This window comes from Tasmannia lanceolata, unplaced genomic scaffold (assembly GCF_043159265.1).
Source record: "Tasmannia lanceolata isolate RefF3 unplaced genomic scaffold, GAP_Taslan_0.1 ptg000002l, whole genome shotgun sequence".
Classification (NCBI taxonomy): domain Eukaryota; kingdom Viridiplantae; phylum Streptophyta; class Magnoliopsida; order Canellales; family Winteraceae; genus Tasmannia; species Tasmannia lanceolata.
The window spans coordinates 53,527,018-53,580,751 of NW_027518679.1; the positions used below are offsets into that span (position 1 = coordinate 53,527,018).

The 53,734-nt window shown below is 38.8% G+C and overlaps 3 protein-coding genes across 6 annotated transcripts; 1 reads left to right on the plus strand and 2 right to left on the minus strand.

Annotated features, from left to right (window-relative positions):
• Positions 1–2,204: 2,204 nt before the first annotated feature.
• On the minus strand, positions 2,205–17,298 carry SUA (suppressor of abi3-5). Of its 4 annotated transcripts, XM_077381057.1 has the most exons (17): positions 17,205–17,298; positions 17,034–17,087; positions 13,491–13,630; positions 13,256–13,296; positions 12,151–12,937; positions 11,987–12,058; positions 11,773–11,865; positions 11,607–11,686; positions 10,539–10,695; positions 8,192–8,279; positions 8,019–8,110; positions 7,877–7,945; positions 7,590–7,760; positions 5,828–6,020; positions 3,489–4,508; positions 2,947–3,140; positions 2,205–2,500 (listed from the first exon to the last, which is right to left on the minus strand). In XM_077381057.1, the coding sequence occupies exons 3-17, from the start codon at positions 13,542–13,544 to the stop codon at positions 2,321–2,323; spliced, it is 3,291 nt and encodes a 1,096-aa protein (XP_077237172.1). In that variant the 5' UTR covers positions 13,545–13,630; positions 17,034–17,087; positions 17,205–17,298; the 3' UTR covers positions 2,205–2,320. The 4 variants fall into 4 exon arrangements, with proteins under 4 accessions (XP_077237172.1, XP_077237180.1, XP_077237176.1 ...); XM_077381065.1 differs by lacking the exon at positions 17,205–17,298 and having other exon boundaries at positions 10,539–10,692; positions 13,497–13,630; positions 17,034–17,184; XM_077381061.1 differs by lacking the exon at positions 17,205–17,298 and having other exon boundaries at positions 13,497–13,630; positions 17,034–17,184.
• Positions 17,299–20,332: 3,034 nt separating this feature from the next.
• Positions 20,333–33,448, plus strand: LOC143886925 (uncharacterized). The gene is made up of 4 exons (XM_077391099.1): positions 20,333–20,946; positions 22,907–22,960; positions 24,871–24,996; positions 33,035–33,448. The coding sequence occupies exons 1-4, from the start codon at positions 20,557–20,559 to the stop codon at positions 33,206–33,208; spliced, it is 744 nt and encodes a 247-aa protein (XP_077247214.1). The 5' UTR covers positions 20,333–20,556; the 3' UTR covers positions 33,209–33,448.
• A 2,427-nt stretch (positions 33,449–35,875) lies between these two features.
• On the minus strand, positions 35,876–43,237 carry LOC143878849 (uncharacterized). The gene is made up of 3 exons (XM_077381069.1): positions 42,990–43,237; positions 37,844–38,241; positions 35,876–36,995 (listed from the first exon to the last, which is right to left on the minus strand). The coding sequence occupies exons 2-3, from the start codon at positions 38,165–38,167 to the stop codon at positions 36,186–36,188; spliced, it is 1,134 nt and encodes a 377-aa protein (XP_077237184.1). The 5' UTR covers positions 38,168–38,241; positions 42,990–43,237; the 3' UTR covers positions 35,876–36,185.
• Positions 43,238–53,734: the final 10,497 nt, after the last annotated feature.

Sequence of the window (53,734 nt, forward strand, 5' to 3'; positions counted from 1 at the left end):
ATCTTCCTATGAAGTGGGTCCCAGTACTAAACACAAGGGTGCCCTTGTAAGCCCTTATTGTCAGGCCAATTGTTCAAGTCACAACATCCATATCAATTACACAGACAAGCTTGCTTACAACGTTATCCACAGGATTTGGATTTCTACATAAACTGAGAGTTGCAGACTATTTAAGGAGAAATCGTTAAAGACAACTAGTTTTCCTTCATGTTTATAGCTTCCTATTGAGATGAATCTCCTCATTTTACACCTTTTTTTTGAATTATAATAGTTATCCAAAGGAATTATAATTCCCAAAAATCTCTCATCAGCCAATTTAGAAGTATAAAACAAGAAGATTCTTCCCGTCACGAAGACATGTCGTGCATATATCAGTCCACTTAAAAAATGTAAAATAAAGTGAGTAATGTCATTATCAAAATATGAAAGTGCTGATATCAGTCTCCTAAATAAATAAATTTTTGTTTAACATGGTGTTTTTATCATTTCATAATGTCAAGATAAATTTGGGGAAATGATTTCTGCTCTCCAGTGTTTTGATAAACACGCACTTCAATTTTTATCGTGTAGTATTTACAGGGTTGTCAGAGCACGACAAACATGTGGAGCGCATGTTTATCAAAACATTGGAGCGCTGAAATCATTTCCCTAAATTTGTCTTCAATAAAAACATCAGTCACGAAAGCCAGGATCGCTTATGAGTTATGCTTGCCATTTGGGTGCGATGTAAATGAAAACCCTTTTTTGTGAAATCCCCGAGAGACTACAGGGGATGTGATGTCTCGTGGTTAATCATTGTATGTCTAACAGATTTGTTAATGACATTTCCTACCACTACTCTATGAGATTGACAACCAAACACTACTTATCACCATTCTACAAGACAAGCAAGTTCCAGGTAAATCCAACACTTTATCGCCTCCACTACTTACACCACTACTCTACTACGTAAATACCCTCAATTCCCAAATGGCACTTACTAACAAAGAATAGATGGCCTTCTGGAAATTCTAAGAGGGTTTTTTAAAAGGTAAATGATATCAGCGCTGCAAGGTTTCTATGTTTCTGCGCAAGTTTCTTGTGTTTTAGGCCATGTCTAGTGGCCAGGAATTTGCTTTTATGATAAATTGGTAGTCCAAGTGGAGACTAGGGCAAAGTTACTAAAAATCAGGAAAGGGGAAAAGGTTAACCAAATTTGAGTAGAAAACAAATTCCTAGTAGCCAAACGTGGCCTAAGTATTTTAAGGGCTGTCAAAAGGTTACTACAGTACCCAAAAGCTCTCACAAGCCCTTTAAATACTAAAAGACAAGAGAAACTTGTGCCGAAATTACAAAAACATTGCAGCACTGAAAATCATCACCCTAAAAATATGGTACAGAAGAGACTCGGCAGACAAAAGATTGAGTCAACCAATTGACTCGGTGGGTTAACCAATAGGTAAGATAAATTAGTTTTTACTGCACAGACTGCTAAAAGCTCAAACAAATGAGATAAAAATTGAACAAAACGCCCAAAAAAATGAAAAACCTGGCTCGGTTTTATCGACCTGGTAATTACAAGAGTCAACCCAGAAGAAACCCAGAGGCCAAACTCAACCTGCCATTCTTTAGACATCACTAAAGAATGGCACTGCTAAAAGCTCAAACAAATGAGATAAAATTGAACAAAACGCCCAAAAAAAATGAAAAACCTGGCTCAGTTTTATCGACCTGGTAATTACAGAGTCAACCCAGAAGAAACCCAGAGGCGAAACTCAGCCTGCCATTCTTTAGACATCACTAAAGAATGGCACTGCTAAAAGCTTAAACAAATGAAATAAAATTGAACAAAACACCCAGAAATATGAAAAACCTGGCTTGGTTTTATCAACCTGGTAATTACTGAGTCAACCCAGAAGAAACCCAGAGGCGAAACTCAGCCTGCCATTCTTTAGACATCACTAGTTAATGTCAGGTCAGTTCAACTCAGAAAAGTAAAAACATTCAGATAAGTTTTCATCTTTCTGCACGAAATTATGCTTAGCTATGATTGGCAATCTACCAATTCATACGCCTAACCAAATGAAAGTATATTTATGTACTTTCATTTATGTATACTGTCTGCGATTGCATTAATAATATATCGTCATCTTTTTCGAAAAAGAGAAGTATATTTATGTAAGGGATAAGAACCCATGTTTGTTTGGCTAAAACCAGATATTGCATAGCTTTAAATAACTTGAATTAATAAAAGGTTAGAATGTTCAGATCTGAAAGAAAACAAAAGGACAATCAACATCTTCACAGGATGACCCTAAATTTACCCAGGTATCTTTTTACCTCAAGCCATCTCCCGGAACCTCGCTTGCGCCTTCTTTTGTATGAGTGTTCGATAGGTATCCCCTGCTTGCACCTCTAATTGTGGATCCACCTTCCTTTGTTGGCTTCCAAGACCCGCTCTATCTTCCATGCCCTTTGCTTGGACCGGCTCTATGATACCACTGCCGTCCTTCCCGAGTCCCTGAATGTGTCATTAGAAAAAAAAAAAAAAAAAACAGCCCCCCAATCCCGAGCATGTCAGAATTTAGTACCCAGTATCTACAATATCCACTTTGCAGTTTTACAGTGAAAGATTTTAAGGGCAAGCCTTCAATGTGCTACAACGACACCGAAGGAGATTTCTTGGGCAATTTGCCCTTACTATTTTCAAATCAAATTGGAGGAAACCACCCAGAGTTTTCTGAAGTAGCAAAATACCAGCCATAATCAACCATCACTCCCTGAATGAGGATTGTTGCTACACCTTTCCAAAAGGTGAGCAACAGTGGAGGGTGGGGGTTAAGTCAATTCTGAAAATAGGGTGGTTGTCTGCCTTATCCATTTGGTGTGGAAGAATGTATGAATTTCTGTTTTGTGTCCGTGAATTTTAAAAAAAAAATTTAAGGGGGAAGTAAGAGGGAAAGATACCAAGCCTTCTTGCCAGCCCATGTTGCGAAGCATCCGGTTACCGACATTGTTCTCGTCAATGGCTTTATCAGGCGTAATCAACTCATAATTCGTCTCATTGTTATTTGCTTCAATCCGTCCACCACCAACTCCTGGAGGAAATGGCATCGCCCCCGTGTCTGACAAAGAACCCTTTCGGAATTGCAGGTCCCGATCTTGACAAACAAGTAGTAGTAAACAAGGCATTTCTCATAGGTTAATAAATCTTGAATGAGATCAACAACCAAAACCCATGAATTTGGCTGACGGGAAGATGCAATTAGGCAACAAACTAATGATTTTCAACTTGAGAACTCAATGGTGCCCTATAAGGTACACTCATGCTTTATGATGTTTATGTTCTTTCTGAGAAATTTTGTATCAAAGTAGTGTCTGGTTTGGTACTCTTTGCTCATTTCTAGAGTGAACAAATCAAACATACCACCTACTAATCCTAAAAATATAGACAATTATCACAGGAAAATGATGTATAATGATCCCTAATGGAAATCGTTAATGCTTACTTGGATCACCAAGTCCAAGGTCCGACAAATCGTCCCTAATAAATGATGACGATGATCCATACAGACTCCTCCTCTCAGCTGCGCGGTCCCTATATGTTGTTGTCTGAGGGTGAGGTTGTTCCCTGTAAGTAGCTGGTTGCTGCGGCATCTCAGAAAACCTCCGTCTTCCACTTCCAGTAGCCATGGGAGGTGTGTATGAACCAAGTACTGACACATCCGTTTTGAAGGGAGTCGAAATGGTGGGCATTTCAGAAGTAGTTGATGTCCCTGCACTGCCTGCAATTGCAGTGGTAGAGGTTGAAATACCAACACCACTACCTGAAGACCCTGAAAATAATGTATCTGACTTAACTACCCCTCTCCCAGAGCCTCTAATGACACCCATTAGAGTACCTCCTAAGCTGTTACTAACGGGTCTTGGCTTAACCTGAGGATCCACAGCTGCCGCTTGAGGAGCAACGGGTGTAGTCAGGTTATTACTGGCTCCACGAACTACAGATGCGGGTCCAAATCCAGGCGTGCTTGTAGTATTCTCTTTTGGGGTCACAGCATCAGACTTCATCTTATTTTTAGTAGCATTGAAAGAATTGGCGGGTCTATCATCTGTTGAAGCCGATGGCTGATTGTCATCAAGGACTACACGGGAAGCTTGACCTTCATGATTCCTTTGTTTCCACTTTGTTAGGACATTGCTCATTTTCTTCTTACTAGCTAAAATACTGCTCTTCGATGCCAACCTTATTTCTTTCAGTTTCTCCTTCTCTTTCTTTTCAGCTGCTAACGCTGCCATGGCAGCAGCCTGAACAGCATCTGGTAATGAGGCCTTCTCACTTGTTGTTATCGTAGCAGCAGGTGCAGATATTACTACTTTTCTGTTATTTGTGCTATCTGACGTTTTGGAAGGTTCGGTGGTGGATTTTCCGGATGTCTTATCACTCTGGGTCTGATCAATAGGGACATACTGCTGAGTTTGGTGATCATAAGAATACCAGGTTCCATTGTTACCATCATAATAAAGACCTGGATTGGGTAAAAAAAATTAGCACAAAGTGAACGGGCAACTTGGATAGACATACGAACACAAAGCACACAGCTCCCAATACCTAAAACTGAAAGGGTTAAGGGCACTCGTTAAGGTGCATTGGGAAAAAAAATTTCCAATCATTTTTCACATTGTTTGAGAATTTTACAAATGATTTGAGTCATTTTTATCAGAACATGTGCAAAATTCCTTCCCAATGCACCTTAACGAGTGCCCTTATTCGTTAGCAAAACCCAACTGGAAAACGGTTGCAGAAAAAGAAAATGAATACCAGTCTGCATTGGAATAAGTCATGCAAAAATAATCTCTTGAAATGGGACTTCAAAGCTAAACATTACTACGGAGTATGAAAGGTATATGGAACATGTGATCAATTTAACAAGAACATTTCATCAGTTCATCCGTTAAAATATGCCCTGTAGATAGAACGTGTTTTGGACATGCATCATCATGACTCAAGAGTCAAGACTATATTTATATGCAATTTATAAGATGGCAATTCATTAATGTTTAGTTGAATCTATATGAACTTTTTCAAAAGGTGGATATTTTACTAGAAAAAAGCAGAAAGGAAACAGGAAAACATATTTACACGAAGGGGTAGAGATTGTCCCTCAAAAAAAGACTCCTTCCATCAAGCCAAACCAACTAAAAGAGACAATAATCAGTATTTATATTTATTTTTTATCTATAATATGCAAAATAAAGTGTGCTATGATATAATATTCTTTCGCAGTAAGATCAAATGCAAGAAAATGGGGAAATCAAATCACAAGCTACATCATAACAAGGGACATGTCACATCGTCATGTCCTAAATCACAAAGGCTCGAGTTATAAACGTACGACTCAACGTACATGATTTACAAATCATAAGATTCAAAACACATTACAATCACGAGAAAATAATTATGAGAGCAACCTAGATACCTACTCAGTACACAGTACACACCATGGTTTAAAATTTCGGTTTCGGTAACCGTTTCGGACCCTACCAAAAACCGAAATTTCGGATTTCGCCGTCGGACCAAAATTCCGAAATTTTGTAGCACTTTTTTTTAAAAATAAATAATGTCACTAAATCGAAATTTCGTAAATGGCGAAAAATTGAATTTCGGAAAATTTCGGTTTCGGTCCCCACCGGAATCCGAAATTTCGGATTTCGGTCGAAATTTAAAACCATGGTACACAGTTACACACTACAAGAAGTCACTGTACCTAAACAAGAACAATCTCATTGATGCTTTATATTTTATACAAAGATAAGCATTGGGATGTGCAGCAAACAAGATGCGAACCTGAGTTTGCATCATAGTAGAAGCCAGAAGCAGCATCATAGTAATAGCCAGATGCCTCATCCCATACAAATCCAGATTGGGGAGCACCACCTTTATTACTTTCAGTATTTTCATTGCTGCTTTGCTCAGGCCCACCGGCAAACTGTTTGTCATCGGGATTGTATTCTTTGGGTGCCCATCCAACTGCATCATACTAAAAGGACAACAAAGTGAAACACATGCACTTTTTAGTTTTTATTTATCAAAAACTAATTGCAGAGGACTCTGTGACCTATGATATAGAGATATAGTGACAGGACATATATGGTCTTTTTTTTAGGGAAGTGACATATTCACCCCATGGGACAGCCCCCTCTAGTGTAAAAGAGTAGTCATAAATACACTAGAGCGGGCTGTCTCATGTAAAAAAGGAGGGGGTGAATATATCATTTCCCTTTTTTAAATGGCAAAGGTTTACTAAAACAAAAGCAGCAATGATAAAAATATGGCTCAAGCATGACTTTTAGGCCATGTCTGGCCGCCAAGAAATTTTTTTCATGATAAATCGGTGACTCCAAGTGGAGATGAGGGTGAAGTTGCTAAAAATCAAGAAATAAGATCTAGGAAACTAGTGTCTCCGGTGATGAGATGGGGCTAAAAATCGGGAAAAGATCGATCCGGTTTTGACTTTTGAGTAGAGTTTTTTGTTTCCTGATTTTTAGCCACATCGCATTGCCGGAGACACTAGTTTGTGGGACTTTGTTTCCAAAGGGATGAGAGAATTCTGGTCCGTTTCCTAAAGATTGTGCAAAACGTCACATAAAATTAAAACCTCCATAACTCTCTCATTTTAAGTCCGAAAGTAATGAAATTACTACCAATCCGAGGTCTTCAAATTCTCTTTCAACGAAAAAAAAAATTCATGAAAAAATTCAATGGGATCAGTGAGTTATGGTATTTTTACCCTAAACAGCAATAAAACGTAATTTTTGGATTAATAGGGAGGTATTTAGAAAAGCATCAATAACTCTCTCACTTTAAAACCAAATCAAGTGAAATCTGTCCCTATCTGCTCGTGTCAAAGTTTCCTTTCAAATCCAACAAACGACACCAAAAATGTCAAAGGGATGAGAGAGTTCTGGTCTGTTTTCTAAAGATTGTGCGAAACGTCGCCTAAAATTAAAACCTCCATAACTCTCTCATTTTAAGTCCAAAAGTGGTGAAATTGATGAGATGTGGCTAAAAATCGGAAAAAGAATCGATCCGGTTTTGACTTTTGAGAAGAGTTTTTTGTTTCCTGATTTTTAGCCACATAGCATCACCGGAGACACTAGTTTGCGGGATTTTGTTTCCTGATTTTTAGCGACTTCACCCTCATCTCACTTGGAGACACCAATTTATCATGAAAAAAAAAATCATGGTAGCCAAATGTGCCCTTAGAGTTGATATAATATTCAGAGCATCATGGGTATACTACCCATTTTGAAGTATCAGGCTGTTATAGTCTGGCAGGCAACGAGTGTATAAATCTTTAATAGAAGCAAGGGTAATAAAATCTTAACAATAAGAATCTGTGCTGCTCTACACTAAAAATACTAGAATTGCCCTACATATTCTACCCCTACAGCTACATATTCTAGCTGCCCAATATAAATGAGCAGGTACAGCACTCGGAATATTTAAGTGATGAGAGGATGAAAAGGAAAGCAAGGGAAAAAGGGATAAAAACTGACAGAACCAGCTGAATAAAATATACGCTCAATGTGCAAAAAATAAAATAAACCTGTTGGGCAAATGTTCCTGCTTCAATTGCAGCAGCAGCGAGGCTGCTTGACTGCGAGGGTCCAGGACCAGGTCCGTGAATGTTTTTTGCATAAGCTACACGTAATATCTGACCATTTTTCTCAAGGGTTGTTCCATTTGTTGCTTCCAGACTTTTTGTAGCATCATCCACCTAAATGGGCAAGAAAGTATATTAAAATCTGACGATAAATAATAAAAGAAAAATAGTATTGACAATACAAATGATAAAGCATCAATGAGACAATCTGAATGTAAGTATCTGCCTACCGAATGGAAATGAACGAATGCAAATCCCCTGGAAACATGAGTAAACTTGTCCCTAACAAGACGGAGATCCTGTAGATCCATTAGTAAGTTTCTGAGATTACAGAACAAAGCTCATACAGGTAAGTCGAAAAGTAATTAATACCTTAATCGGCGCATGCTTGGAGAACTCATAGCGGAGCATTTCTTCATCAGCATTCTCATCCAATCCACGGACAACTAATACATGAGTAGGGCCTGTAATACAACTAATTTAGTTCATCAGATTATGGAATACCATATAGAAAGGAGAAACCTAAAAATAAGCAAAAGTATTACCTGCCTCTGATCCCTTTTTCCCCACCAGTGTTGGATTGGATGTGGATACATCTGCAGCTGGAGCATCATCAGTCCGCCCTTCAGTGCACTGTACTTGCAAAAACAAGGGAGTCTTAATGCACTAACATAAAACAATCCGAACATAGATGATACACGAAGTGTATCCAGCCTCCACATCATATGATGTTTGTTAATTGCCACATATCTAACATGATGCCTTGGGCAATTTTTTTTTTTGGATGACATAGGGTATCCCCACTCCAATTGCCTCAGGCAATGTTGCTCACACATATTGCCCCAAGAAATAGATCCAGATATCCAGCCTCCACATCATATGATGTTTGTTAATTGCCACACATCTAACATGATGCCTTTGGCAATTTTTTATTTTATTTTTGGATGACATAGGGTATCCCCACCCCAATTGCCTAGGGCAATGTTGCTCACACATATTACACCAAGAAATAGGTCCAGAATATAAACACTTTTGGTTATCCTTAAGCCAGCATGATGCTTTAGTCGGGTCATTGCACACATGTCGAAAACATATTGCACCACAAAATAGGAAGAAAGCTGTGTTTAAAACTCCCATTCGAACAAGAACTTTCTTAAAGTAAAACTGAGTTTTCTCAGGCAACTAAGTGATTGCCGCTGCCCTTTTTTTTTATTGACTCAAGCATGTCCAAGGATTTTCTGATTGACACGGTAAGGCCAAGGTGATTGAATCGGAGAGTTTTTAAAGATTGGTACAAACTACAAAGTACAAACATTTTGGTAAATGTTATAGGAATGGTGTTGTTACGCTTACCTTTACTGCTCCAGTGGGAGAAAGAAAGTCCACTGGGGCAGTAGCATTGCAAGGAATCAGATTTTCGAATCCTTTTTTTAAGTGAGGAATCATTTGTTGAAGGTGATTCATCGGATGGTTTTTAAGAGGTTCCTGAAGGATTAGAGAGTCACCGAATTCACTTTTATCACATGAAAAGAGATGCCGACAGAGAGGGTCATAGATTAGCAAATGAAGGAGTATCGTGTCCTCACCCAATCATTGGAGATCATACGCCTGAGTAGGAATACCATAGCAGTGTTTTTAGTTTTTATATTTAGCCATAACAGCCATTGTTTGTATTGTGTCAGCTCACTGTTGTTCTATTTCTTTGTGGCCCGATCACCTCGATTGGGCCCCTGTTATGTTTTACTGATCAATCAAATCTTTTGCCATTCAAAAGGATGATGAAGAAGAAGACACGTGGATCTGGATCTATACTGTCAATAGAACAATCATCTATTGTAACAATTATTATTACTATTATTATTTCTATTATTATTATTTTGAAATGATTGTAACAATTATTATTACTTGTTTCCATTCCACAACAGAATTCACTGCATCTTTTTTTGGAATTTTATCAATTATTATTACTTGTTCCATTCCACAACAGAATTAACTGCATCTTTTTTTGGAATCTTTTAGTTGAATTTTATATGCTTCAGGTATAATTAGTATTTACTTCTTTTGACGGGAATTTACATTTTCATTTTAAAATTATAGTAACACTAAAAAGGGCTCATTCTATTCAGCACCATGTGAGAAAAGACCAACAGGTTGAGATTTGATATAAGAAGAATTTATGCCAAGAATTGCAGGGATGTCAAATCTCATATGTCTGAAGGAGATATGCAAATCCTCCTGTCTGTTATTTCTATTTCTAGATACTGATTATATTTTTTTTCTTTGACCGATATTCATATAGTGATGACCTCAGCAATTTCGACCATACAATGTTCCTAAATTAAAATTCTGCCCTAAGAAACCAATCACCTGCATGATATCCATAATATACCATTTGCTATAATATAAGCCAAATCATGTTAGTATAGTTTTCAACATGGAAAAAAAGGATGTGTGGGACAATTCAACCCAAACACATAGATACACAAGACCACAACATCACATGAGAAACTTAAGATATAAGCCTCATTCTAGAATCTTCTCTTTTTGTTTTTGGTAGTGTGATGTCATTACTCAAACCATAGCTCCCATGACATACCAAGTATACTTTCTAAGTTTCTAGTTTCTACACTTTTCAAATAAACTAAGAATTACTAGAATTGTGACTTAATAGCAGAGAAAAACAAACCAACCATATACCAACTAGCTATACACTTTTTTTTTAATGGTAACTAGCTAGACACATGTTGAACAGTTTTTCAACATATGACAGGAAAGCTTCCAATCATACTTCCTGACTGATATTCTGCAAATAAGCAGCCACGTTGAAAGACAGATAGAGAGAAAAAGAGGTTTTCTCGAGTAGTACGCACTGGATTGAACAGAGAAACAAACCTGAAAACAAGAAGTCCGGCGTGCAAAATTTACACAGCCACACATAGTGCACATCCAATCAGATGGTACAACACCACTTTTACTGTTCCCATAGGTAGATTTTACTGCATTCTCTTGCCCTAAAGAAGGTGCTCCTACCCCACCAGTTGGCTTGCTACTGCAGCACAAGACAATTATCAGTACAAGGGCCCAAGATGCTTACAAGCAGCAATGTCCAAGGCAAAATATGTCCAACAGATACTCAAGCAAACAAAAACCAAAAATACTGATATAAAAGTTCAAAAATAACTGATGTAATGTTGGCAGACATCACTTAAAACATTGAAAACCAGCTGAACCGACATTGACTATGACCAGACTTGGCCTGTCCATTGAGCTCTTCAAGAAATTACTTGATAATTGATATTCCTTTTAAACAAGGCAGGTAAAAAATTCCTTGATATTTTCATCAACTGTAGAGATTTTTCCTTCTGTGGGGCATGATATGAAAAGGCAAAATATCTCTAAAAGTTCAAAAATAACTGATGTAACGTTGGTAGACATCTCTAAAAACATTGAAAACCAGTTGAACCGATATTGACTATGACCAGATTTGGCCCGCCCAATGAGTTCTTCAAGAAATTACTTGATAATTGATATTCCTTTTAAACAAGGCAAGTAAATAATTCCTTGATATTTTCATCAACTGTGGGCATGATATGAAAAGGAAAAACATCTCTAATATCTCATCTCCTAAAAACAGAAGGATTTACACCGAATGTAAAAAAGAGAAAAGAAAAACAGAACAAAACAAGACTTTATTCTGTCCCTGTAAAATACTACCAAAATGCATTAAACTAGTAGCGGTATATACACTAAGATTACTCTCCAGTCTGTAATAACAATTCGTCAGCAAAAACAGATACCAGCAAGAAGTGATAAAAAGGAATTACCAGAATGAATTCAAACAGATCATTCATGTGAAAAGAAAAAAGAAAAAAGAAAAAGGAATGGCCCTTATTTTGAGTTATACTGCCAGACTATTTTTTGTGTTATGAATGTTTAAAATTTAAAGGAATAAGTATCTACCTATACTCGAAAAAAAGCTTCCTGCCATCAACAACTAAACCATCATCTCCAATTCCATCCATCATACTACGGGCAGCTCCCTACATGACAAAAAGTATGTTCTCTAGTAAACAATTTCAGGCAAATAAAAATATCAAAGAGTACATAGTTGTGCCAGGATGGATACCACAGAAGGGAAATCAATAAAAGCAAATCCACGTGAGATGCCAGAGTTTCTTTCTTTAATTACACGCACATGACGGAGGGGTCCCCATTCAGACTGCCAAATATAGTTATACAGAAATAAGATTCATAAATGAAACAAAAAAACACAAAAAAACAAACAAACTAAAAATATATATTGAAAAAAAAAACAAAGACAATTAAGTTGGGACATATACAAGAATTTGATACAGATCTTCCTCCGCCGTCTTTTGTGACAGGCCCTTCACGACAAGTGTGGCCGATGGGGCCTACAGACAAACCATGTGCATTAAGGACCTCTAAAATACAAGAAACCAGCAAGAATAATGCACATCATATGAGATTATGCTCTTAAGCATACCACTGATGAATGCTCATAATGTCGCTTTTCATCTCGATCCCTTTGTTTTTCACCTCTCTCATATCGGTTGTCATCATAGCTGTCCTCTCTATGGCTTCGGCCATGACTGCGACCTCGAGGAGATCTTGATCTAGGACGATCGTCGTGCCCACGAGATCGAGAACGCTCATGTTGGCTTCGATGTGGACTTCGATCTCTCTCCCTACTCAAACCTTTCTTATCCCGTTCACGATCACGGGAGTCACGCCTTCCCCAACTACTATCCCTCCTACCTCTCTCATAGTCAGAATCATAATTAAAACGCCCAATATCACAATCTCTCTCACGGCTATCCTCTCTGCTTTGATGGGGAATACGGCGTCGATAGTCATAATCATCACTACCAAAGTCATCACGGCCACGGCCACCAAACCGAGCTGGCCTATCGAATCCATAGTCGTGGTAGCTATCCGCGTCACGATAGCTGTCAACACTGCGATAGTTATCACGGAACTTATCAACTTCTTGGAAGGTATCAATCTCGCGATACTTGTCGGCATCACGAAAACCATCTATCTCACGTATTGAATCAAGGTATGGCTTTTCATGTCTTCTAGATTCTCTAATGAGTGCATATTCTTCGTCAAAACTTCTCCTTCTTTGTTGAGGCCAAATGCCAGTAACAGGGGGTGGTGGAGGATAACTATCTCTTTCAAGTGGGTCCCGATGAAAGGCACTCCTTGAATAGATGCCGTCCCTTGAGAATCCCTCGTCCACAAACCTTCTACCACCATATGATCCACCAACCCTGCAGAAGCATGTGAAGTAGGGGGAAGAGAAACATTGTGATATAATAATGTGTATAATATCACTTAAATGTGTATAAAAAGGTTCAAAGTAAAAATACACAAGTTAGTGAAAATGTGTTAAATGACTCCATGAGGCGACACACACACACACACACACACACGTATGTGTGTGTAACCAGTACAAGCAAAGGAAGTGGCATGTTGCACACAATACCTACAGATGTGAATAACTCTAACATCTGAAAAAACCATAAAATGCTAAATGTATGTTTGCTAATAGAATACCAATGTAACAATGAGGAGCAGACAGCACTCACCTGAATTCAGGCTCATGGACCGCACCATACTCGTCCAAAGCCTGTGGATTCAACAGAATAAGCAAATCAGCAACTAATAATCATGGTAGGGGTAGGAAAATCCATTCCATATCCTCATTGGCCCGGGGCTTTCTTTCATTGTTCAGGATGAGATGCCAGTAAATATGTAGAACAATCACATGAGCCATAATTTCTTGTATAGCATCCCGGGAGAGGTGATTAAGGAGAAAACTACAATTACGCTGTTAGTTTCCCATCCTTGCTGAAGAATATAGCGCCCAGGATCCATTTCTCGCGGGCCACGTCGGTGTTACCCCTGCAAGGTTCTTGATGATCTTTCAGAAGTTTCGGATGCAGGTTGTTTGGAATCCTATCCTGTAACGGATGCACAAACAGATATTGTTATTCCATCATCAATCAAGAACCAATTCTCATGACCTGGCCGTCCTTTTTATTGGAATCCTCAAAAACCAATTCCTCCTATAAACACTCCATCTTCAAGCTCTCACAACACAATATATAGGATCTTGAAAAGTTAAAACCAATATATAATAAATTAGCAAGACCGTCCGGCAGAAATCAATATGGAAAAGGGGCAACAGGGCAAACAATCTCAGACAATTAGCTCAAAAACCATATCAAACAGCAGCTCACAATGATTTTCTGTGTTGGGAACCACAAATACAAGAGATCATTCAAATAAGTGAACTGCCACAGAAAATTCAACAAAATAATCTCCAGAAAAATACCCAATACCGGAGAGGCAATCCAGACTATTAGATGGATCGAAGAAACATGTGTATTTATTTTAATGAATTCCCACTAAAATTCCATCTAGTGTCAATCCAATGAGGACGACGAATGAACTGAAGCGGACCTCGTGAACTGTGTTTAATGACCATAAATTGAATATCTGAAAATAGTATCATAAAAACTGTGAGGTCCACATCCAACAAAATCACCTTGGTCAGATAAGATAATCTCTAAATAGAGAAAGAACCTAGCTTGGACTAAATTAACGTATCAGAACTATGGAAACACTTCCCTTCCACCATACTTGAAAAACATTATCATAAAGCAGCTAGTTGAGCTTTATAAAAGCTGATTCTACTCTGACAACGACTAATAAATTATTGTAAGAATAAGAGACAGAGCACCAGGCACTATATGATTCATCTTCGATAGCTGTTCAAGAAGGTCAAGATATACCGTAAGACCATGAAATTGAACAGCAGAATGTTCCATACCCTCAATATTATGATTGAAAATGGAACAAAAAATTAACAAACTTTGCAGGGTTTCGACTATGGCTCCCCTGAACAATACTGCCATAATGCAACAATGTTTGCCATCCCCACCATATCCACTAGGGTTGCAACTTGGGTCGAGTTTTACCCGACCCGCAATAAACCGACCCGAAAAAACCAAGTGTCGGGTTCAAAAGGGAGGGTCTAGGGCTGGGTCGGGTTTAGGTTTTAAAAACCCGAATTAGTTTCAGGTTGGTTTGGGTTTAAAAGGGAAGAACCCGACCCGCCTTTATTTTTGGTTTTTTTTTTATATTTTATGATATAAAATAACGAAAACAAAAGAAAGGGGGAAAATAAGATAAGAAACCGACGACCTTTTCTCTCTTCGTTCTTGCCGTTCCCTCCCTGAAAGAAACCCTAACAAGCTAATATGACGATTCGATGACCTCTGCCTCTCTCTCGCCTTTCCCTCTATCCAAAAGAAACCCTGACAGGCTAAGTATTCATGAGAGAAGCAGAATCTAGGAGAAGAAAAAAGGAATAGAGGGGAGTAAGGTTTTTACTTTTTAGAAATGGAAAAGCACAGTGAGGAGAAGAGAGAAAAGAATCGATGGCTTCTAGAGGTACTGCAAAGGGAAAAGGTATTCCTCTGTTTTATGATTAGTGTATTGTTTGGAGTCAATTAATATACTCCAATTGTTCAAATTCTGGAGTATTCAAGGATCTCTCATTAGGATGCTTGGATAGCATACTTAAAATGGATCCTTCAAAAAAAGGGGCTGCCATTCATGATTAGGCATAGTTCTGGAATCGTGTTTGTAGGCAAGAAGGAAGAGGATCTGGAGAGGCAGATCTGCATCTAATGTCATTTGCCCGTGAAAATGAGATCCATCTGCTACACCATTCACAAGCACAGTGGTATGGGTTTGGCTATCTCCATGCTTTGTTGTTTTTTCTTTCTTATGGATGTGAATAAATAGTCGAAAAGTCTTGCATAAAAAATAATGGTAAAATAAGAAGCTTCAGATTTCTAGATTTTTAGGTCATCAAGGTATTTGTTTCGCTTCTTTTACAGAATACAAAAGCAGGTGTATCGACTGGTTTTTATAGTCTTATGAGCAGGTTTAGGATTCTGTTACAATCTTGCATCATCTAACTTAGAAAGGCAATGCAAGTTTCGAATAATCTTATTAGCACGGTTTTTAATGGTAATCTTATTAGCACGTTTAAATCAGGTTCAGAGTGAATTCTGACAGGCCGGAATAAAAAAGATAGTCTTGCATGAAGCACAATCCGACAATGTGGAAAAACCTGACCCGGTCCAACCCGAGAAACCATCTCGTGTAGGGCAGGGTTTATGAATCATGGGTTTTCCTTAAAAAAAAAGCCCAAACCGGCCCGATATAGTTTATCGGATCCGATAGGGTTCTTGAAACCCAGCCTACCCAATTTGCAATCCTAATATCCACCATTAATGTGACAGAAGTGCATGGTGATTGGTGGCAGGGCAATACATGGACAGGCCATAACCCAAAAAAAAAAAAAAAAAAAAGCAAACTGGATGACCTTGGCAGTTCAATCAATGGACACCAAATAGATAGTTAACAAAAAAGGAAAAATTAAACATCGAAGCAGGAACAAGCAACAGTCCACATCAAATGGGTAAATTTTACACTAATTGGATGGTTGTTATATTCCAATTTCTATTATTTTTTTACCTTGGCACATCCACAGAGTAGCCCACCAGATCAACGGTTATAGAGACCATGAGCCACGGTACAGTATGGCTCATGCGACCCACAACAAGGTTTCCCATCGCAAAACCCTAAGGCCCAGTTAAGATTGCAAGAAAAACAATTCTTATGGAAAAAATATTCTTGTGAAATCTTCTTTCTTTCTACGATTTAGAGGGAAATGGTATAATTTTTTATTTATTTATTTTCGCCGCGCGGGCGCGGGGGGGGGGGGGGGGGGGGATGATATAATTATGGTTAACTTAGAAGGATATCATCATAAATTGAAGGCCCTGCTAATTCATGTTTAAAAAAAAAAATAGTAAATTTTAGAGAGAAAAAATCTTTCCAAACTTTTCCAAAAAATTCCTGCAATCCAAACAGTGCCTAAATACATCCTCAATTAGGGATTGAACAGTCATAACCACGTTGTTAGAAAAAAAAATTAATAATATAAGCAACGGAAAAACAATATCCTGAGATGGAAAATCAGAACTTTATTGTACAGACGATTAGGTTTAACTTGTCCCCTCACTCGATCGAACCAGAAACCAGTTATTCTACGGTAATTACAACGAATCTAAGAAAGAGAAATATCATGGCATGATTCAATAAAAAAAACAATAAAGGCAACGATAATTATAAAAGAATATGATATTCTTCTGCCACAATAGAATCAAATAATCGGACAACAAGAACGAGAGATGAACTTAGGAAGAATAAAAAATCTAGTGCATAAACAAGTAAAAATTGGAAGAGAGGAGAAAAAAGAAAAACAGGAATTGGGATAGAACTCACGATCACGACAGTTGTGCCGCCTTAGATTCCTCTTCATCTACCTTTTCACGAGATCTGATGAAGAAAAATTAGGGCACAAAAAATGAAAATTGAGAGAGAGAGAGAGAGGGAGAGAAAATTATAGAGAGAGATTAGAGATGAGATTCAGATGAAGAGAGGAATGGATGGTACCTTTATGCGCGAGCGAAACGAACAAACAAACCCTAGAAAGAAGAGGCTTTCTCCCTTTAAAGTAGCTTTAGCCGCGGCTAACGTGTGCCGGTATGGACACTCACAAGCACTCGTTAAGTTATCTAACGTGCACCATTTAGATATGTCGATGTACGTTGGTGGGTTGGAAAGCGGTGGGCCCTTCTAAATAAGACTCGTAACGATGAATTTGGCAAATGATATATAGACTCCCTTTTCTTCCCTAGGGACCCCGCAAAAGGATCAGTCATAGACAAGGTTTTTAACCCGGAAGGGTGTGGCTCTTTGGCGTAAAGTCATGGGTTTGCTCCCAGTGACAGGCGTTCGAATCCCCCCTTGCTTACCTAATGCGCATGGTTTCCGGGTGATTGTGCGCATCCGTAGGGAAATAGTCCTACCCCCGAAGGGGGTGGGGACACCCTTCGTTACCAAAATAAAAAATAAAAAAAATAGCCGAGGTTTTAAATTTTGGTTTGGGGTAAGGGTGGCAATCCAACCGAAACCAAACAAAAAATTCAGTTTAGGTTTGGTTAAACTGATTCAAATTTTGGTTCGGTAGAACCAAACCGATTCAAATTTCAAGCCGAACTGTTGCCCTCGATTTCCAATGATTATGAGTAAGGGGTGGTGAAATTGGCCAAACCGAAAATTCGCTTTCGGTTTGGTTAAACCGATTCAAATTTTGGTTTAGTTTAGGTTTGGGTGTCAGACTAAGCCGAAACCGAACCATTGCCACCCTTGGTTTCAGGGGTAATTTTAGTCGTCATTGAAACTGAAATTTCAGCCAAAATCCCGAAAATTTGGGCCCAAATTTGATAGAAGGGCTCAAAATGTCGGAAATTTTCAGCTGAAATTTTGTAGAGAAAAATAATAATTACTATTTTATTCCAAATTTCGCCTAAATTACTGGAATTTTGACCGAAATATGGTAAATTTCGGTTTTGGTCCTTACCGAAATTCGAAATTTAGGCCGGAATTTAAAATCTTGGTAATAAATACACTAGAACCCGCGGAACAAAAGGGGGCGAATATATCACTTCCCAATCGTGACGCTTTTAACTCTAGTGAATACTTTTTGTACTAGATAAATGATAGATTGGCCACTTCCTTGGTGTATACAAATTGTAGGGGTGCAATTCGGGTCGGGTTCAACCCAAAAAACACAGTCGGGTTGGGTTGAGTTTGGGTCGGGTTCGGGTTGAGGGCTTTGGCAACCCGACCCGAGTGAAACCCGACATTTTTAATAATTTTTTTTATGTTCTAAGCTTAAAATTTTGTGTTGGGTCCGGTCGAGTTGGAAAGAGGGGTTCCTCGGGTCGGATTGAGTAAATGGTTGTTCGGGTTGGCCTCAACCCGACCCTAGTTGCACCCCTAACAAATAACAAATAGTAGATATAAATAGTGAATACACTAAAGAGGGTGGCACTGGGAAGAAAGGGGGAGAATATATTACTTCCTTTTGGATGATTATATTATAATAAACTATGAAGTAGAAAGAATGCTTGGCGAGCCCACAGTAATACGATGCGGCAGACCTGCTTTTACATAATTGGTTCTTCTGCTACATGTCCAACTTTCGATTTTTCGGTGGGTCGCACCTCCAATATATCATCAAAATTGTTGATTGGATTATCCTAATCGTCCGATTGAGAGATTATGAATGTATAGATCATTGCCAGGATTGAATCCTAAAGTTCCAACTTGGGCCCCACATGGGACATTAGTGCAATCTAGACCGTTGATGGATATTATGATGAATCATCATGAAGCAATCTACATGGTCATAGTCCTATGTTGAGCTGGCATCCCATGCCTGATATCATGCCCGACAAAGATCAATGATTCAGCTTCCCTTGTTGAAAACATAACCCTAATGGCACGTTTGCCTACCAAGATTTTTTTTTCATGATAAATTAGCACCTCTAAGTGGTGAGAGAGTGGTTGTGCGGGTGCAGTGGCTAAAAATCATGAAACAAAACATAGCGTTTCTAAGTGGTAGAAGGGGCTAAAAATCAAGAAACAAAAAACTCTACTCAAAATCAAATTTGTTTCCTGATTTTTTGCCACATTCATTCACCGGAAACACTAGTTTCCTGTTTTTTATTTCCTTATTTTTAACCTCACCCTCATCTCCACTCGGAGACACCGATTTATCATTAAAAAAAATCATGGTAGCCAGACACACCGTAGAGCAGAGGCTTGGATCATTCGAATAAAGCCTATGCTACAAAAAATGCTGTTTGGTTACCGGGTTTTTTTTTGGTTCCTGGGATTTATGTGGGAAAAAAAATAATCCAAGGAGGTGGGGAAAAAAGAGTCCTAGAAGTATCCCGGTAAAATAAAAATCTCATGTTTGGTTGACCAAAATATGGTGGGAAAAAAAAAAAAAAAAAAGCCTTTGTTTGGTTGTTTGAACTGTTGGGAAGAAAATAATTCTTCTCAAGCTTACTTTTTGTTCCTGGGATTATTTTGAGATGGGATGAAAAGGTAATTATTACAAAAGTGGGATTAAAAAAATTCACCACACAAGCAATCGTTACAAGAGTGAGATTAAAAAAATTCTAGTGCTAAAAGGCAACCAAACATGGGATGAGACCAAAATTTTACTAAAACTTCCGAGGACAAAAATTTTTATGGCAACCAAACGGAGCCAGTAAGTAGCTATAAACTGCTACCATTGCTCATCTTGTTGGCATTTTTTCACCTTCAGATTTGGAAGAAAGCTCTCCCTTTCATCCAAGCATGCACCCTACGGTGGAGAAGATACATACCCAAGCCTGCCTCAAGGATGTATTTGAATGTCAAAAAAGACAAGCATTGGGAGTTATTAGGAATGCTGGGGAGCCACACAAACGAAATCACAGTGCAATTTATTATTCCTTAAACGTGAAAAGCGTTTATCTGCGCTTAAGTGGTTTATACCGCCTCCCATTGGTTCCTTTCTTGTGGACCTGCTATATGTTTCAAGGGGGGAACTCGCTGTACGAACCAATGGAAGGCGGTATAAACCACTTAAGCACAGGTTCCTCAAATTTTATATCCTTCTGCGCTATTATAAATGCTCTTCGGTGAAATTTGTTGCAATGGAAGCACCCTTCTAGGCTCTACCTCATTTTTGCACGCCCCCTTAGGTTTCCTCTGTAATATATTTTACCATTTTTATGGGATAATATTGGTATTTTGCCAGTGCTGCTCGAAGTCCCGCGAGTCTTGTAAAATCCACAGGAGTCCCTGTACAGTCACGACGCGATAGTTCACGCGGCTTTACAAATCCCCCACCACGACCCCCCCTACTTGCAAAGTCATCTCTCTCCCTCTCTCTCTCTCTCTCGCCATGACGACAAGTTCACCATGGCACCCCTTTTTCTCTTCCCACCACCACACTCTCTCCTCCTCCCACCACCACTCCATCCAAGCCATCCCAACCCGCCACGTGGCAGCAATCCAAGCCTTCCGTCGCAGCGACTTCGACGGCTTTGCAAATCGCGTGACCTCAGGCGAGGCCTTGAGGGACGCGTGGCGCAACGCCAACGATGGTTTTGAGCAGCTCCTCTATGACGTCCAGAAGGCCGCCGAGCGATTCGATCGACGGTTCTCCGTCTCTCGCCGGCTCGACTCCCTCGCTCGATCTGCCTCCGATCGCGCTCGCGAGCTCGACCGCGAACTTGGGATTCTCCGCCGATGGCGAGCTTTTTCCGTCGATTTCGGCAGGAATTGGCCTAGGGTCAGTGTTACTTCTGATAAAATTAGGGATTTTCTCTAATTTTTGGATATATTAGAATATTTTAAGAGAATCAATTGGTGCTTATATAGAGCACTTACATGCTAAATATTGAATATAATATTCTAATCTAACCTAATTAATAATTTAATCCAGCTGCCTAATCTAGCTAGCATACCTCATTTAACCCACTTGTAGCCTTATAGAATATATCAATTCTTTTTTCTTTCTTTTTCTTTTGAATGGTGGAATATATTAATTCATTTGGTTTTCCCTGAAACTTCACATGGCAAGGGCACTATCTTTGCTAAGAATGACATGTCTGTGACTACTGTTGTTGCTCCTTTGGAGTGCTTAGTGGAGGTCAGATTCTGTGGCATCTGCCTAGAACTGTTTTGCTATTCTATATTTCGTACGTGACCTACTATTTTGGGCAAGGTTTTAAATTTTGATTTTGATTTATGTTTCGATCGTCTCAGAAATGGAAGGAATTGGGTTTCGGTTGGAAATTTCATTGGAAATCTTGTAAAATCACATAAACATACAGAAATGCATGCAATTGATAGACTTTTAAGATGAAACTTTAGGAAATGCTAGAATGAGCACAAATACACGCTCAGCAACCATCACATATGCAAGACAACCATCCATAATGTTTTAGTTACATCAAACACCTAGTGACATGCGATATCACGAATGTAGCTTATGCCACATTTCACATATAATTATTCTAAGTATTTTTGCATAATACATACACCACATTTCACATGCAATTAATATAAATGTAACTATGTAATACATACTGATATAGTATACCACTAAACATTTACAAATTTGGTTTTAGCATGCATTTCAGTTTTGGTTTGGTTTTGGTGCGAATGGAAATGGAAACATTTCGGTCGTTTCATGTCGATTTGGGTAGAAATTTTAAACCATGATTATGAGCTAGCATGTATGTCATTTTCAATAGAAGTGATATGCACATTTCCTATTACATTTTACAGATTCGACCTGACTTTTGTCGTCCCTTGCAATGTTCATATGTCGTTAGAATAGTCCCTTAGTGTTCCCGTCTCTTGCTTTTCCAAACTTTAATTGATCTTGTTTCCATTTTGTTAGTTTCTTAAGACTATCTTATGGTTCCCTTTCTATGGAAAAAATACAATGGGAACTGCCTGTATTGTTTTAACTGATCAAAGTGCTCTTCTGAATCACCATTTTACCTCAACTCATGTGTTTCTTGAGTCCAATCTTCTCAAAAGGAAAGACAAGGACATTGGGTGTTTGGATGGAGATTTTACTTTCTCGAAACAGTTCAACGATGTTTTGTCAGTTTATTAGGGAAATAGATAGGTTTCAATATTGTGCGCTTTTTTTTTTTTTTTTAAATGAAATTTCTGTAGTTAAAGAAAGATAAACTTGTATCTGGAAATGTTATGATTCAAAACTTGTTGATTGGATCCACTGAATTATTTCATGGAGTTGTAGGTGAATTTTTCCATTTCCAATTGGATTGTGTGCTTTTTGCCTGGTTGTGTTGTTAGATGCATCTCGTTCTGAAGATAGCATGTCTTGGCCCTTTAGGTTTCTCCTTGTTAGAATGGAGATTTCTCCCTCTGACTCTGGATCATTTAACTAGCCTTCATATAATTTTAATTAGTTTGGGACCTGTAAGCTATCAAGCTAGAATACTCGAGGAGTTGAAATTTTATGTTGCTAGGAAAGTGCACAGAGGTAAAAACCTGTTGCAAACATCATTTATACTCTAATTACCTATTTTGTACAAAAAGGAGTTACCTTGCACATTCGAATGAAAAATTTATCCGTTTAGTCTCTTGCTTGTCGTTGGATTTTGTCATCTTTTAATTATTAGCTCATGCTTTAACAGTTAAAGCAAGTTCGCTATATTTTATGTTTCTTAGATGTCAAAAGTGTGAATTCATTTATCCCTTTGTGCTTGCAGTACAGGAAAGAGTTGAGTGCTTTTCTGGAATCGCCACTAGGAAAAAGTATTTCTGTGAGTATTGTCTGGCCAACTTTATTATCAAGTATTTATTGTTCCAAGGATGTTTTCTCGGTTTACTGGATTGTTAGCGCTCAGGATAAGATTATTTCTTCATTGCCCTTTCTCCTGATCATGTTTGCTACTTTAATTTTTTGTAAATTTATAATCCTGATATACTTTTCCAGATGTTCAAGTGACAGTTTTCTAACAAAGGGGAAGTTATTGTGGCCACACAGACATTTATATTATAATTTGTTGCAAATGGAAAACAAACGGTACCTAGAATCTATCCATAGGTTGTATGTCTCTTGTCACCAATATTTGGTACATTGCAGTCAATGGGCTTCTCTACCTTGGGATGTGCACAACTTGAATACCCTCTAGTTCTTTTAGGATGTCAAGGATTTCAGCAAAGGAATCATCACCCTACTGTAGTAAATGGGGGATTCGGGGGTCGCATGCTTACTCCACACTTCATGTTGTATGAACATTTTATTCTCACGTGAAGTGCCTTGGCCCAAGCGACTATTGAGTCCCTCTCACCAAGTTTGACATACTATTGACTCCCTCTCACCAAGTTTGACATAAGACCCGCACCCTTAAATCGAGAAAACTCCCTCCAAAAGCGAGAAGTACTTTAATAGAAGTAATCCATCAAAGTTTATATTGATCACTCCAATTGGTAGCAGAATGAATTATCTTGAGATTTTTTATTTGTTTTATTGCAAAATTGTTGCGATATTATCTTCATGGTTTTTTATAAGTTAAAAATATAACCAATTATAAATACACAAAATATTTATATGTTCCAAAATGGTCTGATAACATTGCCCCTTCTCTTTTCTATTTTCAAATTAATAATTATTCCTTCTAAAAGAGAAAATAGTTTAGGATTTTGAAGGGTTTTATCCAAACATATACTTTCTTCATTGACTATATATCACTACATAAGAATACAGGTTGAGGTCAAACTACTGTTGTAAGGAGGGATTATGACCTAAAGTGAAACTCTGACCATTTTGCATCTGTTTTAGGGCAGTGATAAATCGACTCCCAAATATCTTAAATCAACCCCCCATGTGTCTTTCTCTCTCCTCTTTCTCTCTCTAACCCAGAGGAGAGAGAAAGACACATGGGGGGTCGATTTAAGATATATGGGAGTCGATTTATCACTCCCCCTGTTTTATTATCATTGTCAGGAAGAGTAACACCAAATACAGTCGCCCAGATCTGATCATACTCCAAATAAGGAGTTCTGTGGTCGCAGTTGTAGCTTCTCTTCAAAGTCAGAGGGATTCACCTGAGCTATTTCACTCGCATGTTATGCAAACCTCGAGATGCCTAGCTATACAAATGACATAGTAGGACCTCACCATCTGTTCCCCATCTGTTAAGGTTAGACATCATGGAAACATCCATCATCGGCATAGTCTAAGACTACACAAAGTAGGATAAACACCATGGAAGCATCCATCATCTGCATATTCCTAGGCTACACAAATTTTGAATGTGAATGAACATGTTCCTGTTAGCGCTAAAAAAAGTTAGAATGTGAGTGTTTGAATACGTATGACGAAGATAGGGTATTCTCTTAGCCGACCCCAGCTAGTTTGGGACAAAGGCTTAGTTGAGTTGAGTTGAGAATGGTACGAAGATAGGGTATTCTAAAAACCATTCAATTTATTGTTGTCTACCATCGGATGAATTGTTTAAGTTAATCCAAGCATGAATGCAATATTAATGAAGCTCTCAGATCTTGGAAATGATAGGATGTTACCATTTGCTTCATTTCTTTTAGTTATATCTCAGCTTGTACAAGTTCCTGCAAACTTCTCTCGACTTATATTTTGTCTTTGCACTCATTTATGGCCTAGTTTTTTGTACTCATCAGGTGCTTTGTACTTCTCTTTGCTTTTGTGTAGACAATCTTCTTCCTCTGGTTTGCACTATCCGGATGGTTGTTTAGGGTTTTGATTTTAGCAACATGGGTACTTCCATTTGCTGCTCCTCTTCTCATCGGGACAGTTGCAAAGAATTTCGTGATTGAGGTAATTTTACTAGTTTACTTCCCAATGTCGTAATTTCTGTAATGATTCATAATTGTACTGCTCAACTTTTCCTCACTTGTGCGGGCGTTTCTATTTTCTGATTTTCCACATCCATGTTCAATTATATTTTTTGTTAGGATTTGTTTGGGGTGAGGACATGCAAGATTTGTACCTCTATAATGAGTACCTCATTTGCTTCATTTGTTTGCTTTTCTGTTTGGCAGAACACCTTCTATTACCGTACGTGCTATTTCTAGTTTGTGGCCATATGTGTATATGTTTGCCTGCAGATGTCCATGTGTGAGTTTATCTATGTATGGATGGAAATGGGCAGGAGTGTACATCTCTCTCTCTCTCTCTCTCTCTCTCTCTCTCTCTCTCATCTTATTGATGCAATTCAGGGTGTTGGTATATCATTTAAAGCGATTAACATGAGTGAGTTTGTTTTTTTTTTTGTGGGGTAATTTGGCGTTAGGCAGACCCCTACCAGATATATTGAAAGAAGAAAGAAAATTTACAGGAGTAAATAAGGGACTCCAGAGGAGTCTTCATCTAAAATTACATTCAGATCATCAAGGAAATCAGCAAGAGGAATGCTGATTCGCTTACAAGGACAATGATATTTTGATAAGAAGTCAGCTGCCTTGTTCCGCTCTCGCCATACATGAGTGAGTTTGTACATATACCAGCCTTTAATATGCATCAAGTTGTCATATTGGAATCTGTTTTATGTATTTTGGCAATTACATGGCCATTGGGCTGGCAAGTCTAGTCATAGGATTATCCTGCAATTGGAGCTGGTTCCCAATTTCCCATAAAAAAAAAATTCAGTTGGGTCCTGTAGGAAATGGTTTAGACTTAAAACTTGAATCCTATTTGACAAAAATCATTACACTTGAGTTGGATCCTGTGAAAAATTACTAGGATTCAACTTAAATCTTATTTTAGCAAGTTTTGTACATGAATCATGTGTGTCACAATCTACACCATACAGGGGTTCTAAAGTGGTTGAAAGATTGTAGTGAAAGAATCAGTCATAGTGAAAGAAGAACAAGATAAGGGGGAAAGAGAGGAAAACGGGAACCACAAACATGTTTTTATTACTTCGCAGATGAAAAAACCTGTGTTACTAAAGTGACTTAAGTGAGAAAGATACATATTGAAAGGGAAAATCCCCATACCACCCTTTTACATATAAAAACCCAATAAAACCCCATAAAATGTAAACTAGCATGAAATAAACTGTACAGATGATGGGCCCCTCTAATTTTCCTCTCAAACTAGTGCATATATATATCATGTATGCCTAGCTTGCCCAAGACATCATGAAAGGTTGCTTGAATTATCACTTTTGTGAAGATATCAGCCAATTGTGAGGTAGAATGAACAAATGGGGTAGCAATGAGCTTGGAAGTTACATGATCCCGGACAAAATGACAATCATATGCTTTGTCTTTTCACGAAATACTAGGTTAGAGGCAGTGTGAATAGGAGCTTGCTTGCCTCAATTTAGAAACCTCAACACCCATGTCTATAAGGAAAACAACCATATTAGCTCACTACATGCATGAACCATGGATCTATACTCAACTTCCGTCGATGGACAAGCCTTTATTGATTGTTTCTTGCTTCTCCACTTTACTAGATTACCTCTAACAAATGTACACTAGCCACCGATTGATTTCCTGCCAGTTGGAGATACTGCCCAATCAGCATCACATTATCTCATGATCTCCCGTTCTTCATGATTCTTATATAGTAGACATTTTCCCGGTGGCTCTTTGAGATAGCTAACTGTGTGGAGAACAGCTTCCCAATGATGAAAGCAGGGAGAATGGATGAATTGACTTTTTAACTCACAATATGCAATGTTTGGACATGTGATGATCAAGTATATTAGCTTGCTAGCTAAGTGCTGATATTTGGAAGGATCTCGGGGAGGAGTTTTAGTCTTGCTGAAGAGCTGGTGGTTAACTTCAGGAGGGCTATGAATCAATTTTGCTCCAAAGAAACCTGTGTCCGTGAGAACTGAGGAGGTCTAAACATACTTGCGTGGAGAAATGAAGATCTTGGAACGAGCAACTTCAATCCTTGGAAGTATTTGAGAAATCCCAAGTCCTTGATATCAAAAGCATGTTGCAAGTATTGTTTAACCTTTTTAATCCCTTCCCAACTGTTCTCAATGGGCACAATATCATCTACATACACAATCAATATGGTGATAGTCCCATATTTTTTTTCCGTTGAAGTTTTAGTGGTCATAAGTACTCCTTTGAAACTTATATTCAGAAAGAATTATGCTGAGTCGACTTCCTTAGAAGAAAAGAGCTGCCGCCCAAAAAACAGAACCGTTCAAACCACACTTGAGGTGGCTCAAACCATTCACCTTGAAATACATTCTTCACATCTAGTTGATGCAAATCCCATGAGCACGCAGCAGCAGCATCAGAGAGAATAGTTCTCATAGAGTTTAGCTTTACCACGGGAGAGAATGTCTCATGACAGTCAATGCTACTCAACTATGTGAAATCTTCTGCTACCAGACAAGCCTTATATCTCTCAATGCTCCAATCTAGTTTATATTTTACTGTATAAACTCACCTGCACCCTACCACATGCTTCTCTGTAGGAAGTTCGATTAGATCCCAAGTTTTTTTCTCTTCAAGAGCTATCATCTCGTCAATCATATAACCTCTTTCCATTTAGGATGAGCCCGGTGGGCATCTTTTCGAAGGGCAATTGGAAAGTCAAAAGATGGAGGAATTCCTGGCGAATTAGATGTTTGTGGGTGTTCTTCGAATTGTCCTGTTTGTTGGATTTGAGACTTATTTCGAGTATAGACTTGCAAAGGCTTGTTAAGGGCCCGTTCGATTGGGATTATATATTATAGATTATCAGATATAATCGATTCTACAATCGATTAGGGATAAATGTGTGTTTAGTTTGCTTATATAATAATCGATTGTAAGTTACAATTCGATTATAAGATTATGATGAAATATATGTCCAGATATAATCATGAAAATTGGTGATTATAAACCGATTGGGTGCGTTTGGAGGCGGAGATTTACAAAATTCCGACTATGTTTTCCAAATATAACCTCATATATTTTCCAATAAGACAACTTTACCCCCACAAAAAAGCATTCGTTCTCTCCTCCCGTAACCCTAATTCGATCGTTTCTCTCTGCAAACTCTTGACGAACAACGAACATAATCTCGCTCTCTAGGAACCCGAGGAACCCTACGTCTTTAAGAACTTTTAATTTCCTTCAATCTCTCGACGAAACCTTAATCTATCTCTTCAAGCCTTTGACGAACCTTAATCTCTCTCATGAAGAACCCTAATCTCTCTCTCTCTCTCTCTCTCTCTCTCGGAATCCGATGAACCCTAGCTCTTAAGGAACTTCTGATTTCTTTCAAGCTTTCGAGATCTCATGAAGATCTTTCAGGTGGTGCTTTTTCTCTTTGATTCGGTTCTTTTTCATTCGATTCTCTTGTTCTTCTTTCTCTCTCACTCTTTTTAACTTTTTGGTAAATTAGGGTTTGTTCTTTGTGATGTATTTGGTTTCTTGTAGGTATTTATGTCTTTTGTTGTTGCATTAGTGAAAGATTTCGTTCAATTTATTCGACATTGTTTCTAGAAATTAGGTTTTGGTGATTTGAGCTCTCTCTTTTGTAGAACTCAATTTTTATGATGAATACTGTTGTTCTTATTACTATTTCTATGTTTTTTCTGAAATTATTTGCATTTGTCTCTATTTGGAGTAAGATAGATTGGTTTGATTTTGTTAAATTGCCTTTTTGTGTGTGTGTGTGTGTGTGTGTGTGTGTGTGTGTTTTATGGTTTTTACTTTCTGTTCTTAGATTTTGATAGATGGAAGCTTGGAATTTTGTGATTTGGTGAATTTTTAGGTTTTTGGTATATCAAATTTCCCTCATCCCTCATAGCCATCCCCAAACCCACATATACCAAAAGCCTAAAAGTTCACCACCAAATCACAAAATTCCAAGCTTCCATCTATCAAAATCTAAGAATCGAAAGTAAAAACCATAAAACACAAAAAAAAAAAAAAACAATTTAACAAAATCAAACCGTTCTATCTTACTCCAAATAGAGACAAATGCAAATAATTTTAGAAAGAAACATAGAAATAATAATAAGAACACAAATATTCATCATAAAAATTGAGTTCTACAAAAGCCAGAGCTCAAATCACCAAAACCTAATTTCTAGAAACAACTTTGAATAAATTGAACGAAATCTTTCACTAATGCAGTAACAAAAGACATAAATACCTACAAGAAACCAAATACATCACAAAGAACAAACCCTAATTTACCAAAAAGTCACCGAGAGTGAGAGAGAGAAAGAAGAACAAGAGAATCGAATGAAAAATAATCGAATCAAAGAGAAAAAGCACCACAATGTCGAATAAATTGAACGAAGTCTTTCACTAATACAGTAACAAAAGACATAAATACCTACAAGAAACCAAATACATCACACAGAACAAACCCTAATTTACCAAAAAGTTACAGAGAGAGAGAGGAACAAGAGAATCGAATGAAAAAGAACCGAATCAAAGAGAAAAAGCACCACAATGTCGATTAAATTGAATAAAGTCTTTCACTAATGCAGTAACAAAAGACATAAATACCTACAAGAAACCAAATACAGCACAAAGAACAAACCCTAATTTACCAAAAAGTTACAGAGAGAGAGAGAGAGAAAGAGGGACAAGAGAATCAAATGAAAAAGAACCAAATCAAAGAAAAAGCACCACCTGAAAGATCTTCACGAGAACTTGAGAGCTTGAAGGAAATCAGAAGTTCCTTGAGAGCTAGGGTTCATCGGATTCCTCGAGAGAGATTAGGGTTCGTCGTGAGAGAGATTAAGGTTCGTTGAGAGCTTGAAGATATAGATTAGAGTTTCGTCGAGAGCTTGAAGGAAATCAAAAGTTCTTAAAGTCGTAGGGTTCTTCAAGTTCCTCGAGAGCGAGATTAGGTTCGTCGTTCGTCGAGAGTTTGCAGAGAGAGACGATCGAATTAGAGTTACGGGAGGAGAGAACAAATGCTTTTCTGTGCGGGTAAAGTTGTCATATTGGAAAATATATGAGGTTATATTTGGAAAGCATGGTCAGAATTTTGTAAATCGCTTCCTCCAAACGTGCCCAATCAGTTTATAATCACCAGTTTTCATGATTATAGCTGGACATATATTTCATCATAATCTTATAATCGGATTGTAACTTACAATTGATTATTATATAAGCAATCCAAACACACATTTATCCATAATCGATTGTAAAATCGATTATATCTATAATCTATTATATATAATCCCAACCGAACGGGCCCTAAGAGGGACTTGAGAGACTGAATGATTTACGGGTGGATTATCAATAATAATTGGAGGAGGCATAGGTGACTCCAAGAATGTACGAATAATTGTCACCTATAGATAAAAATAGGGAACATCTTTGAAAGTGACATCTTCAGACACAAACTGCTTTCGTGTAGCTGAACAATAGTGTTTGTATCCTTTATGTAGACTAAAGTATCCCAAGAAGACATATTTGACTGACTGAGTATACTACTTATTTCTAGTTGGACTAGGAACATGTACAAAAAATTACACTTGGAGTGAAAATGGTGGATTATCAAGTGTAAGAATTTGATAAGGATATATCCTTCCAAGATTGGAGGCATTCTATTAATCATATAGGATGTAGTTATTTTTTTTTATCCTAATAGATATTTGAAACCTTCATCCCAATAAGAAAAATTCAAGTTACTTCCAATAGTTGTCGGTTCTTTCACTCAGCCACACCATTTTGTTGTGGTGTGTAAGCACACGAAAGTTGAGTTTCTATACCATTTTCAAGGAAGCATTCTTTTAGGCCATGATTTATATAATCATGTCCTTGTCCTGATCGAAAGGCACAAACCTTTCCACCAATCTGAGTCTGCACCATTTTTTATAAAATCTTAACTATATGGGTTACCTCATCACAATGTTTCATTAAATATATCCAATTTCCTCTTGAACAATCATCAATGAAAGAAATAAAGTAATTAATACTAAAAGCAGAAACCACAAGAATGACAAATAAAGTAACCAGAAGAATCCATGGACGCTGAATGATGAGTGATACGACAGTTAGTCTTCGTATCCAACAAGTACAACCGGTTATCCTCATGGCCACAACCAATCATCTTCTTCATTTTCAGATCTAAAAGATACAATAAGAAAGGAAGTAGGTCACAGGACAATTTAATTAGTTTGTGAGACTACTAGTGGAGGCCAGAATTGAAGGAAAAGTAAGGACATGAATAACAAAAATTAATGATAAAAAAGAGGAAAATTGATAGCCTCCTTTCCTAGAATATTTAGAAAAAGGATCTATATACAAATCTGACATTACCACAGAAGAAGAAAAAAAATGAAAAAAAACCATTATGCTGTTTGTGGCTCTGGAATCAATGATCCAGGAAGAAGAGATGTTTGACTGGGAGGAAGTATGATTAACAGATGCATGTGTAGATGTACATGGTGTATCCTTGGTAGATAATGTGCTAAAAGAGACTTTGAGGGCAGCAAGTTGTTGACCGAGTTTCTTGATAGTCTGGTCCCTTGGGACGATCTTTGGACTTCCTTCAGTAGTGTGGTGGGTACTAGGATGCTCCCCCTCAATAGAGGTAGTATTGTGTCACAGGGCCATTTCGTCTAGCGTTGTTCGCATGGCCTATGGCCCGTGACTTGCTATAGCATATGTACAAAGAGTGTAAATATCAATGGTGGGAACACAGTCGCTATTATGTGAGTTGCTTAGACGGGGAATTAAGTAGTGGCTACCTGTATGTAGAGGAGAGTGTAATTGGTCCATCCATCTCTCATCAATCTTCCTCCAAATAGAAGGATAGTTTCTTTTGTTCACCCTACACTTAGCTGAATCCATCCGCTCATAAATCAAGCCCATAACGAGCTTGACATTCGAGCTCACCTCTCTAAACGTACTAACTAATGCGACTAAAGTATTAATGCTATATGCTACATGTGACCAAAAGCCAGGATCAAACAATACAACTGAGCATGCATTTAAGCCATCAGCCTTCTTGGCATAAGAACTGATGGTATAAGCTTCGAAGGAAAACTACGATATGAGGGATTGCTTATGCCTATATATGCTCTGCAATGTGACATTTGACGGTGGAAAATCTAGTAACTGGTGTGCGATTCCTTGTATGAGTTCTTATCATGCTAAGAACCCATGGAGGCCCAGGGGGAGTCACTAGAAATTCTAGTGCATCAATGTTTATGGCTTTTTCTGGACCGGCTGGTATCTGTGATGCAAACGAAGCAGAAATCAGGGTCTCCTATTCGGGTTGCGGTGGGCTTTCGAGAACAATCAACGTCCCTTAATCGTCGAAGGTGACTCTAGTCACTCTAACAATGCCGTAGCCTGGGCCTCTGGTTTCTCAAAGGGACCCTGGAAACTACAGGAATTGGTTGCTAAATATTGGATATGATTCGGGTACTCGAACCTAGGATTGAACATCGTAGGCGATCGGCGAATGAGGTAGCTGATAGCCTAGTCGCCTAGCAAAGGCTGGAGCCCAAAGGGAAGAAATAGAAATACCTTCCTTTTTGTAAGCCCATTCCCGGCTGCTGAAAGGAAGAAAGGTATGGTCTTGGATATTGTACTCTTCTTTATTTCGGCATCTTTGAAATGGCCTCGAGTATGTCCGTGCCTTTAATCTTTAATATTTTGTAAAGCAGGATGGGATTCGTGGTCCCGAATGCTATCTTAATATTAATGAAATAAGTCTTTTCAAAAAAAAAAAAAAAAAAACCTGTGGATGCCCATGTATAAACTTTCTGACTTGCATTGCCTTCTCAATAGTTTCGGTGTGCACCTTCATTTTAGTGATGTTCTTTAGCATCAAGTCAACACATTGCGTAGTGCAGGGAGTCCAATACAATTCTGGCCTCTTCTTTATGTGATTGATGTGTGTCTACTGAATTAATTTGCAGGGTGCCTGCCCGGCTTGCAAGCAGCGATTCATGGGGTATCGGAACCAAGTTATCCGTTGCACGAGCTGCCGAAACATTGTATGGCAGCCAAGAGATGACTCTCCGAGAGGTACTCGTCCCCCCTCTTCAAATTCTGGGCCTAACATTATTGATATTGAGATCGAGGAGAAATGATGCGTGTGCGCCTGATCCGAAATAGAACTTGCAAGGTAAAAAGAGAGAATGCAAGAAAATAGCAAGCCCAGCTTGTTATTTTTCTGCTTATGGTTTCAGATTCAGTGTAATAGTAGTCTTCTGTGATATTTGCTGTTTCTGTACATTGAAGTGTTGAATTCAATGACTCCACTGTATATTTTCTTCAGCCAAGAAAAAGAAGTCATTTTTTTTTATCATAAAGAGGAGATTTGAAGAAAAGAGTAACCTTCCTCACTGCCAGTCTGCCATTGCTGCCCTTTGATTATAATGAGTGAGCTAATCAAAACACGGGTTCTTAATTCCTATCCTAAATGCTTGGAATACATGAGCTGCAGTTGTAATCCAACCATGCCACCTTATATTCCTGACCTAGCACATGTTCTTTTAGAAACCTTTTTTTTTATATATTTTTTGAAATTTATATGATTTAAAATAATTTTAAATATCAAATGATAGATCATTTTCACACAAGTGATAATGAATATTAAAAATAAAGGAGAAAAAATAAGGGTTTTTGACAGAATGACATTTTCACTGAGAAGTCATGTTTGGCCACCATGAAGGAGAGAGAATAAGGGTTTTTGACAGGAATGACATTTTCACTGAGAGGTCATGTTTCGCAACCATGAAAAAATATTCCATGGAAATATTTGTGGGGACAGTTGTGAGAGATGGGCGGGAGATGGAGAGAATTGAGAGGGTGGGAGTATGGAGGGCATGAAAAGCTCCTACAAGATAGGGAAAGTAAAACAAAAAACCAATTCTAAATCTATATTTTGTCTTAAGTAGTCTTTAGTGACTTTTTATGCCATCTCTCCTCCCTCCTCAATTCTCTCCCTCTCCTTCCTTCTCAGCACTCTCACACAACACTCACATAGTTGAGCCATCTAATATTACACGAAATAATTTTTCATGGTTGCCAAACATGGCCTAAATCTTGGATGATTACAATCAACCCAAAGTGTGCTTAAACATAGAATGAAATCTGAATAATTATGGCAGGAGACTATTAGAGAGTGGAAATTATTATGGGTTCCCAAATATTTCCCCAAATTTCCTAACATGCAAGGCATTCTGAGGCAATTTCCAAGCAAAAAAAATCACTCTTTTCAACTTTACGGTGCTCTGTTGCGAATGTAGCATCGAAATTGTTAAGAACTACCGGACAAGATAATTGCTTATCTGGTGACGTGACATCACATATCTTTCCATATGAAAAATATGAAATAACCCAAAAAAGAAGAAATTTCTTTGGTAATCCTCTCTCTCTCTACCAAAGCTTAGCATCCAAGCAGGGACCCTGCTTGGCTTTACCAGGGTTTTAAAATATCTTAGAAAGGGTGATGATATTTTCACCCCCTGCATTACATGCACGTTCCCCTTATAACCTGATTTGACGTGAAAAGTGGGCAACTTTATGTCAAAACAGGTTAAAAGGGGAGCGTGCATGTAATCTAGGTGGAGTGAAAATATCATCTCCCTTTAGAAATATTTTTCTGGAATCCGAACCGAACCCAACCCAAGTTAAATGCAATAAAAAAAAATGGATTTTATTAAGAGCCGGTTTTTCCTCACGCCTCAACTCTAATCGGACCGGAAAGTACTTCTGGTTCTTTTATCCCAACTGGAACCAAAACTGATTTGGCAAAATTCAAGACCAACCAGTGAAAATTCCGGGTTGACCCCAACGGGTTCGGGTTCACCCCGAACTGAGTTGCACCCTATCTTGATCTCACGTACACACCCCTATAGGACTCTCAATCATAGCCTCATAGGTATGACTCCCAATCATAGGTGACCTATAGAGAATAAGGAGACAGTCCTCTCATGTGGGTCCCACTTGTACTTTCCTATAGGACTCGTTTTAATCTCGGCCACACTTAGGATCCTCATTTGCCCTCGCAATCAGTCAATGTTCCAACTCTCATGTGAACACATAAGCCTCTCTCTCTCTCTCTCTCTCCCTCCTATGATATATTACACACTTCATCTTGATAAGATTAGTCGTTATTTCACTTAATTTATACTAACATAATTAGTCTCATTTTTAGCTCTCTACCTCGATAGGATAACCCTAATATTTTATGAGAAATTCTAAACTCACAGTGATGCGGCTCCAATAGTGCTGCCCTTGTAGTCCTTTTCTACAAGGGCTCCTATGAGTTTAGCATAATTTTATTTAGGGAGATGATATCCCCCCCCCCCGCATTACATGCACGCTCCCCTTGTAACCTTATTTGATGTGAAAAGTGGGCAACTTTAGGTCAAATCTCGTTATAAGGAGAGCGGGCAAGTAACCCAAGGGGGAGAAAATATAATCACCCTTTTATTTATCCTAATTGGTACTTTATCATGATGTATTACACTCTCTTTTTTTTATATCACTCATATTTTATCCTGATAGATTAAGCTCCTCTCTTTAGGGCTACCTTCACAATTAACCAGAAGATATTACTTAAACACCCCTACTTTTCTCCCACCGGTTCAAACCAAAGACCCACCTAACATCAGCCCTTCCCTTCCTCCTCACAACTTACCACTTGCTGCTAAGATACATAGTTTGGTCTTCCTGATCAGCGTGAAGCGATAAGCTGAAATCTGAATAGAGAAAGTAAATCATTCATCAAAAGGCTTGAAGCAATCAGCTCCGAGAAAAAAAAATCATAAAAAAAATCGGCTGGTGGAGTCTCTTGACAACCGTACACATCGCCTGGTAATCTACAATATATCACAACCAACAAGATTCCACAGAGAAAAAAACATCCTCACAACCAACAAGAACAGTCCAAACAGTAAACCAACCCAAAAGGAACTACTAAAATAACAAACTAAATGTTCACCAGACACCACCTATGGGAGTACCATGCCAAGATGCACTTATTTGATTTCACCTTCAACTTGGAGACAGGCAGAGACAGCCACTTCAGACCCAAAAAATCCATAGTAGCTTATGGACCTACTCCAAACTCTTTCTTTTCCTGCTCCCCATCTCTGTTTCAATAGGAGCATTTCCCTTTTCATCCTCCAACTCTGTTCTAACATGAGCACTTTCCTTTCCAACCTCCGGCTCCGTTTCAAGACGAGCACTTTCCTTTACGCCCTCCAACTGCGTTTTAAGACGAGCCAACTGCGTTTCAAGATGAGCCAACTCCGTTTCACTTTCCTTTCCGCCCTCCAACTTCGTTTCAACATGTCCTTGGCTACTTAGAGAAGGAGCAATTAGCCATTGCACAGCAGTTATCTTCTGGAGCACAGCAGTTGTCCTTTGGCCCAGAGCCTTCTTGCGTTCGTTGAGACGCAACCTCCTTTGGAAGAGAGCCTTCTGCTCTTTAGGCAATGGTGCCTTCAGTCCGTATAAGGACAAGATAGTCTTCTCCTCCATGCACTCCTCTTTAGGTGATGATGCATTAGCCTTCTCCTTCATGCCCTCAATAGACTCAATTTCACCCTCCATCTGCTCTTCAGCGGCATCCATTGATACATTAATAGACTCCATTTGAACCTCCATCTGCTCATTAGGTGATGATGCATTAGCCTTCTCCTTCATGCCCTCAACAGACTCAATTTGACCCTCCGTCTGCTCTTCAGTGGCATCAAATGTGGCATCCAATGATGCATACAGTTGAGATATGAACAAATCATGCTTCTCCTTCCTTAACTCATCAGAGTCCGTTAGAAACTGTAAGACCACCAACTGGAGCTTACCCACAATCTTATGCAGCTTAAGCATCTTCTCAGCCCTTTCCGCATGCAAAGCATCCATTCTCTGGAATTCAGAAACAGAAAATTAGATTTGATTCATCAGGGAAAGGAGATAAAATCAAATAGCTAAGAGATAGGAAAGCAACCTAATCATTTACCTATTTAAAGATAATAGGAAGCATGAAAGAGAAATAAATAAATAAAGGGTGAGATAAAAGAGACAGAATAGGAAAGGGTAACTCAAAATCGTTTGGGTTATTTTCAACATAGATTCCTTCCAGTTTTAGAGAGAGATGATCTCTAACCACTTTAAAAGGTCAGAAAGAGATGGTATTAGTTTCAAAAAATTTCCTTATTTGCATAGGAAACAACCCCAACCCTTCAATTGGAGGAAATTTCTCATTGAATTGCCAATGAAGCCTCAGACCAATTTAAAAAAGAAAAGAAAAAGTAAAGTGAGTCCTATCTTTGAGCTATCTGAACTGTCCGTCTGATATTCTTTACTTGGGACGACCTATGGCTCAAAAATCACGGAAATCAAAATATCTTCTCCATAGGCTCTTAACTGATTAACAATCTCCTTTAGTCTGGAGTAGTAATCTTCAGCGGTCTCAGAATCCTGCATTTTAATCATATTTTCTAAGGGCATGTCTGGCAGCAAGATTTTTTTTCCCCGTGATAAATAGGTGTCTCCCAAGTAGTGAGAGACAGGTGAAGTGGCTAAAAAACAGGATACAAAAAACAGGAAACTGGTGTCTCCAAGAGTGAGAAGTGGCTGTTTCCTGATTTACAGCCACTTCTCACACTTGGAAACACTAGTTTCCTGTTTTTCGTGTCCTGATTTTTAGCCACTTCACCGGCCCCAAACATGCCATAAATCTCTTCTTAGAGTCTGTAGTTAGACGTTCGTACCTTAGTGTTGCCTTGGAACTCCTCCTTTAGAGTATTCCACGCATCCTTCGCTGTTGTAGCTCCCATAATTCTTGGAAAAATGGAGTCAGCTACTGTTTGATGGATGTAACAAAGAGCCTTCGCATCCTTCTGCTTATCCTCTTTCGAGAGCTCCTGCTGTTGAGTGGACTTACTCGAGGCATCTTCTGGAATAGTGAACCCAGTATTGACAATGTCCCATAAGTCTTGGGACAGCAGATATGTTCTCATCGTGATGCTCCAAAAATCATAATGCTCACCGGTAAAAACCGGGACAATTGGTTGGGTAGAACCAAGGCTAGACATAATGAAAAAGATTGAGGTATTAGGACAAAGTATGAACCGTACGCCCAATATTGACCGACCTTGGCCTCTGGCACCTGTCATTCAAAAGAGATCTGTACTTTTAGTCATTGAATTTGAGCCATATTCTATATAGTTTTCGACCATCAGTGTTCCACAACAAAGAAGGAAAACAATATTAGATTTGCTTGATAACATGGTTTATAGTAAAGGAGATCAAATAGCTAAGAAATAGGAAAGCAACCTAATCATTTAACCATCCGAAGATAACCAGGAAACAAGAGGGGAAAAAATAGAGGGTTAGATAAAATAGAAAGAACAGGAAATGATTGCTCAAAATCGTTTGGCTTATTTTTTTCCAACTGAGAGTTTCTTCCAGTTTTAGTGAGATTATTTCTATACAAGTGAGAAAGAGCTGAAAGTAGTTTTTAGTTTCCTTATTTGAATAGGAAACAATGAGCCGTGTTTTGCACTAGATTGTCTGGTCATCTATTTTATGATCCCCAATGGTTTTGGGTAATCATTTCCTATTCTTTCTCTTTTAGTCATTGAATTTGAACCATATTCTATATAGTTTGCGACCGTCAATGTTAAACAAAAAAAAAAGAGTAATGCTAGGGAAACCGAGAGTAGGACCTAAAAGGGGACCGATCAAATTGTTTCATGCCACAACATCACTAATGACGTGACAAATCCCTTAAGTTAAGGGAAATCACCAAAAAGTATTTTTTTTCTTTCACACATGGCATATTCTCATTGCAGGTCCCGTTTTAGGTGGTACTATAGGTCTCCATATCATTTTCCAAAAAAAAAGTACACATTATTAGATGTTACAATTACATAGCTGATTGACGTTTTTTTTTTGTTTTGAAATGGAGTGCATATGTTGGTGTGTGTGTGTGTGTGTATGGGATGGGGGGGGGGGGGGGGGGGGGGGGGGGTGGGAGGTTCATAGGGGGCTCTAGAGCAAGGCCCTACGAAATGGACGGTTAAGATCAATCAAAGATGGGACACAAGGTATGAGGTATAATAATGGGAGCGTGCGTGCCACTGGATGTCATCAGATCCGTCCAATTAACAGGGGACCACAAATCTGGCCCGATGGAATTGAAGCATTAAACAGTTATGATTATTTGATGCACGTGATTTTTACGCCCAGAGTATATCTCCGCAACACTATCATTATACGGGATATTGGTTGAGAGTTGTCACTCGTGTCTTTTCTCATGGATGTGTATGATGGCACACACATGGTTTTCAAGGAGCACAAAAGGAGAAGCGGTTGGAGCGACTCTCCTCCACCTCGCCCACAAGGGTCTCTCCCAAGTCCCAATAAAAAACCTCCCAGCTAACTCAAAAAATTCATCTCGGGGTCTCCAATAGGATGGGGCACTTATTAGAAACTGGCTTGCCGAAGGCAACCTAGCAAGTGTTCCAGACCAGACCCAACCAAGCATGGCAAATGAGGAGGCGAGATCTAATCTGCTCTCCTTTAAGTGCCCCGAACAAAGGAAAATCAACAAGACCATTTCTATCAACATACTTTGAGAAGGCCGGCATGCCATGCAAAATTCTGATACAGCTGAAACATTGGTCAATAAACCTTTTGACATTCAAGTCTCCTCTCACACACAAGGAAGCTGCCACCTTCCTCTAATCACCTATAACCCCACCCAAAAACTACAGTGTTGCTTCCAATTTCGGATCGTAAACTCCATAAGAGACCCAAATGATCCATCAATCACTTTCAGAAGCAACATCAACACAGAAAAGGTTCCAATAGTCTTCCTCCAAAACAAAATGAGACCAAGTCCGGGCCACCAAAATCCCTCCAGGAGACCCACCGAATCAACCGCTGAGAAGTGGAAGCTAGGCCTACACCCGATTTCTTTAGGCAAAGGATCTGGAGAAGTCCGACAACTGCGTTTCTTGTGAGCTGAAAATTTGAGGGTTGTTGGCCCGAATAATCTCCTTCACATTCGCTAACTTCTCTGGGGAGCCTAGGCTCCCCACATTCCAACTTATAATCATCCTTGAATAGCTGCAAGATGAAGGCCTCCGTCCTCATTCATGCACTCGCCAATTCTGTCCTTGGAGCTCCCAGACCTCCTACTAGAGGACCAACTCAACTCAACTCAACAAAGCCTTTGTCCCAAAGTAGTTGGGGTCGGCTAAATGAATCCTTTAGAAAAAATTCATGAAGAAGGTAAAAGGAATCTACCCGGCTCTAATCCTGGTTCTAGTTGGGTTCTTCTACGTGGATCATTTTCTTCCATTCTATTATATCCAAGGTTATGTCCTCTGTTATGTTCCTAGCTATCAAGTCTGTCCTCACTGTTTCTACCCAAGTTATTTTCGGTCTACCCCTACCTCTTTTTACTCCCTCAATTTGGCACGAGTCGCCTCTTCTCACCGGAGCATCCAAAGGCCTACGTTGCATATGTCCAAACCACCTTAAGCGGTGCTCTCTCATCTTCTCCTCAATTGGTGCCACCCTCACCTTTTTACGAATGTCATCATTTTTAATTCTATCTAACCTTGTGTGGCCGCACAACCATCTAAGCATTCGCATCTCCGCTACACTCATCTTATGCACATGCTGCTTCTTGGTGGCCCAACATTCTGAGCCGTACAGCATAACTGGCCTCACAACTGTCTTATAAAACTTTCCCTTCAACTTGGTAGGGATTTTACGGTCTCACAGAACTCCTGAGGCAAGCTTCCACTTCAACCAACCTGCTCTTATTCTATGGTTAACATCCTCTTCAATCTCTCCTTCCTTATGTAGAATTGAACCAAGATGGCGAAAGATATCCCTCTTAGGTACCTCCTGTCCAGTCATATTTACTACATCCTCGTCCCGCCTCCTTACATTACTAAAGTTGCATTCTATATATTTTGTCTTAGTCCTACTCAGTCTAAAACCTTTAGATTCCAAAGTAGTTCTCCATAACTCTAATTTAGCATTTACTACTGCTTTGATTTCGTCGATTAACACTATGTCATCTGCAAATAACATACACCACGGCACCTCATCCTGGATACCCTCTGGAAGCTCATCCATAACTAGCGTAACAAGATAAGGGCTTAGAGCTGATCCTCGGTGCAGTCCTATTGTAATTGGAAACTCACTAGACGTTTCATCTATGGTTCTGACACTAGTTACTAGTTACTGCTCCATCGTACATATCCTTATTCATATCAACATATTTAGTAGGCACTTTTTTCCTCTCAAGGGCCCACCACATAACACTCCTGGGAACCCTATCATACGCTTTCCAAATCAATGAAAACCATATGAAGGTACCTTTTGTTTTCTCTAAATATCTCCATTAACCGCCTAATCAAGAAGATAGCTCCCATAGTCGATCGTCCGAGCATTAAGCCAAACTTATTTACCTCCTACTAGAGGACCCACCAACATAATTCATTTTAGATAGAATACACGCCAATTCTCAAATCAGACTCATGCATCCCTCATTTCTATCCGACTCGTCTATTTCAAATGTCAATCTCAAAGTTTCATCTTAATCAACAACTCCATAGCCACCATCTCCAAGCCTTCAAAAGAGAGCCCCAACACCTTGCTCACAATCAAAATGTGATTGTCCACATGGTCCCGAACACCTTCCACAACTTGGTTCCAAATCATCCCTCCGATCGATAGCCAGGTTCACGCGTAGTTGAAGGCTTGGATCCATGGATGGGAAGATGAGGTGGGCTGGCTTCGGATCCACAAGTGGTGGAGAGTACCGGGTGAATCAATGGGAATGATAGTCACTTGTTTATTTGATCCGGAGGATTGTGCTCTTGATTTCTTTGAGCATCAAATATTCAGAGCGTCTCTAAGGCAAATATTTTTGTTTATGTTCATCTCTACAATAGCCAATTAGAAATTCACAAGTAAATGGATGGAGACCTCTTCTATACGGATCCTTTTTCATTCTTAAGCACAAACATCAATTTCTTATTTCTTTTTTAGGAGTCGCACAACCTGATCCGATAAGGTTTTCATATTTTCTATACACACAGCCCAATTATTTTGATTTTTTCTCATCCTAGTTTAGGTTTGGCTGTGTTTGTGTTCGAAGAGGGAGGGGGTGTTATCACATGCGCTTGGGTCATTCTTGACTCCCAAAGCTTTCACTATCTTTATTGCCTGCATCGGCCAGAAGAAAATAGGAACTCATATTTACAAGAAAAAAAATAGGTATCATTGACTTGGGAGCCTAATGTTTTTCTTTTTTCTCTTCTTATTCCATCGTCTTGAAGTGAAGTTGGACATATTGGATTTTATTTTTGGAGGGTTCTATCGGTCTATCCAGTGTTTTAAAATACGGATGTGGGTCAAAACACGGCCAAAGAAAATCCTAGTCGGCAGGGCATGACGCGGTTGGCGCGGCTGAGTACTAATTTGAGTCGAATGAATTTTGATTGACTTCGTGGGGGCAAATGCGAATTCGGACCAGACCGTGGTTACGAGGTACTTACTTGAGTCAAATGAATTTTTTCGGACAAATTTGACACATCGTGCTCTTTTAAAATGTGAATCATGTATATTTTCCCTTTAAATGGATTTTCTTCTTAACATCTCTTATAAAAGCATGACCTAAAACTCTTAATAGAATAGCAAGAAAAAGAAAAACAAACATAGAAAGATAAAGATATTCAATATCGATGCCCTAAAACTCCATGAATCCAATAATAAAAAACAGGATAAAAAAAAACCTCTAATCGGAAGAAACTAAAACAAAGAAAACAGATCTACGCATGAAACAGCAAAACATATGTGAACATTGAATATTAAAGGCCAAAATACACATACCTTGAAGGATCCGAAGAAGAAAGGAGAAATCCAAAGAAGAGAGCGAAGAAACCGTATGCTCAAGGATGAAGAAGAGGATAGGGTTTCTATAGGAGAAAACAAACGGCAAAAAATATGGAATACAAGATTTAGGTTTTTATTGATTGGCCTTAGAGAGTAAGGGAGAGAGAAAGATTTTAAGGTTTCTGGGAGAGTAGCCCTTATCTGTAGAAAGGAATCGAGAGAGATCAAGAGAGAGATCAAGAGAGAGAGAAAGAAGGGGGGAAGGTCTTTAAAAACTAAGTTGAGATTTGCTACCGACCATCGCGGTAATCATTTCGGGTAGCTGTTGCATGCGAGAGCAGCTACACACGGTCTTAAACATTATTCATCTGAGGTGGGTGCTCTCAAAAGCAACAGCCGCTCCGCGAAATGTCTTCTTTGATGGTTCCTAGCAAATTCGGTTCTTTCTATCCCAACCCAAACCAAACCTGAGTTGGCAAACTTCAAAACTAACCCGAAAATTTCGAGTTGAACCCGTCCTGATTTGTACCCCTCGCTTGTTCTGATATGCACACGGATTCAACTCGCGGTTCTTTCGAGTTGAATCCTTAATTGGAGGGTACAAAATTTGTCTTTTACCATTGATTGTAAAAGTGATTTTTTGCAAGGCCATTTCTTGTTTAAAATTTTTTTTTATTAAAAAGTAATTATTAGGATATTAACTTGTGAATATTTTTGGGACCCGCAAATACCACGGGAAATTTGATTAGCTCTATCGATCCAGCCTGCAAACATAAGTTCGGCTCGTCGCCACTGACCCCATCTTGATCAGATGATAGATCCTTGATCTTTAAGCGTCATATAACTAGACCTGGCAAAAAGTGACCCGGACCCGCGGGTCCACCCGGCCGGGCGGGCCGGATCCGGGTCACTAAATCACTGACCTGTAGAAATTTCACCGGCCCGTACGGGTCACGCCAAAAATGGGCCCGGCCGGGTGGACCCGCGGGTGCCGACACACCTCTCGGCCTCTTGCCGCAACTCTCTCTTTGACTTATTTCCCAACCACTTGAAGAAAACATTGATGTCGCCACCGGTCCGTCGTCACCACAAATCACCATTGGCCTTCCGAAGTACCAGTTATACACCATCGAATCATCATAGTTCTGACTCTTCCTGATTCAATCAACACGGCCAATGCACGTGTGTAGTTTCCAACCCGTTGACTCACCTAGTCAACCTTGTGTAGGGATCTTTATGCATCCTCCCCAATGCAGGTATTGTCATCTTTTCACCATCCTCTGCAACCTGGAAATCCATCTGTGCTCCAACTGCGAAAGAGACCCTACGTGTGCACGTGATACCACTATGTTTCTAACTAACCATCGAGATCTTAGGAACACTAGTCATCGTATCCCCGATTAGACGATATAATCCGTCACACTTCTCTTCTTTCAGAAGAACCATACAGCCGCGTGTGATTTTTATGGCTCCTCATATAGCTGAAAACCTACAACCCCTGGAGTCCAACCTGCCAAGTGACACCATATTCCTTCGTATCATTGGGACATACGTCACACCACCCAAAGTACGAACCACTCTATCAAACATCTTGATCTTCACTATCCTAACTCCCGTAACGTCATACAAGTAGACTCGTCACCCAAAGACACAAAACCAACCCTTGTCTCCTGGAACGTGTCAAAATATTCTATCCTGGAGCATACATAAACATAGCACCCTGAATCTAAAATCCACTCATCACAAGGAGAAGTGTGATTGCCTCTTCGCTCTGCTCATTCTTTACTGTCACCACAATATTCATAGCACCATTGTCCGCCTGGTCAGTTCGCTTCAGACAATCCCACTTAAATGCAGAAGGGTTGATATAACCTTGCAGAGAAGAGTGATAGAAGTGGAAGAACGAACTATCTGACAGAACAAACACAATCCTGTACTCGCCATTTGCTCTCACCACACCGTGCACTTCACATTCAAGCAGTGAATAATGCTAATTCAGGGGGATATTTAAAATCAAAATTCTCGTTCATACTTAGAAATCAGCCACAAAATGGTATTTTCAAAAAGTACAGTAGGGGCCACATCATGGGATGATCAAAATCGTCCATTTGTTGATTTAAGATGATCCTATGGAAATGATTTTTGGGCAAACATATTTACGTTGTGGCTCAACAAATGGACGGTTTCGATCATCCTATGATAGGGATCCTACCGTACTTTTCGAAAAATACGGGCCATACATCATATAAAATCTTTGTTTGAACAATAGAGGTGGAATTATCATTCCGTGGCTCAATTTCCATCTCCATTTGTTTGCCTAATGGCTCAATTTCCATCATCATTTGTTTGTCTCTCCTGAAAAAAAAAATCATTGCCCTGCTTGGATTGCATGAATTTACTGGAAAGTTAATTTGAAAAGGAGAAACTTTCCCTTCGCTGCTTTTCCATTGTTTGATTAAATAAAATATAACTTGAACTAGGACGGTTCAAGTTATATTTAGAAGGACTTGTAATTTATGATGATATCTATACATATGTGATGATGCAGAAATCTGGTTGTCGTGATCGACGGTTGGTAGAGCCCCAGTCCGTGCTGTCTTGCGCTCACAGAGAAAGCGTTAAGGGTCCTGGAGTTTTGGCTCCGGGGGGACCACTCTGACGCACAAGTCAAAAATCAACGCAACAGGAGGAAACCAAGCAATAAGGGAACTAAAGAACATGAGTAACTCTTGCTAGAGATTGTGAGATGCATACCTCTGAGCGTGAGGTCCTTTTATAGAGTTGCAGTTCACAACAGTTTAGCATACCTCCGAGCGTGGGGGTCCTATTAAAGGCTCGCCGACCTTGGAGAAGTTATATGGGCAGGATATGAGATATTCCTCATATCTTTCTTCTAGAAGACAAGGATTTCTTTCCATATCGGGACTCATGCCACGTGTGGTTCATCAAAGGGAAGTGGCAGATTTTACCCCTAACAATATGCCATAACCATATTATTTCCCTCTAAACTATTGAGAAGGAATTTTTTTTCTGGCAGTTTAAACATGGCGTAGAAAAGGCAAACAAACATGGTGGAAATATCATTTCCCATCCCCAAAATTAATTTGATATTTGCCCCTGGTTTCCATCATAAATATCCAACTAGAACAACAAACCTAATAGGAGGAACTGATCCTGAAATAAGCTACAGAGGACAATATTAGGAATTTCAAGATATGTTTCGAAAAAATAGAAAGAAATGCATGTTTTTCTCCATTTACCACACATATTAGCCAATTTCGTGGACAGCTATTTCGCAGCTAGCTTTTGCGTGTGAGAACAACCACCTCAGATGAAAAGGCCAATATTCAGAATTTCAAGAACTGTTTTTTTTTCTAAGATCATATGTGTGTAGTCATAAGACTTTTTGCCAGATTTTGTCTGATTCATTTAATTCATCTAAGCTGGCTGTTCTCACTTGCAAAAGCTAGCCGCGACCCGCGAAGTGGCTTTCCGCGAAATTTTCTAGCAAAATCCTCATATGGGATTTATTTGAGCTTCTACATGTTGTCTGCGTGTAGCTTTGTGCATTTGAAAAAAATAAAAATAAAGTGGGTCTACTTGTCCGAAGATCCAAACCATGCAGTTGTTGAGCCACAAGGGAAATAGGTTGTGCCCAAAAATTATTACTACAGGATGATCCTAGCCCTCCAATCTGTGGAGGGATGGCACATTATAGAAACCTGTACAGATCGGAGGGTTAGATGACATTTTGGGGCACAACCTATCAACGTTGGAGACCAATAAATGAATGGTTTGGATATGGGAAATTATATATTCACTACCTTTTCTTCTCCTGTCCACACTTTGTAATGTAAAAGAGTAATACTAAATACGCTTGAGGGGGTGGCAAATATATTGCTTCCCATTAGATATTCATACAAGGTGGGCCCAACATAAATAGGTTGTGGCCCCAAAATAATCACCATAGGATGACCCTAACCCTCCGATCTGCAGAGGAATGGCACATATAGAAACCTCCACATATTGAAGGGTTAAGATCATCCTGGCTACGGGCGATGATTTTGGGGGCACAGCTTATTTATGTTGGGCCCAATAAATGAATGGTTTAGATATTCAAATAAGGCAGGCCCATTATGGTTTTTAAAATACCCACAACTAAATGCAGACATATAAAAACTCCTAATTTATTGTAGCTTTCGTAAGATTTGGCGGCCTTACTTGCTCTTATTAATAAAATAATATTTTGGCAATTCAATTTTTGTGGCATTTAAAGAACATGTTCTAACCAAGCACGAAAATGCTAGATGATAATAGAGCCATTGGTAGTAAGTGTGTAAGCTACTTACCCTTGGACCACCTACCACACTAGGATAGAGATCCTAGGGCAAAGTGTGGACACACTAGGCGTGGTCCTAAATAAGCTCAGGCCTATGGGAATGATAGGGTTAACTCCCTTAGTGGATAGTGACAGGTCAGTGCAGCCTGTGTGTGAATCAGGATGCTGTCATGCTTCTGATGCACCCCTGTGCACGCTATGAGCAAGACATGATGAAGAACTTTGGGATAGGACCTGACAAGCTTGAAAAGTCCCGGGACCATGGTTATGAAAGTCGTATTTTTGAACAAATATTTGATTTCAAAAATGTTTATTTTATCCTAAGTTGCCCTCATATAAAAGATTACACACACACACACACACACACACACACACACACACACACACATATATATATATATATATATATATATATATATATATATATATTAAGTATATAAGATTAGAACTATGATATATATAATTATAATATTCTTAAAGTCAAACATGTTTGAATTTGTTAAAAATTAATGAAGAGAGCAAACTTGGGAATTGGAATCAAGAGAAGAGGCATCAATGAAATAAGTCAAGGGTGATAAGGTAAATGGTTGATGGTATTTATTTTGGGAGTATTGTGCACATGTGAACCATGGAATGCATTTCATGTTCAATGTATACACTAATTGCATACATGAATATGTAATGCACATGTGAGATTTTTGGTTCAACATATGCTCTTATTGCATACATGAACAATGTGCATGGTTCATTCTCTCATTAATAAACCCACATTAAACCATGTTAACTCAACTCATCCTTAACTAAAAAATTTAAAGTTCCTTAATAACCAAGGCACCTTTAGAACTCTATAAATAACACAGCCTCAAGCCTCATTTGGCATTCTCTTATTTGCTCTCGTGGGTTCTCTTTCAAAGTTCTATTCAATGATCCCAATTAAAGTTTTTCAAAAAGGTTTCTTTTAGTTTTCTCAAGCAAGTCAGGTCCCTTGTCCATTAGAGCTTCGTAGGCAAACTTGGTGTTCAAGCTTTGAAGAGACACCCAAGTGCTGTGAAGTTGAGGATTGCAGAAGACTTCTAGTCCTCTCCTACGTGTCTCACCGGCGACGCCTACACAAGCTCTTCCAAAGTCAGCGGAGCAGGTGAATCGCTTGTGGAGGATTCGTAGAGGGTGCTTTCTTGCATCTTTGGTTTGGTGAATGGCTCTATTTGATTAAAGACATTTTCATGTTATCATTTAATCTTGTTTTATTCTTTTGTTTCAGTTTATTACATATATACTTGTGCTAATGGATCCTTCTAGAGATCCCATCTCTTCTTCTATATCCCTTGGCAATGAACATGTTCTTGATGGTCAGAATCATGGAGCCGAAGCAACGTAAGTGAACATTGGAGGTATTCGAAGAACAACAGGAGATATTTACAAGTTGATGAATTTCCATTATTATTTTTATGATTCATTTAGATAGGAGCTAGAATTAAGAGAGTGAAAAGAGAGATGAGAGAAAGTTGTAATCTTGTACTCATGACATAGTGGAACCGTGTCCTTTCTTGTTTTTCATTTAAACATTAATAAATATAGCAACGAATTTATCCAGAACATGGATTGTTTCCAACAAACACAAGCGAGATCCTGTTTCTAGGGTCCCCATGTTCTGAATCAGAGATTCGTTGCGGTAGTAGCTCCATTAAAAATACGACCAGGGATAGGTCAGAGCTACTATTAGAATCCAGAGCAAGTTTAGAGGTCCGATATATATATATATATATATATATATATATGTTTGTTTATATCGTTTAGATTTGATCTAATGCTCATGATTCTTTTCTTTACATATCCATGTATGTTGGAACATGGATATTTGTTAATTTGGAAACCTAAGCAAAAGTGTGATGAATTATCTTTTTTAGCAACAATGATTTTTCAATAGAGTCGTCTCTCTAGAGGGGTAAAAGGTTGTCGCGTTGGAGGGTTGCCATGCTCTATGAAAATCATTGATGACAAAATAGATTATTTTAGCACATGCTACTTTATGTCATATGATTAAATAAATATATATAAAAAGGAAGTTTCCCTAATTTACCGGATATGTGTTGTTTTCTTAAACGTCGGATGCTCGTAAGCATAGGGGTTGAGATTACATACACATTGAAAAGTATTTTAGGAAGTTTGTGGCATAAAAATATTGGATGCCCGTAGGCATAGATATTTTTAACACAGTGTTTTGAGAAAAAAAAATTTATGGAATTGTCTTGCCACTTATAAGAGCGAAGATTAAAATCCTACCTAATAAGTTCATTTTTATATGATACAGATGTTCAAGTATTGCCTGCGCCTAGTTTTTTTTTTTTGGTGACGTAGGGTGTCCACACCCCCTTTGGAAGTAGGACTATTCCCTACGGATGCGTTCAATAGCCCGTAAAACACGCTCATCGGGTAAGCCCGGGTGGGATTCGCTCACACGTCTCCAGGGAGCAAACCCTGCGCCTAGTGTTTCTAGTGCCTATGCCATGATTCTCAAATACTGTGTGTTGAATGGAAAGAATTATGAGGATTGGCGTCGTAGGATCATCATGGTCCTTTCCTTCAACAAATATAAGTTTGTTTTGAGTGAGGTTGCTCCACCTCCGCCTGGTCCTGAATCATTAGCCTGAGACCGTGTCATTTCACAAAACTGGCATACTGCCAATGAGTCATCTTTGTTGTTCATGCAAGGTTCCATGAACAATGAACTCTAGCGTTTCTACTAAGATTTAAGACCACTAAAGATGGTGTAGACAATTTGGATTATCGTTTTGGCAAAAAGTCCATCTCTCATATTAATTCTCTGTGGCAATCATTTATCCATACTAACTTAGAAGAGGGTGGCGATGTTAAAGAGCATATCCAAAAGATGATTAACTCAGCTCATGAACTGCGGGTTCTGGGGAAACAACTTGATAATGAGACTATCATTTCCACCATTCTAAGTTCTCTACCAAAGTCATTTGATGAAATTGGAAGAATATATTTCATGTCAGGCTTCAATTGGGATATTGAAACCTTCATACAAAAGATGGATGTAGAAGTTGATCGACTTGCCCTTTTGGGCATTGTTCTCCAGTTAGTTGTTGAACCTCCTAAACAAGCCTCGTCCTCTAAGAAAGACAAGAAAAAGAAGAAGTTTCGTCCTCTTGCCAAAAAATTCAAGAAGAAGTACCAACCATTTCCTAACAAAGAAAATTCACAAAAGAAGTTTTCTAGACAGTACAGAAGTCAGATGAATCAACAAGGTCAAGGGAAAAATGTCCAACAAGTCATATGCTTCAATTGTCACCAATTGGGTCACATTGCAAAATATTGTCAGAATAATGGTTCCAACTCAACACCTCAAGGTAAACCCTTAGAAATTCCTTTACATGTGATAAATTCCATTTACGTAAAACCTAACTCTTGGTGGGCTGACTCTGGTGCTATGGTTCATGTGTACTTTGATCAACAGGGGTTCCAAAACCTTAGAGATGTTGATAGCGAGGATAGTTTCATCCTTATGGGTAACGACGATAAAGCTGTTGTCAAGGGGATTGGAGACTGTCTTAAAGTTAGATGGTAATGAAGAGTTTATATTAAATAACTGTTGGTATTCTCCTTCGATCCGAATGAATCTTTTATCTGTTTCGAAATTAGAAAAGCATGGTTTTGAGTTTTATTTTGGCAATGGAAAGTCTCTTATGTGGAAAAATAGAAAAAGTGTGTTGACTGGATTTAGACTAAATGACATGTACAAAATCAAATTGAATGGGGATCAAAATTTTCAAGTAGAAAAATCCTTAGTTAACCCAACCCAACTCTGGCACCTTAGACTAGGACACCCAAGCAAAGAGAGATTGGATAGGCTAATCAAGATGAGAATTTTGAAAGATCTAAGTCTAGAGAACTTCCCAGATTGTGAAGATTGCCTATCAGGGAAATGACCAAACTTCCCTTTTTCCAAAGCCTAAAGAAGTGAAGAAGTATTGGAATTGATTCACTCAGATATTTGTGGTCCTCTGAGTAAAAGAATTAGAAGTGGAGAAGAGTACTTTATCACTTTTATAGATGATAAATCTCGATATGAGAAGGTGTACCTATTACATAAGAAGTCTGAAGCGCTAGAAATATTTAAGAAGTACAAATCTTGGGTGAAAAACCGTTTAGAGAATAAAATCAAAATTCTGAGAACCGATAGACGGGGTGAATATTGTTCTGACCTATTCCATGCCTTCTGTGAAGAGAATGGAATAACCCACCAAACCACTACTCTTAGGACTCCCGAGCAAAATGGAATAGCTGAGAGAAGGAATCGAACTCTTATGGATATGATCAGATCCATGATGTCTGTTGCAAACCTACCCACAATCTTTTGGAGTGAAGCTCTTTTTCACAACCGTCCACATCCTTAACCGTCTTCTTTCCAAATCCTTAGCTTTAACACCCTATGAGATCTTCTATGGCCGAAAACCAAGTTTATCATACATCAAAGTTTGGGGATGTGTTGCTTTTGTCATTGACCAAGATCCTTCAAGAAATAAGTTGTCACCTAGGTCTCGTAGATGCATCTTCACCGGCTACGCTGAGAACTCTAAAGCATATACGCTCTACGATCCTAAAGATAAGGTCATAATCAAAAGTAGAAATGTCAAGTTTCTTGAAGAGAGATTCGATAGACATGAAGAAATTGTTGGTGAAAAAGAAGCCTTAGAAGATCTAACTGATACCCAAACAATGATCAATACCCAACCATTAGCCATGCCAGAACCATCCTCACCAGGAGTCAAGCCCGTAGGTTGTAAATGAATATTTAAACGTAAATGGAATTCTGAGGGAAAGATAGAAAAGTGTAAGGCTCGTCTTGTAGCCAAGGGTTACACACAAGAACTGGGTGTTAACTATGATGAGACATTCTCACCTGTTGCTAGAATTCAGAATATCAGAGCTTTTCTTGTATTAGTTTCCTACAATGACTTTGAACTTTATCAGATGGATGTGAAAACAACATTTCTGAATGGAAGTCTAGAAGAAGAGATTTACATGATGCGACCCGAGGGATATGAAACAAATGAAAGAAAAGTCTGCAAACTCCTTAGGTCCATATATGGTCTTAAGCAAGCATCTAGGCAATGGAGCATCAGGTTCCATGAAACCATAGGTCAAATAGGCTTAATCCAGAATGCACAAGATCACTGTGTTTACTTGAAGAAGGTGGGAGCTAAAGTAGCTATTTTGGTCTTATATGTTGACGACATTCTATTAGAAGGAAATGACACCGGTCTTCTCATGGAAACCAAATCCTGGTTGTTCAAATCATTTGACATGAAAGACTTAGAGGAACCTGCCTTCATACTTGGGATGAAAATTGTCAAAGACAGAAGTATAAAAAAACTAAGCCTTTCTCAAGAAAGATACATCGATACGGTTCTTACACGTTATGGTCTTCAAAACAGTTTTGAGAACACGTTGCCTTATGATTCAAAGAGAAAATTCACTTCTGAAGATTCTCCTAAATGTCCAAGTGAAGTGCTTGACCCAACTAAATTTCCTTATGCTTCAGCGATTGGTAGTATTATGTATGCAATGCTTTGCACTAGACCAGATCTAGCAAACATTGTGGGCATGTTGAGTAGATACCTGTGGGACCCGATCCCGCGAGAGGGGTGGGGCGCGAGCCGCCACGGTCTCTCTTTTGGTCTCTCGTACCCACGCGATTGGCGTGTGCTCTTTTATTATTGATTTTAACTCATCTTTTCTGTGAACTTGGGATCACTAAGGCAATCCGAATTCCACACAAAAGAGATTGACAGAGTCGCCACTTAGATGTGGGATCTAGGACCCGAAATTAACCAGAAATCTAGACTCGCTACCTGGTTACGAGAATGGAAGGTATGGGGAGTTATCCACCACATGCACCATTCCTGCCCGATAATCGGTCTTCGATTCTAAAAGCTAACTCTTTTAAATTTATTTTAAATGGCTCATTCAACTCTCTGTTAATGTGCGAACTATGTGACATGCATCCTATGATCTAATTTCAATGTAGATCCTAAGTGTGTATCTTGATTACTTTATTTGTTTGAATTCAATCTAAGTGAAAGTTCTCCTAAAATTCTAATTTCATGGAAAATCCTAAATGATTTGATTAAGCATTTACGAGAAAATTAATATACAAAACACCACAATTTGTTGTAGTGCCGACTCGCGGTTGGTATGCCATCAAGTATCCAAGCTGCTTACGTACCCAAGCCTCACTGGGATCAGAGTCGACGTAGTTCGGTGCACCTAAGCTAAGCTACTTATGCCTAACTCAACTAAGACACCGATCTAGACTGATTTGACTGTTTCAACAGTTTTAAGAGGAGTTATTTAATTCAAGTTGAGTATTTTATTATCC

What these genes read in the sequence shown, in the direction of transcription:
- SUA (XM_077381057.1), bottom strand. Translation starts at nt 13,544, where the DNA reads ATGGATCCTGGGCGCTATATTCTTCAGCAAGGATGGGAAACTAACAGC. An exon ending in GAAAAAGGGATCAGAGGCAG is followed by an intron (nt 8,111 to 8,191) that starts GTAATACTTTTG and finishes GTTGTATTACAG; the next exon opens with GCCCTACTCATGTATTAGTT. An exon ending in CCAAGCATGCGCCGATTAAG is followed by an intron (nt 7,946 to 8,018) that starts GTATTAATTACT and finishes ATGGATCTACAG; the next exon opens with GATCTCCGTCTTGTTAGGGA.
- LOC143886925 (XM_077391099.1), top strand. Translation starts at nt 20,557, where the DNA reads ATGACGACAAGTTCACCATGGCACCCCTTTTTCTCTTCCCACCACCAC. An exon ending in TCGGCAGGAATTGGCCTAGG is followed by an intron (nt 20,947 to 22,906) that starts GTCAGTGTTACT and finishes TTGTGCTTGCAG; the next exon opens with TACAGGAAAGAGTTGAGTGC. An exon ending in CAAAGAATTTCGTGATTGAG is followed by an intron (nt 24,997 to 33,034) that starts GTAATTTTACTA and finishes ATTAATTTGCAG; the next exon opens with GGTGCCTGCCCGGCTTGCAA.
- LOC143878849 (XM_077381069.1), bottom strand. Translation starts at nt 38,167, where the DNA reads ATGTCTAGCCTTGGTTCTACCCAACCAATTGTCCCGGTTTTTACCGGT. An exon ending in AGTTCCAAGGCAACACTAAG is followed by an intron (nt 36,996 to 37,843) that starts GTACGAACGTCT and finishes TCTGAATTCCAG; the next exon opens with AGAATGGATGCTTTGCATGC.